The sequence below is a fragment of the Diorhabda carinulata genome, chromosome 4 (assembly GCF_026250575.1).
Source record: "Diorhabda carinulata isolate Delta chromosome 4, icDioCari1.1, whole genome shotgun sequence".
In the NCBI taxonomy this organism is placed as follows: domain Eukaryota; kingdom Metazoa; phylum Arthropoda; class Insecta; order Coleoptera; family Chrysomelidae; genus Diorhabda; species Diorhabda carinulata.
In genome coordinates this window covers 30,582,399-30,643,346 of record NC_079463.1, presented here as the reverse complement: position 1 = coordinate 30,643,346, position 60,948 = coordinate 30,582,399, and the positions used below count along the sequence as shown (strand labels likewise).

The window sequence follows — 60,948 nt, the reverse complement described above, 5'->3', positions numbered from 1 at the left end:
ATGTTATGAGTGTTTGGAATAGCTACTGACAACATCTTGAAGCCTTCAGTCTCTGGAAAGAGGTTTCCGCCAGAAAGCAATCTGTTTGAGGCTTCTTTGTCAATATGAGGCTGGTTGAATTCGTAATGATGTCTACCAATTAAAGTTTTTCTCGAATTCAGATTCTGGCAACTCTAAGTTGAGGGGTGATTATTCCAGCAACCAATCTAGGTGATTATTCACAATTAACAACATTGAATGTTGATGAAAATAATAATTAAAACGATTTTCATCATTTTTGATGTGCCTCATCTATTTAATATCAATTACGAGATCCACGAATTTGAACAGTTGCTCACGGTGTTTGTTAGGAATGTTATGAGTGTTTGGAATAGCTCCATCGACTCTTCTATCAACCACCACGATGTCATGTCTGTTATTTGTCACCTGTCTATCAGTGATATTGGACTTGCAACTGGTTCTTTCAATATTGAGAAAACCAAGCTTGTTGGCCATTCCTCTTGTTTTTATTAATGTTAGTAACTTGATACTGACAACATTATGAAGCGTTCGGTCTCTGGAAAGAGGTTTCCGCCAGAAAGCAATCTGTTTGAGGCTTCTGAGATCCGCGTATTTGGCCAGTTTCTCCTGGTGTTTATTAAGAATATTTGTGTTTGAAATGGCTTTATCTTGAGTTCTGGTGATGCTAGGTTGCGTTGGTGAGAGCTCCAGCAACCAATCTAGGTAATTATTCAAAATTAACAACATTAAATGTCTTCCGATTATAGTCATGATGATCCTAATAACCTTAATATTCTTATAACAGATACCAAAGGTAAGTTTCATTTGGATTGTGATAATTTTTCGCAATAACTGGATCTGGATCATCTGTATATTCAACAATGGTTATTAAGGTTTATTAGTGCAACTAGTGAAAGTTAAACTATGAAAGTAAATGATTATGAAGTGAGCAAGAAAGATTTAGAGGATTTATGGCGTGAAGATGGGAAAGATTTCAATTGAAAACACCAGAGAGACCATGGATGGAAGCACTATCAGAGCGAGTGGAAACCAGGGATGAAAAGAAGGTGGATAGTAGATAGTACAAGTTGGATAGGCGGAATAGACAAAGAAATAAACGAGGAAATACTGATTAAAACTGGAATGGTTGAAAGGAAATCAAAACCAATGGTATTCTAGCTTTGATTTGATAATTTCGAACAACAAAGTCAGAGGAATTTGAGAATTTAAGCTACGTTATAGTGGAACGGTGGTTTTTGCTACCAGTTTATCATAAAGCTGGGATATTCTTTCTTTTTTCATCCCTCAACATTAGGTGTACCAATTCATTTTTTTCGAAATAAAACTTCGTAGTTTTCAGTTTTTTTTAGCGATGAAAACGTTTCTTCTTACTACTATTACACCAATTATACCTGCAAATTACCCTTTCAAAAACTTGAAGTAGTTTTAGTTAGCTATGAGTATCCATCTAATGGTCAAACTGAACTTTTGTGCTTTGTGATATTGATTTCACAACAAGATTTTATCATTATCATTCCATTTGAATGTTCACAAACGAGGTGTGGTAATTGAGTTCTGGTCAAGCAAAAAAACCTTTCCTGGTAAACGTTTAAAGTAAATCCGATTAAAACTACAATTATAGCTTCTTTGAGGACTTGATGAGTGAGTCCCTTTGAGGTTTGACATCATTTTACCCAACGAAAAAGTAGTATGGGTCAATCTCGGAAGTATAATGATTGTATTGCCTTTTTTGTCAAAAATTATCGTAAAAACATAATTGCCATATCTCTATTTTTTTCTTTTTGTAATTATAGTGACAACTGAAGAGGATAATAAAAATTTTATTAACTCCGATGCGAAAAATACTGAAAGTATTGACATTGATATCCCTGAAGTAACAACTAGAAGATATCAAAATTTCCAACAAAGATACAGTCAAAAAAGGAAATCTATAGTTAGTTCTGGTCATAAAAAGCGTAATAAATATAAAGAGCAGCATGAAAATATTAATTCTAATATAGAAACTGATATAAATAACTCAAATCAATCAAATGGTACAGAAACCAAATCTTTTCCTCATACATATAATCGTTATTCAAAAGATCTTGATATAACAAGTAAAAATGATGATAGTAATATACAAAATATCACTACAAGTACCGAAACTAATAAATATAAAAGATTTAGATCAAGATATCATAAGAAAAATGATTTACCCAAAGATGACAATGCTACTATTAGTGATATAACAAATACAGAACCTCACGTATCCTTGACGAGTAAATTTAGAATAAAACCTAGAAATAATCGACGAAAGCTTAATAACGAATTAAATTCAAATTATACAACGATTAGCGATAAAAATGATGAAACAACTACTACAGAAATTTCAGTAACCACAGAAAAATATAGTAGATATCGATTTCGTCACCGTTTTACTACCACAAAAAGTACTACTGAAGTCTCTGAAACAACTAGTCCTCCAACAATACATCCAAATAACTCTTTACCTCCAAAAAAATTAAATAATATATACGCACATAAAAAACATAGACGTGGTAGAAATAAACATATTTCAACTAATAAACAAGAAAATAATGATATTGAAGTTAGTAGTACTACTAATAAAGAAGACTTGGTATCTACCACTGTAGCAACTGCTGAGTTTACTACTAAAGTTATCAGTTCAAATCCAAACAAAACTGTGAGTGGTACTAAAAGACTTAGATTGCGTGCTAAATTTGGGAGAAGGACGAATCTTACAACGAATTTTAAACATATTGAGACTACGACAAATTCTGTTAACACAACTGATGAGGAAACTATTGAAAGTACTATAACATCAACTCCAAATATTCCTCTTCAAGAGAAATATAAACAGTATAGGAAATTATTTGATCACTCACGACACAATCAAGCTGAACAAATTAAAGTAGATTCGAATGATACTTTTTTGATTAAATCTAGTGGAGACGATATTGTAAATAAACCTTTACAAATAGAAGAAAAACATATAAACGATTCAAAATTTACACACGAAGAAATAAATCCTTTTCAAAATAATGTTACTGGAACAGAAGCACCTAGCGAAGAAATTGTAACATTAAATAACGTTGAAACTACAACTGGTGGTCTAAGACTTCATACAGAAAATACAGAAGTTGATAAACGAAACGATTCGAGTTTAGAACAAGGTTTATTGAGATCAACTCAGGAACCTAGTCTTATGAAATCTAACACTGATGAACATGTCATCAATTTGGAAATGTTAGAAGCACCGAAAACTTTAGAAGTAATCAATTCAGATGAAAATTCTACTGTGAGTAGGAGAAAACGAAGGGAAAGTGAGAAATTCGATGCCGTAGATGGAGCGTTCGAAGGTAAATAGATTGTTTTTAGATTAGTTTTATAATTTTCGATTAAAATTGCACATTTCTATTAAATTGAATTAGGTTAAGTTGGAATTATTACCTTTATGTTGATGGGAAAATTGACAAAAATCGGTGAATCCGTTTATGAAACGATGAATTATCACTTTCTAATATTGTTTGTCAAAATTTGTCTGATAGATTAGTTTGAATAGTCATATATATGAAGAAAAAAGAAGAGAAAGTAATCTTCGTTAACACCTGGTTTTTATTTTCTCCTTCTACATACTCTTTCCTGTGTCTCGTCTTTGTATTTTATTCCATTTGTATTTCTTATAATTGATCATTTGGGTTTCACATAAGCGTTTTCGTAATGAGATTGTGGCACAATTAAACACCAAAGTGTACTATTTCTAATATATTACCAAGCTTTCGAATACCTATGTATTTATCATCAAGGACTTTTGCTATTTCTTTTAAAAATCGAATTAAAAAATCAATATTCAATTTGACGCTTTGTAGAAATAATAAGCTTATTGATTCTGGTTGCTGCAGAAATCGTCGCTAATTTTCATTGGTTAGATTATAGATTATGAATGACAATAAATTTTTATAGGTTAGATTAGGTTATGGATCGTTATGAATGATTTTGAATATTCATTGGTTTGATTATGGATTGCATTAAATTCAGCTCATTTTCTTGGTCTGTGCCTCTTTTTTTCTTTTAATTTTCGCTATTCATTATTCTTTCAACAAGTCGTTCTTTTTTCATCCGTTGTAAGAGTCCCCAACATTATAATTCTCTTTCCCCTGGATCCAGCAAGATTGTTGTAGTTATTTTTAATTTTCTCAATTGCCAGCACTGATGACATATGTCAACATTTGATTTCTGTCAAAACTTGATTATTTTTCAACCAATAAAAACCTCCAAAATGTCATTAATTAGATCAGTCTAATTTAGGTGGTATATTTAGGTCTTCTCTGGTATTCTATGTTTATCTTTTTTGTTATTCATTTTACTCTTCATTTCATATTTCATTTATGCCGCCTGAAATTTACTTTTCTGTCGTTCTGTCAATACCCAAGATTCACATTCAAATTGTTCCAGAATTGTTCTGTATATTGTTTTGAATATTCTTAGTTTTTTTATTTATGAATTTAGTGTTCATGTTTATTAGTTTTCGCATTTCTATTATTTATATCTGCATCTTTTGTCCCGTTTTCGTCTATTATTATTCCTAGGTATTGGTAGTGTTTAACATGTTTCTGTATCGATTCTTATATTTATCTTGGTCTCTTCTTTCTCAATCACCACTACATTTGTTTTGTTCTTGTTTATTTTCATTCCCATATCTATAACTGCTTTGCTCCACACCCTAATGTTCTTACTTCTAAATTTTTCCCTTTATGAATGTAAAAATGAATTGAACCCGTATTGTTCAGTATTCCAAAGCTTTAAACCTCAAACATTTTGTCAATTTCTTCGTTTGCAGGCAACATTACTGAACCAAAGGATAAATTAATCGATTTATTTGGACCAACTAACGATACCGACTCAGAAATAGATTATGGAAATGATTCTTCAAAAGATGTTAGTGTAACTGGAATAAGCGATAGCGAATTGCACTCAATGCAAGATTATATTGATAATAGAACAGCCGAAGAAGAAGTTACCATAACTGTCGTTCCTATATTAAATTTGAATGAAAACGTTGGAGGAATACAAACAATGGCAACTAATTTTGATACGACAGAAAGTGTTACAGAAAGTTATGTTGATACAAGTAACTATGGAAACGTAAATAATCAAACCGATGTGAATTTATCGGAGGAGGAAACTACAACAGATATTATTCATAATATAAAAGAAACTAATGAAACATCAATAGATTTAATTAATGAAACGGTTGAAGAAACTACTGAATCAGATGAAGATGACACGACATACAAATATGAAGATATTGGATTTACCGTCGACTGGAGTAGTACATCAAATACTGAAGATATACCGGAAAAAGTTAATGATACCAGCAATATAATGGTGTTAGCTAATATTAAAAATGAAACAGATATCCGGAAAGAAAAAAATTCGCTTGTTAACGATACCGTTAGAGATGCTACTAATATCGGCTTATTGATACAAGCTAAGGTAAGAATACAGAATATAAATTCGATTGCTGTATAATTAATTCCAGAAGACTTCGCCTAGAATACTCATTGGTTGTCGTTAAATGTGTATCTTGAACTTTTAAGAGTGTTAATAAGTTTTAAAAGGATTTAAAAGTAAAAATGAGTCAATTAAGTTCGACATACGATCATATGTATGAAAATTGAGTTTGCTCGAACAGCTAGAGCTTAGTACAAGTTAGTATATTGACTTCTTGTTCTTTCATCTAGCCTGTTGAACTACTAAATAGTAACTCCGTTGTTTTATAGAGCGTTTTGATTTTCTACGGTTTAATGGTGATGTGCCGCGTGCAATTCTAACTATTCGTCCAGTTAAGTCTTCTACCTTGAACGTTCTTCTTCTTATTTCTTCTTCCTACCTTCTTACTTTAAGGAATACCCTCTTTTCATTTGTCCCTAGTCACTGTTTCAGCTGAGTCAAGTTTCATATCGTCGAATAGCTTTTTCCTCAGCTCCCAGTTTACATCTAAATGATACTTTTGATGTCATTAATTTGGTTTTTGAAGATATCGTGATTTGGCAGTGTGGTTACTTTTCCAGAAAATGATAATTCAATGGAAGTCCATTCTGTATCTTTATTCAATCAATCATGATGTTGAGTACTAGTTCCAACAGTTATTGTTTTGCTTGGCATAAGAACTGACACAGAGCAGAGGCGTATACCAAGTTCCAGCTTTAGAAAAATATATGGCCTCAAAGTAGGGCCCAAAATATCAATTATTCAACTTAAAAATATCAAATTTGGTGGATAGTATGATTTATTGGTCAGAGACGGCATTAACGAGGAAAAGCCGTCCTTAAAAAATGACTAAACCTGGGACATGTATCACGATGAAATACTAAAAAGCTTTGAGAAAAAATTCACCTCAATACTAAGCTGTAGAAGCAAATGTGAACAAAACAGCTTAAGAGAAATGCAATCAAATGGTAAACGGATGGTTCTGAAACAGCAGGCAGAACTGGAATAGGAGTTTACTGGCATAGATCCAAGCACTCTGAATGCCTGGGTAATACACCAGATAATCGTCATGTCTAATAACCAAACAGACATTATTTGGCAATGCATAAGATATGGTTAAGAGGAGTAAGATCAATAGATCAGCTATAATCACTGGTATCTCCAGCAGTATCCAGTATTCAGCAAGAAAAGGGAACTCCAAAAATCCTGTTGATCGTGGTGTACATGGTACTTTAATATAAACACTCACAAACACTCGCATACACACAAGATGATTTTTTATAGTCTTTTTTCTTTCTTTCCTTCCAGAGAGAGATATTCGTTGGTTTATTTTAACGAAGAATAGGGTTATTTTATTGCAGGAGGTTTCATGGAATGGCCCCGATATAGGAACAATTTTCTCTGTGGGGCTTTTTTGAGAGTGTAATGGATTTTTCTTGATTCAAAACCTGCAACGCCGAGATATCTTATGAACACGATATATTTGACCTGAATCCTTGTGGTTCGTTTGCCAAAGATATCAGTGGTACTTGAAAGATTTGTATCTATTGTAGGATTGTATTCATTGAATATCATATTTATTATTTTTAATTCAATTCATTTAGTTTGAAATTACCATTGAACATCAGTTTTTTCAATCCCTCTAAAGTCATTTTATTATTGTTTTTAGAATAACACAAATTACATTGCTCTAAAAGTTAATGCTAGTGAAAACGCTGCCAATATGATGTTGAACTTTACTTGGCCATCTACAGATGACATAACCAATAGACTTACGTTAAATCTGATGAAGAAGTCAAATCAGTACGTCATCAATTCAGTTCAATTGTATCTTGTGAAAGGTGAGTTTCAACATTTTTTATTAAATTTTTTCAAAGAAGTACTTTGTTGGAAGGAAACGAATCGAATCTTTCAGATTAATCAGTTCTATGATTCAAGTTATTGCGTGATAAGCTTTTCAATAAAATTAATATCGATCAGCAATTTTCTAATTTCTTTCTTTAACTTTTCGTTACTTAACTGGAGTTTTGACAATAATCACGTGGTCTTTTTGAACAATCAAATGTTGGTAAGTCTACTTCGTGAGGAACGATGCTGATGGTAGGTTGTCAATATGGATATGAGGTTATTTACATCCACCAAATTTCTTGTTTCTTCATAATTTAGATAGATCAAAGATACTAAACAGAATCACTCCTTTGTTAATTCATGGATAAAATAGATAATGTGTCAATCTTTATTTTTAGAAGGGAATGTAACCGTTTTGACATCGAACGTATCTCAGCCGCACACAATCGGAGAAGCAGGTTCATTATATTTGGACCCGAAAGATGGTGTTAAGATAGTTTTTTCAAATGGTGGTTTTTTCACGTCTTCAAAAGGTAATAACCAAACAGAAGGTAAGTTCGAAATGTAAAAATTAGATATTTATATACAAAATGCATATGAAAACAAGAAATTGAAGTAAATTTTTTTGACAGTCGCGTGATTGGTACTGTAGATTGTATAAAGGTTCTACTTAATATTCGATAAAGGAGATTTCACTAGATTGAGCTTCAATTCCTCATACAACTCTTAGTCACAATAACTTACCTGGAAGGTGGAAATTTCGCTAAAACGATCGGTTTGACTTTTGCAAACAATAAATACCCTGTATATTTTGATAAAACTGCATATTGAAAGAACGAGGATTGAAGGAGGAATCTTAATATGCCTAATATACAGGGAAATGCATTAAAAAAACGTAGACCTTGATGATATCGGCATATTTTCCATATAAAACCACCAAAAGCACAAAATTAAACGAGTTTGAAGGTTATATATTATATTCCATTCATTTATCGTATAAAACAAATAACTTAGTTGAAAGCAATAACAATAAGGCGCATTGGGTGACTAGCAACCTCTAGAGTATGAATGTACTGTAATCAAAAATTATTCCAAGGTCATTATTTCTTTGAAAGTCCAATTACATATTCCGTTTGAATTAAACTATTTGAGTCAGATATATTTTTGGTGAAAACAGTTGAATTAATAAGTTTTTACGGCCACTCAGTATGGATAAAATTCCCGTGAAAGTGAATTCGAAGCCAAACCCTCCGAAAGCAAAATAACTACTAAAAGTTCCAGTTATTTAAGTTTAAAAAAGTAATGTTTGATGAATAATATTAAAGTTTTAAAGATGTAAGTGACTACGTTGATGTGATATATCATTTTAGTTTAGGATTCATAGAAAAACCTCGAGCTAATAAAGCCTTAATTCGGATCAAGACCAAAAGGCACGTAATTAGAAGATAATTACGAAAAATACAACACGTTAACCCTCATCGAATTTAGCCCAAATGCTATCAAAAAAAGTGTAGATTAAATCATACTGAATATTACGATTATTCAAAAATGTTTTTGTTGTTATCTCCCCCATTTATAAAAATGGTTGCCTTTTCAGTGACTCACCCGCCTACTCTTGTGCCATCATTTATCTATTTAATCAACATGCAAACATACGCATCCCTAAAACATTAATTAATTATCTCAATTTCGTAGTGTGTTTTGTTTTATGTTCCAGTTTGTTTATATACATGCTGATTCCAAGAACCAACACCTCCTTTTCTTCTGGTATATAGTCAGGCAATTTAGCTTTTTCTTTCTTTAAACCCAGAATGGTTTTCAATTAACCGCCACAGAATTATTCAGAACAGCAGCCGAAAATGTTGGAATAGTCATGCCAGTCGCCAATTTCTGGATCCTATTAGAAGAGGAAGCTCAGATCCTTAACCAAAACGTTAAACTCAATTGGAACATTTTTTGCTGAAAAATGTTCCTTGTATCTTTCTGTCTGTGGCAGATTTTCAATGATTCATTTTTGGCCAGGTATTTAAGTGCATAGGTTGCACTGAAGCACCATATATTGAACATGTGATTTGTTAATAGTCAGCACATCGGTTGGGATCGTCGGGACCCTCCGAATAAGCACTTCCTCACCTTCGAAGCCAATAAATTTGCAATTCAAAATGAATCAAAGATCGATTTATATAAGAGACTGAAAATTTCCTGGAAATTATAACCTGCAACGATATTTGTTGTTGGTAGATGTGGAGAATAAGTTTAGAAAGTGATGTGGCAACTATGAACGCATCTATAAGTTAAAATGTGTATAAAAATCAACATTAGCATCTTTTCCTTTTGTCCCATAAGCTTTTTTTATCAAATTGGTAACAGTTCTTTACTGATATTTGATAAATACATAATTTATCGTGTGAAATTATTGAAAAAACATTCATATCTTTTCAGAACTGTCTGCTGACAAGAAAGGAAAACGTATACAAGTGGAAATTATTGTTGGTACTGTGTTATTGACGTCTCTGGTATTTCTGCTTATTTTCGCAGCTTATAAACTTTTTCGATTAAGGAAAAAACAAGAAGACATGATGACAGCGGGACTCTAAATCATTTATTAGAACCATTTTCACTTTATTAAAAATGACAACTTTGCATAAATTATATAAAGTTGTTAATAATTGTACAAAGTTCATTAAAATTGATTTTATAGTTTGTATATTTGTTGTATTCGAACGATTGGTATTAAAAATATTGGTAATTAATAATCCGAACGAAACGAGATGTTATAAGATGGTCATTATTGAATGAAAAAGATTGAATTTAATGATTTCCTGCTTACGGAACCTGAACGTTTTTCGAGATTTCAAATTTTCGGTTAGAAAAAAAAAAATGTTTTATATTATTACTTATACATGGTAATTCATCGAGGCGCTCTTCTAAAGGAATATACTTAACCATCATTTCAAATTTTGATGCATCATTTTTTCTATTGTGATGCGGTTTTTTTTTCAAAATTTGAACGTTTATTTAAGAAAAACATGTACAATAGTATTTTTCAAAGTTTTGCCCATCTGAAGCTATGACCTTTTCTCATCTTTCTGGCAATTTGTGGATCACATCCCAAAAGAACTGCGCCAGCTTGGCAGCCAAGAATAAATCAAGCCAATTTTTGATATCTTGCTCTGATGTAAGCCGTTTTCCAGTGAGGGCGTTCTGCATCGACCGGAATAAATGGTAGTCAGAAGGGGCAAGGTCTGGGCTACGAGGCGGGTGAGGTATAACTTCCCTTTCACTGTTTTCCAAATAGTTCTTAACCGGAATAGCAACGTGGGGCCGAGCGTTCATGATGGAAAATTATTGCCTCGTGTCTGGTCGGATAATCCGGGCGTTTTTTGGCTACTGCTTTCTTCCAAAGGGTTAACTGTGTTCTCCTTTGATGGTTTCACCCGAATTTAGTAGCTCATAATACAGCACACCCTTCTGATCCCACCATTACCTTCGCGCCTTGGATATTCGGCTTTACCGTTGAATTGGCTGGTTGGTCGGATTTCACATATGATTTTTTGCGTCCTTTCATCATCAGTAACAATCCGATGCAAAAATTACTTGCTTCTGTGGCGTTCCAGCAGCATTTCGGACATGCAAAACCGCCTTTCGACGTTTCTCGGTTTGCGTTCATGTAGAATCCAATTTCCTTGCTTTTGAATATATCCAGCTGCTTTTGAAATGGCTGCCTAAGTGACACCCAAAGATTCTCCGAGCTCTTCTTGTGTTTGGCAACAGTCTTCATCGATTAATGCTTCCAGTTCTTCATATTCAAACTTTTTCGGCTGCCCATCGTCTTCCAAGTCAACATCACCACTTTTATAAATCGTGCAAACCACTTTTAGCATGTTCACCATAAACTTCCGCCAAAATACGATGACTTTCGGCAGCGTTTTTCTTCATATTAAAGTAATGAAGAAGTGGGACATATTAGAGTGAAAAAAATTATTGTTGTTAACTTTTCGAATGAATGACACATACTGAAAAGACGTTCAATAACAGTAGGTTTCCAACGCAGGTTCGGAATATTGGAACGATGTAATATTATACATGTTACGCCATCTCTTATCAAACCGCACGAATTAAGTTGTAGACCGAATAAGATCGATCGGCAATGATATCTCAGGAACGGATTATATTACAGCTTCAGAAAAAAAAATTGTAAACAAAAGTGGTCACGAGAAATACGTGGAAATTATTTTAAAAATTTTAGGTCCACTATTATAGGGCGTATTAGAAAATATGAAATCGAAAAAGCGAAATGTTTCAAAATTTACCCCATTAAGTGGCACTTTATATACAATAATCATATTATACAACAAATTCTGCCCATTTTTTATCTTTCAAGTTTTAGTCTATCTCTTCAAATAACAGCTGGGAGAGAGTGGGAACCTTGTTATGAAAAAAGATCCTATAAGTCCGGTTCTGCTTAGACGATTTTTAAGTGCTAGAGGGCGTTATTTTTTGGATATATTTAAGTATAAGCATAAAAGTTTTTAAAAGAAATCTAAATGAGCTTTTAAAGCTTGCGGCTCCTCGAAAACAAATCCTCAAATGGCGGGAGAGAATCGGCTGACATTACTGCCCCCTCTTTCTTGATTTGAAATAAAAAATTCAAAGCATATTATCAATCAGTGACGCTTTGGTCATGGATTGACGATTGGGTTTTTCGTTTAGTACAAATCTCAGAAAACGACAACAATTTACAAAAAAATCGAATTTTCGCGTTTTTTTTTGTATAAAAAGATAAATAATAAATGAAAACATGTATCTATCGCAGAAACGATGTGTTATTCTCCAAATTTTAGGTCGATATGTTAATTCCAGAAGTTTACGCGTGGTGTGGCCGCTTCATGGCACTAATTCTCGCGTTAAGCTCTTTGATCTACCGCCATCTAACGCCAAACGGCAATGTTAACTCCGTTGATAAATTATCGCGTCAAGACGTGGCTACACCTACGGTTAACGTCCATTATCGCGATAATTAATGGCATTTTTCGTTAGTGTGGCCGCAAAGTAAGCATAAAAGGCTCTGTATACCTGCGCCAGACGCGCTGAGACCTTCAGGAACCTAGGTAGCCCTTCGCCTAGCTAAGAGGGTCGAAGCGTGCGTGTCAACTTCAAATGTAAGCGTTCAAAATCCGGGAAACGCTTCGAGACATTTATTTCTACTTATATGTAGATTAAGGAAACTTTTTGAAAATTGCCAGGAGAAAGTCCCGTTTAAATTTCAAACAGACAGATTGTTAAAACTATTCCTTAGCTTAATCTCAAACAATATCGATGGTGCTATGACTTCTGCTACCAGACAATCACCAATAAGGCATAAAACCTAAAATAAATAATGTAATTGATTAGAAGACGGAAATTATTTCTCATCGAGAGCTTAGTTTATTAAATTATCATATTGTTTTGGCATGAAAATTTCTGACTTTTTAACTACACGTTTCTTTGCTTGACGTTTAAGAAACGCAAGTGATTTCATTCATCATATGATTATAAGAATCATCCTGTACAACAAAGTAAGAATATGTACATAATTATTCTCTCTCTCCCTCTCTCTGAATCGCATTTTCTAATAATTACTGGTTAATAAGTGCTGTATGAGTTTGTTATGGTATACGATTTTTAACCGTCTTTCTTGTCGGAGCGTGACGACACTGGTCTGTACTTTACTGGTAATTTTACATCCGATTCTCATGTCCTGTTGGGGTATGCTTATAGCTCACACCCCCTGCTTTGATTGCATTGGAACTGTATATAAAAATATCTAGTCAACAATACATAGAACCTGACGGATTTACTTGAAATAATAAAACAATTATTGGAAATATAAACAATAACTAAGTTTGAGATAATTTTCTCAACACGTTGAGAATCTGGACCAGAATGACTCCATAGATTTCAAAGAATTATCTCGCAGTTGACTTCTGTAACAGAAATCTCCTCGTGGAAGTCAACAGATCAGAAGCTGATCATAGATACGCGTTCATATTCGTCAAGAGTATCTCAGAAATTATAATCGAACTAAACTAAATTATCAAGAACTCAATATGGATAAGAAAAGACCACTGGCCCAAAACTATTTTTGACGAGAATGGTCTACGTATATGTATATATTTACACTGCGACCCAAAGGATCTATTATGTTCCCCTTTTTTGGTGCGATACTGGAGAATCCAGTGTTTACAGATGATCCATCAATCGCACTCCTTGTGGATGTGGGATGGCTTTAATTGCCAGATATCTTCGTCTTCTATTCCAAGAACTTCCAGGTGTATTGCTCTGGAGTTCCTTAATGTTTCACACTTCGAGAGAATGTGGATAGAGGTTCCGTCCTCTGTGCAACAAAATCTACACGCCGCTTTATCTTCTAGGTCTGGCGTCTTCAGTTTGTTCAAGCGACAGTGCTCCGATATAACTCCTGTTAGTATTCTTAATTAGGTTGATATATTCAGAAGATCTACTCTGGTTATAGTTTCCCAGAAGAGTCTTTGTCTGCCTCAGCCCCTGTAGGTGGTTCCAATACTTGGTTGGACGAGAGTAGCAACGACAATAGCGTCTAGGTCTAGCGTCTTCAGGTGTTTGTTGACGTGACAGTGCCCCGATAGAACTCCTGTAAGTATTCTTACTTAGGTTGATACATTCAGAAGATCTACTCTGGTTATAGTTTCCCAGAAGAGTCTTTGTCTGTCTCAGCCCGTGTAGGCTGTCCCAATAATTGGTTGCACCAGAATGGCAACGACATTACCGATTATGAACCTTCTGAGAATTCAAGTTATAATGAAGATGAAGTTGTTTCAGAACCTAGTGCTGATGTCGAATTTAATGATAATGACGATATTTTTGGAATTGCTTTTTTTCCTTAGTGAATTCTTCCCCAACAGAAATATTGTTGGTTGTCTCTTATTCATCAAGAGTTTGATTGTTTATACGAAGTTGCCACGGATTTCTTAAACACTCGTTATTCGACGTAATAAAATTTGACCGTTTAGTAATAATTTTAAACGTTTTTGATGTTAATAGCCTTTGCACCGGACACGTTAACTAAAAATGGAAGTAGTGAAATGTAACGATCTCATCAAAATAAAAGGGTGTGATCACCCTAAACATTCGCTTAATATTTATTGGCTCCCACGCTTTCAGTGTAACCAACATTTCGTAGAATGTGAACGAATTTTCGCATCCAATTGATAAGAATAAAATAATAAAAAATGCATTCCGTCATTTGCTACAATCTCACAATTGGATTATCCTCGCCGTAAAAGCGATTTCAAAAAATTAGTTAACATTCTCATTGTTTTATTTCGCCTGAAATGGTTCTGAAATTATACAGTTAACAAAAAAATGGAGAAAAGTTATCTGCATTCAGTCCGGTGTAATGCGTAATGCGGTGGTTAGATTCCGAGTAAAAACCTTTTTTTCGCGACTCTCTATCTAGTTCCTCGAGACGATTCAAACTGAGTAACAATTATGATAAAGTTTGTGGAATTTTGTGGTTGTGGTCCGATTTATTTTGCTTGAATCGAAGCAATAAGACCCTTGCAATAAGCCCACAGTTCTTCCTGTGAAAAGCAGTGAGTCCCAAAATGGTCCAGGGGTTCACGGTAAACTCGAAGGGAGTCTACGTTGGACGTTACGAAAAATGGGGGTCCTCAATCGTAAGCATGAAAATTTATTTTGTTTCGATAAGCAGATAATGTTTTAGAAGCTCAGTGACTGTTAATTGTGTGTGCTTATTCCATATTCAGTACAACGCGTCGAGACTTGCCGTTGCCGCGCTGGCCGCCGTCCTGTCCGCCACGCTTGTTCAGACAATCAAAACTTTGTTTAGTTGATTTTTTTATCAAATAATTAACCCTATCAAGCAATCAATTCTAACTTTTTATTTCGAAAACTGTTAATTCGTCGTTGAAACACAACGCAAATTTTCGTAGATAGAATTTCAAATTTTTTTTTGAGATTTGGAAATTGGTAGTAATGTAGCTGCTAAGGAGTCTATCAGATCCAGCAAAATTTTGAAAGTTGTCCAAAAAAAAGTGTGGTAGGTTAGGTTAGGTTTAATGGTTTAAAGTAACTAGAATAATCTACGCAGATGATTTGGTACTAAGTAGTAATAACAAAATGAATGGGAAATATATATAATGGAAGCTTTGAGAACATCAACAAATATATTAATGAGAAGAAACAAGAGAATGATCATAAGCAACGATAAAAATGTACATGAAATATACCCAAATGGAACAAAAATGAGAAAAAGTGGATAGCTTTGAAAAGCAGGCTCAAAAATAAGGCAAGATGGAAGAATCGAGTACAGATGTAGCAGGAAGACTCTTCGGAATTATTAGAAATACCTTCCTGGTAATGAAAACGATACCGAAAAGGAAGAAAACACATATTTTTGAAAAAGTATTCACTCCTTCACTCACTTTTGGGGTAGAAATATGGACCACATCTCAAAGACAAATAAATAAGATACATGGAAATAATATGTCTAATGAAGATAGAAAGCAAAATGAGATTGGACAAGAAATGATAAAAAGCTCTAAGAACAGAATAAAAAGACCAAGAGTGAGGAACGCGAACTTGCGAAGGAATTGGATAGAAAATAATGAAGGAGATTTTGGAGAAGCGATACAGCTAGATTCCACCCTTGAAAAGGAATGGATACAAAAGAATGGAGGAGACCACGTCCCCCGATCTGGCACCATCGAATTACCTTTTATTTCGACTTCTTTGAATGGTCAAACTTTCACAAATGACGATGACCTTCAATCTGATCCAGTTTTTTGCTGATAAGAACCAGAAATTTTACGAGCGCGGAATAATGAAACTGAAAGAAGAATGGCCGAAGGGTCATTGAGCGAAATGGAAAATATATAATTTATTAAAAACTATTCTTTGTTAAAAAAGTGTTTTATTTCATACTACAAACCCGAAATTACTTATCGTCAACCAATAGTTGGTTTGAAGTATTAGAAAAAACTTTTAGTACCACACTGTATATGTATATAATCAAACCATTGTACCACAATACTACGTAGTTGATTGAAAAGCATGTATCATCATAATATCATCTGCTTAAATTATTTATCGTAATATAAACCACCCTCTTATACATAAATACAATAGAAACCCCCTATATACCCTTTAATTCGATACAGCTGAAAATGATTGTAGTAGAAGGGGAAACAAATATAATGAATCAAATAGTATAGCGACATTATTTATATTAAGTTGATTTCTGTCCTTGCGGTTTATTTTATTTTCTTCAAAGAATAACTTCACGATTATCACCTGCCATGATTTTCATCATCCTTGACGAATCGTGTGGTTTTTACTGTTTCAAAAGCAGCTGTTGTTTCGTGAAAAATGTTGATGCAAAGTCATGCAACGGAAATAAAACTTTCGGAAAACTATATAACCGAACAGTTAATATTAACTTTGTATTTTTTATAAAAATTAATACAGCGGATAACGTAACTCGGAAATTTGAAAAAAAAACATGATATAAATAGAAAAACAATGTTAATACATACCACCATAATATCGGCTATTACATACCGAAATTTATAAAAATCGTGCGAGACGTTTCCAAGATAATTGGGGTGCTCCTTACACAAAACACACTGTGTAGAGATCCAATTATATTCAGATCACGATATTTTAGAAATTTAAGAAAAAAAAACGTCGTTAGATAATTTTCTAAAAACGTGCGTGACGGGAAAAAGTTCTTTCTATAATTTCTTCTCGACTGGTATTTGTAGGTAAATAAATTCCACTACAAAATATATACAGGATGTAGATAAAATGTGCGCCTCATAATCCATTCATTAAATTTCAAAATAATACACTTCAACATACACTTTATACGAGTGCATTTTTATATTTTGTAGGTGAGTGTGATAAGTTAAAACTTGCAATTAACAGTGAATTTTTTCAGTATTTTTTAACTTTGAACTATTTTTTCGGTGTTTATGATTATAGTTTAGTCCCAGTTAGCTGTAAGAATCTACAGTGATTTATACTTTTTAGACCAAGACATCTTTTTGTAAACATGGTATACAAATTGTTTTCGTTATCGCAAATTCAGACTTGTAAGTTTTAGAACCAAGGAACTATCGGTTGAAATTACTGTATTAATTCCAAGTCTTCAAAAGGCAAAAGTAACCGCACCATTGCCAACATCGAGGTACCGTGGACTAAAAGGTGGAAAAATATTTATCCACCACCAATAGAAAACGTTCAGGGTGGCTTCGGAAGACCACAACTTTACCCAGAGATAGCAGCACAGATGTATGAATCTAAAGATCTGCCTTTGAGTACCCACAACAGTGAAAAGGAGATTGAGAAGAGATGTCAAAATAAAATTAAGAAGTTGCAGTGGCCTAAAAAGATAAAGATAAAAAGAAAAAAATAAGGTTATAAAAAACATTCGAGGAAAATGTGGTATGACCAATGCTGATCGACATCCCGAGGGTGAGGAAGAATGTACTGGAAATCCTATTGAGTTGTTGTGGGACAAATGGGGCAGGAAAGTCAGAACGTTGTGTCCTACTTCCGTTTTACCTCTGTGGAATATCCTGAAAAACAAATAACCTAACCTAATCTAACCTAATCTAACCTAACCTAACCTAACCTAACCTAACCTAACCTAACCTAACCTAACCTAACCTAACCTAACCTTACCTAACCTAACCTAACCTAACCTAACCTAACCTAACCTAACCTAACCTAACCTAACCTAACCTAACCCAACCTAACCCAACCTAACCTAACCAAATAAACGACGTTTATTTGTTGATATTGAATACCAAATTTGTGCACCGAAATAATCAAATCAAAATGTGGTTATATAATTTAAATATATGACAATTTTTCATTTTATTATTACTATATTCTTATCTATACAGGGTGTTCCACGACGAGTTAAAACTATCTGTATATACTCATAGTAAAATCATAAAAATTCTCACGTTTTTAAGTGAAATATTTTCAAAGATGTCAGACTTCTGGTAGAACATGATTTTACTATTAGTATTTTACCATATACAGACTGTTTTAACTCGTCGTGGAACACCCTGTATATGTTAGGGTATGCAAAAACTTTTGACCTGTGTATCTAACACTTCCAAATCATCGACTGACAATAACAGGCAACTTCTGAAGATGCCAACCGCACGATTGACAAAAAGTCAAGTAGCAAAAGATTTTTCCGACTGTACCCCCTCTCCTGTTGTGTAGAAATGATTCAAGTTTCCCATGCATGGAAACAATAAACGCGTTAATGATATCCATTTGGTTGTTGTTCCACTCGGCTTGAGCTGCACCTCTAAGTTCCTGGAGGGTGGTGAGAGGTTTAATTTCATTTGAGATAACTGGTTCCACCAAATCCCACATGGTAATCTTCAAATATTCTAAATCTGAAGTACATTTTGTACTTTTATAGTGCCATGGGATATCGATGGAAATGAAACTGGCCTGAAATTCACTTCAGAGAGGAAATGTGTTTGAAATGCCTCTTCAAAACGGTTTCTCCTTGATATAGAACGACTTTCTTGGCAAAAGATAGTCTTTTTGGACGCTCTGGCCCTATCTAAACTCTGTGTAATCCAAATCCAAAAGGACATTTCACCACAGAGCTGATAAAAACAGCGGACCCGAAGTTCTGAAAGATCTCGAAGAACAATTAAACCTTTGTATGGAATTAGATAGATCAATTTTAGCAATGGATGAGGAAATACAATACCTGAAAAAATCTACGGGTCTACAAGACGAAGAAAAACCCAAAAGTATATACGGTATGTAATAAATTATGAAAAATACGCAAAAACGGGATAGATAAAATCGAATTTTTGTTTTCTTTCAGTTGTATTGGAGTTTCAAACTAATAAACAAACTAATAAAATGAATAATTAAATTTGTTTAGATGGGTGATTCCGTTCTAACTGTGATATTCAATGTCCTGTATTGTTTTTTTGTACTAGTCATTAATTAATAATCAATTAATAAAAATTTTGTGTTAATTGAATAATTCTTAAGATATTTGAACATTATTTTTATACAATATAACTTGCCACTTAAAGAAAACTTATACTACATCACTTGAATGTCAGTACCGTGTCATGTCCATTCCTAGAATTTACCGATAAATTATTAATTTTTTTTGTCGTAACAAATGATTTAAACTAATTACCTTATAAATTCTAATGTTTATGATCAAACTGAGGAAAATTGATGCACTTGTTGTTTAATATCTTAAGTTACAATGTCAGTACCGTGGATAAATGAGTCAGTACCGTGGAACTCAAAATCCGACATTTGTGTCTTGCTCGTGATACTTTGAAGTTGTAGTAAATTCCTCTTAGAGTTTTATTTTTACAGTAAAATAGATGAATAATATGCATAAAAAAGTTAGAAAAGTTAAATTTTAAAATCTTGAAATTTTGAATACAAAAAATCACAGTTAGAACGGAATCACCCAGATGTTAATTTCGATTTTACAGGTAATCGAACAAATATTAACAAATATCGATGAATTTTTGGTGTTTAATACCTCAAATTAAAGCGTATACTCTATTTAATAACTAATTTTTCGTTAATTAACCGTTTCGTTAAAACTATTTCTATTAATATACATCCGAAAGTAATATAACTGTTAAACAAGTCAATTGTAATAATTAATCATTATTTTTTGACAAAATACTACTTCAACTGAAAAAATTGAATTAATAATGGTTGTTTTTCAAAATTAAAACAAAAAAAATCAACTTAAATTTGATCGAAACGTGTTTTCTTCATCACCACTTCAGACCTTCCCGAAACCGACATAGTGAAGTCCTCATCATCTACTACGTTGTTTTTAGCATTGTTTGTAAAGGAAAACACTGGAAAAAGTGAAAATTTAATACCAGCTTATATGGGGATCATCGACAAGGCACCAGGAGGTGGTGATTTTTACACTCGGTTTATTCAAAAATGAATTAATGACTACCCCAACTATTAAATACCTCATAAAAAAAGTTTTCGCGTTCCTGTCCACCAAAGACGAGCGGCTATAAATCTGGAAAGTAAGTTTGTTATAGTGTTTGGAATGGAATCAGTTACGTACGACGACCATGCATTATGCCTAGCTAAACATGCTATAGAACAACTCCTATAAACGCTTTCCGTTTTGTACGAAAATAGCACTAGCACTAGTTAAAAACCAGTTTCTTCATTCCTGTCTACTGTAGACTGTAGTTTCCTGGTATAAACTCACTATTAATATATCTGAAAGGCGGGGAATCCCTAGAGTATCCATGATTAGATTATACGGTAGACTTTCATCATGCAAAGACAGTGAATAATTCACTATCAAGTGAGGAATAAACATCATTAATCAGCTGAAAGTATTATGTCGTTAGTACATAAAAAAAACCAAACTTTTGTTGTTTGTAGTTGTAGTTGTTTAAAAACTGTACTTTCAATTAATTGTATTATAAATGACTACCCTATCGTTTATAACACATGACCGGTCTTACACGTAGAACGAATTAAAGTTTTATAGGAGAGTGAGTGTATACAGTGTGGGAAACTTATTATACGTACAGACACACACACTGACACTCCTTGTTCACGCGGAGCTCACTTCCTTTTTCTGCTCAAAAGGGCGCAACTTCTAGCTAGGGTAATGGGAAATATATCAGATTTAATTAGATCGGCTCCCTTCTGATGATATGGATTTATTGTATTTTCGATTCAGGAAATGTCACTTTCATTTTTCATTTTCGTAGCAGGTTAAAACCGTTTTTCCTGAAAAATAAAATAAGTGCTTGAAAATCAGATAAATTCGATCTGTTATTTTCCATCGTTCAGAATGAAAAATTTGTTATTTGAGTTTATATAAAAAGTGTTACTCTTTTTATCCTTCTTCCTCAACTTGTTCCTTTCTCTTCTTCATTTTATTATTCTTTAGTTCTTCTAAGGTCTTTCGAGCATTAAGAAACCCAGTTGTGGTTCGTCTTCAACATTAGTCAACTATTAATTAGTCTTGTACTATTTTCGATTCAAAAGACTTCAAAGAATTCGTAGATCTAAATATAGTCTTTCTCTACTTTTTCCCTCTTCTATTTCCCTCCTAGCGAATTTTTCTTGACTTTTTCCTTCTTATTCAACATTCTCTTTTTTATATGTTTCTTGCTCTTTCACTTCATTCATTATATTGTTCGTATTCCCTTCTATGAATCTCTTTTTGAGTTTGTAGTTTTCTTCCTCTTCCTTTTCCTTCTTCAATTCGACTTCTGCATTTAACTGTTCTCATTTCCCTTTTAGAAGTTTGCAAAATAGTGTTACTGTTTTATTTTTCTTCCCCTTTTTCTTCACTTCCTTTTCTGCATTTTATTGTTCTTATTTACCTTTTAGAAGCCGCTTATTGTTTCTTATTTTACCTCTTTTTTCTTTCTTTTCGTCTTCCACCTTCTCGTTATATTTTTTCTCTCCTCTTCCACTCTTTCTTTTTCTTATTAATTCTTCATTTAATCAGCAGATTAAGTGATAATGTTTTTCTTCAACTTCCTCTTCAATTGCTTCTAATTCTATTTCAATTCCTCTTCTTCATTTTATTGTTCTTATTTTCCTTCTAGGGACTTCTTCGCAAGTTTTTAGCAAAAATGTTTTTGTTTTTCCTTTTTCGCCTCATTCTGTATTCTTTTCTTTCCCATTCTTACTGATTTCTCCTCTTTTACCTTCTATTTTTCTTCTTTTTTCTCTACTTCTTCTTTCTCTTTCTATACCTCATTCTATTGAGCAGAGAAAATAGTACCGGTTCTTTTTATCTGATTATTATTTTCCCTCTCCTTATTTCTCTTTGTTTTCTTCATTGTATCGCTTTCATTTCTATTCTAGCGATCTGTTTTTAAGTTTTCACGAAAATTGTTCTCTCTTTTCCATCTTCTTCTTCTTCTTCTTGTCACTCTACTTGTGTCTCTTTTACTTCCTTATCCTCAAGTTAATTATTTATCTTATTTTTCTTCTATTGACATTTTTCAAGTTTTCAGAGAAAATTGTACCGTTTTTCATCCTCTTCCCCCTCTGCCTAATGTTTTATCTTTTCTTTTTGTCCCCTACCCCTTTTCTTTCATTTCCTCTTCCTCTCTTTAAAGTTATTGTTACAATTTTCTGTCTAAACGTTTCGAAACTTTTTTATGGTTCATCTTCAACAATTATCTATTCTGATGGCATACTTTCGTCTCCAAAAACTTGTGAAACCTTCCAATTTTTTTCAATATTCAAATGATTTACGATATTGCATTTCTTTTGCCTGATTTCCCATGCAGTTTTCCTTATAAATAAAATGACTTATAAAACAGTTTAAATTAAAATATTCAAGGTTTTCTTCATATTATTTGATAGAAGCCGTTTCTTTCGAACTTTTAAATCCGCAGTATTACAACAATTTATAAATAAAATTTACTCAACGGCCAGATACATCTAACTTGCAGTAACCTGATCTCGACTTGTTAAAACTTTGCTGGACCCGTAGATGAGACGTTGCCACCAAAAATTCAAATATCGCCCGCAAGCGTTATAAAACAATCTAACCAATCACATCCTCCGATTATTACCGGCAACAAAACTCCACTATCCCTATTGGTTGAATACCATGCGTACATATTGAAAAGAGGGAGAACTAAATCCCACACTACGTTTAAAACACAACACTTCGAAATAAACTTTCACTCGTGGTGATTCGTTGGTTCAACGTGTAGCAGTTCAGTTCTTAGTGTCCGCGATCGTCATGGATTCGTTTGTGTGTAAAATAGTTATCGTAAGATCTGACGAAAATAGAATTTTGAAACCAAAAAATTATTTTCCGAAAACGACTAGAATTAATAATATAAAGAGGTGTCTTTTCGGTGTAGCTAAAATCGAAGACACTGACAAAATGTTGCAAGAACAATACGACATCGATAGGAAAAGATTCAGCGAAAGATTTGGTATAGATTTGAAGAGGATTGAAGAAAGTGAGAGGGATATTAACAACGAAAATGTAAATACGAACGAAACTCAATCGAAGAATAGCAATAATTCTGCGACTGGGAGGAAAATTCTCAAGAGAAACAGAAGTGTTTTTAGGCAACAAAATAATCAAACAGTACTGACAGGTTAGTGTATTTAAACTACTCGATTTTATGTAATAGAATAGATAAAATGATTTTTCTTCTTCTTATCTGTGGGCTAAATCCGTTGAATGTCCATCCAGGCAAGTTAAAATATTTGATTTAATTCAACTGTTCAAAGTAGCGTAGCCAGAATTTTGAGTTAAGGGGTCAACCAGAGTTATTGGGGCTCTTCCTACTATCAGTGACAGTAAGAAAGGAATAATGATTCCAAATTAATACCAAAATGTCCTTGACTATTAGTATTTATTTTCACTTAATAACAATTAAAACTACCTGTCACTTTTCATGCCACATAACAGTCCTTTCTTTGTGGCTTTAGAGAAAAATCATTCAGCAATCTCACGATGGACGTTGTTGTGTTTCTGAGGAAGATTTTTTTCATTTGTGATAGTCGTAAATTGAGTAAATCAACATCACAATTTTCCTGTTGATTAACGAATTTTCACCTACGTGTACCAACTCGTATTTTTAAAACCCGCCATTAAATTTTAACTTCTGTTACAAAGTGCCACCTCGTGATCGTGTTTGTTATGAAGATTAAACCACTCGTGACGTGAAGATTATGCATCTCGGGATTTTAATTATGAAATCAAAAATAAAAATAAAAGATATATTTACAGGGTATTTCAGTTAAAAATATCTTACATTCTACATACATGACAAAAAGTACTTGTCCAGTTTTTAAAAGATATGTATTGTATATATAATTGTCGTAACCTAACCTAACTTGGAGGATTTAGAAATTCTGGGTTTTAATTTCTAGATTTTCCAACTTTACAAAGTGGATTAGGTACTAAATTCCTGGTGATACTTTTAATGGATACGTCACGAGTTGTATTAAGTACTCGAATTACCTTTTCGTTTACCTGAAATACCCCCGTCATGAGTTGTAGCGCACCCATTGCATCATCCTCACTACAATTGACAAGTTTTTTCATTTACGTTTCGTCCTCTTCAGATAATGTCAATCATTTGTTGGCAATAGGTCTAGAAAATATTTTAAAATGCCTTTGTGTTCAATAAAACATTGCACCTCAGAGTTAAAGGCATGTTTGCGTGAAGATAAAGACTCTGATATTTCGAAATATTCGAGTCAATATAAGGATTGATCATATACTAACGAAAAAATACACAATGACAGATGACATTTTGAGGTTAGTTCAAAGCTTTCGACTTTCGTTGCTGACTGTCTAGGTTAGGTTAGGTTAGGTTACTACTAACTAGGTACAAAGTACCTATTACTGTCAAAATCTTTATACTTTAGATGAATTAAGTTATAACTTCACATAAAAACCGTTCTAACTTTTTGTTGTTTGACACTTAATAATGTGACAGTTAGTCATTGTCAACAATAACGTTTGCGTATCATACTGACTATATTATAGGTGAAGAATAGAAAAAAAAAACCGGTAATTATCTAGATTAGGTTACACCGCTCCGATTTCGTTAAAATTTTGGTATGTTATAAAGAAAATTACGCTGAACAAGAATATATGTATATATAGGGCGGGGAAATCATCCCAGCACATAGTTTTACAACTTTGAAGTTCCAGAAAAAGAAAAATAATTTATACATCGTAGTTTGGCTTCGCATGTCTTCATTACCTAATAATGACATCATTTATCAAAAAATTTGCAGAGAGTTTAGTCTATTTTGTTTACATACGACTATCGTTGGTAAATATATCAATATTTGTTTTTTTTTTGACCATGAAAAAGATAAAATTCTATGAATTTGTGTGTATTGCTGTTTATTGATTGATATTCTATCAATATTCTTAGTTAAAATTAGAGGTTAGGTTAGACATGCGAAGCCAAACCATGATGTATAAATTATTTTTCTTTTTCTGAATTTTCAAAGTTGAAAAACTATGTAAAGGGATGATTTCCGCGCCCTACATGTATGTATCAAATTTTTCGGCATACTTTTCTCTATAACATTCTAAAATTTTAACGAAATCGGAGGGGTGTAACCTAATCTAGATAATTACCAAAAATACTTTATATATTTGTATAATGCTAATATTTTTATGAATTAATAAGAAACATTCCTTCAAATAATTAATTAAGTTGATGTAGAAAAAAATTTATTATCCTTGGAATGAGTAAATAGAATTGTATATATTTCCAACGTAATTGGCATCAAGTTTAGAATTTCAACTAGTGTATAAACATAAACTTTTCCCATCGTAAATTTTGATAAATGAATTGTCTGTTTTGCACATAGAATATTCAATTTCAACAAAACAATAATAAAATAAACGAGAATTAGACTCACGAGATTTCATGTAGCTTATCACTGTTGTTTATAAGACAGATCCGTAATTTAAAAATATGGATAATTGAATAGGAAAAATGTGATTTCACTTCCAACTTTAGCGTAAATTTACCTAATGTGCGAGGTATGTTTTTTAAATCAATTTTCTTTTTACTAAGCCCCTAAAAACAATATTTTCCTTCAAATCTGTGCAGTTAACGGAGACACATTATTGCTGAAGGAAATAGTAGGTACCAAAAATATATACAGGGAACATAAATGACCAGATCAAAGTTAATCATATTTATTATATATATATATATATATATATATATATATATATATATATATATATATATATATATATATATATTAATCGGGTTTAAAACGTTCTTTTTTCTCGATCTTCCCAAAGATCTTCTTCCAATCCTCTCTCTCTCGAATATCCTTCTCGATACCTTCTCTCCAGCTTAATCTTGATCTTCCTCTCTTTCTTCTTCCTTGTGGTGCCCAATTTAAAATTTGTTTGGGTATGCGGTCTTCAGGCATTCTTTGGACATGTCCGTACCATCTTAACTGATTCACCCTAATGTCTTCGTAATCGTATGTTGCACTTTCATGATCTCCCTGATTCTGTCGTTTCTTATTTTTTCCAGTCTTGATATTCCTGCCGCGCGTCTCCAATAATCCATTTCTGTGGCTTCAAGCATTTTGACTGTTTTTTTCTTTTAGAGGCCAGACTTCGCTACTATATGTTGTTATACTTTTTATTATGCTATTGTATATTCGATGTTTGTTTTCCTTGGATATTTGTTTGTCCCACAATACACTATTTAGTTGTCTTATTGCTTGTCTTCCTTGGTTATATCTTTGTGTTATTGCTTCATCATTAGTGATGATCATGCCTAGGTATTTGTATTTTGTACAATAACTTATTTTTTGTTGTGTTTCTTCAAGTATTAAATTTTGTTGTTCTCCTCCAATACACATATATTCCGTTTTACTAAAATTTACTTCTACTTTCCTGTATTCCTCTACTAGCTTTCTTGTCATATATTCTAAGTCTTCGTAGTCCTGTGCCAAGATTATTTGGTCATCTGCAAAACACAGGGTATATAGTGTGGAATCGATTAGTGGAATGCCCATGTTCTTACATTTCCTTTTCCAGTGTGCTAGTGCGTGTTCCAGGTATATCTTGAAGAGTGTGGGCGACAGACAGCATCCTTGTTTTAACCCCTTATTGATGGAGAATCCTTTTGAGACCTTGTTTCCTATTTTTACTTGTGATTTACTGTTTTCATAAAGCTTTTGTACTGCTTTTATTAGGGCCGCATTTATATTTGTTCTTTCCAAGGCATCCCACAGTTTTGTTTGCGGTACGCTGTCATATGCTTTTTTTTAAGGTCAACATACAAAAGGTGGAGTTCTTGATTTTTGGCGGTTTTCTTATCAATTATTTGCGAAATCGTAAATAAATGATCAATAGTCGACCTCCCCGCTCTGAAGCCTGCCTGTTCTTCTGCCTCCATGTTGCAATATTCCTGTTCGATTTTATTTTTTATGATTTTTCCATAAATTCTGGATATTGTACACAGCACTGTAAGTCCCCGGTAGTTGTCGCAATTTTCTCTGCCCCCTTTTTTATATACGGTAGTCATATAAGATGTTTTCCATCAGAAAACATCACATTTATTAAAGTTAACTAATATTGATATATTTTGAAACAGAAAGGGGTTAATGGGGTAATTTTTTATCTCGCGGTATAAAAGTAACAACATACGAGGTTCGCAATTAAATTTTGTTTTTCAAGATATTCACCATTAAGATCAATACACTTTTGCATGCGTTTGAATCAATTCCATTTCGATTGGGGTACCCCCAAAACATGTGATTTGAACGCATCAACAGCTTCTTCAGGTGTAGAAAAATAATAAGAATAAATTCTTGGGTGCCAAACAACGCTTGTACGTCGGATGACCCATCAATTCGAAGTTCTAACCGTTCAAAAACGTTTTTGTTTGAAATGATGAGTAAGAACACTTCTGGCAATCAAATGCCGTCCTACACTTTAATGAAATGTCCAGTTCTTACGAAAAATCTTATGACCATTTGCTTCGGAGTCTTCTGAAGCACCACGATTGAATTTTTTCAGCATGTCACATGACGATTTAGCAATATCAGTTTACGCACAGTATTGATAATTTCTGGCACAACAGCCAAAAGTACGAAAACGATTGAATCTGGAAAGTGTTCATGCTCAACGGGTCTTATAGGTACAGGGCTTGGAGTCGCTCTACTTCATTCCTCCATCTATTTTTGTTCATGGTTGCTTCACGCCAGTTCTCTATTCCTATTCTTTCTAAATCTTCTCTACATGCTTCAAATACATTTTTATCTCCATTTAACAAAAATCGTTTCACACAACTGCCTTCGTCCTCTCGCACTCCTCCAAAAATCCTCCTTAGTATCTTTCTCTCCCATATGTTTATTTTGTTTTCTTCTTTTTTGTTCACGATCTAATCCTCACTGCCTTACAGCACCGTTGGTAGTATAACTGTCTTGTAAATGTGTAACTTGGAAAGTTTTGAAATATCTTTTGATCCTAATAGTCCTCCTAGGGCTCCAAACGTTTTGTTTCTTCTCGCCAATCTTTTGTCGATTTCTCTGATTTCACCTCCTCCTTCTGTTACTGTCATTCCCAGGTATCGAACTCCTGGACTTTATCAAATGTATATTCCTTGTTTTGCTCTGTCGGCATTTTCAGTCCGGTCCATATCTTTTTGCTTTCTTTTCAAAGATCCTTTTTCGTTCTACTTATGTACCACATCATCTGCGTAGGTGTTTTGTTATTGTAAATGGATCGGATGCCACTACATCTCAAGATCATTTCTAATACAAAGTTTAGCAGCACTCTTCCTAGTGGGTCTCCTTGCCTAAAACTTTTCCGACTTTTTTGCATTGATTTTATCTATATTGTTTTAAAACTTGTTATTACTACTATAATGGCACTTTTTGCTGATAATTTAGTCTATAATTGATGGCGAACTTATATCATGTTTCAATGATTTATCTATAGGTACGTTGTCTGTTCTTAGAGTTTTGATTTGACGATTGTGGAAACTTTCAAGTACGTCTCTGTCGAATCCGAGCTGTCCGCCACTTGGTGTTTACCTAATGTTTTTTAGATTATATTATTGTGATTGTTAAATTCAGCAGACGGCTAGGAGACGAAAATTTGTTGGCGAATGAATAAAAATAAATTGCGATTCGTTATTATGACGTTGGTTCGTGATTGCATACTAATTTTGTTAATTGAAATAAGTCATATTTTATGTCGTCAGTGAATCAAATAAACTTGATAAAGTCATCACATTATTATGAAATATTATCAATATTTATTTAGAGTAAAGATAAATTACAGTTGTGGTGTTAGTTTCTTAAATAAAAATTTTCAACGTATTGTTTAAAAAATGACCTCTATAAACCTCTACTGTTGAATAATTCATACCAATGCATTTGCACTAAATATTATAAAAATGTTTGCGGTAAATTTACAATTATTTTCAATACTTTCTCTTTTGATTAAATAACAGAATCTAGTATAAAAAAAACTCCGGTTTTTTAACACAATACTAAATTTTGATGAAAATCTCGCGTTGTCTTAAATTGAACTGGAGTTTCCGAGTCATTGTCCTCTGTAATATAAAATAGTGTCATTTTATTCAATAAGTATGTACACTTTATCAATTGAGGTCACTTTACTAACATTTAACTAGCCACATAGAAACAAATAGACACCTTGGACAAGTATTTATTGCAGTCAGTGGCGTCGCTCAATGAAAAAGTCAAAATCAATATGCAAATAACTATGCAGAACTGATTGGTAATTGTTTTATCGGAATTCAAAAGTCTTTTTTAAGTACCGCAATGTTAGAATTGTATATAACGTAACTGGTGAAAAGTAGAAAATGTTTCAAACATCCATCATCAATTTCAGTAAAGTACTAATTCAACTGACAAATACCATTTTCTAGTGTATCATTTTTTGTACAAATTTTTGTTAATTTCCACTAATTTGGATTTATATTTTCCCTCTACTCATTGACTAAACTATAAACTCAAAAATATAATCATAAGCAAACAAAAAAAAAGGAAAGAATGGGGATCCTGGAAATCCGATTGTTTTCCCAAATTATAATACGAAATCTAAACAATTTTCCAAATTAAATCTCTTCCGGGACCTTATAAAAATAGTTTCAAATATGGGAAACGAATTGTTTTTTTCATTTTTGAGTTTAATATTTTTAAATAACATTTAATCATTTGAAGTACAAAGTGAGCGGCTTACAATACAAAGTTTTCATTTTCAACTGTACAACTTTTTTAGAAATTTCCTTTTATTTTACCATCTTTTACGAAAAACAAAACGTTTTTTCAAAGAAGCATTATGAGATGTATTCTCAATCCTCTAGAAAATTATGAATATTATCCCTACAGTGAGGAGAGGTACAATTATTTTAGAAATTTCCTCCTCTTTTATCATATTTTACGAATAAAAAAATTTGAAATGGTTTTTTAGAACAAAAACCCAATCTTCTTATTTTACGTAAATGTTCATAACAATATTTGTATAATTGCTTAACTTTTATTTGACTAAATCTTCGATTTCTGTTCAACAAACGTTCTAGAAGAAATTAAAACAATTTTTTTATTTTCAAATATCCCGACTCAAATTGTAAATTGATATTTCCCATAAGCTCGAAATAACTAAAATTTTCATACCGATGTTACACATTATACATTGTTGTAAATTAATTTCTGACTTACGTTTGATGAATATTAGAATCTGGCAACTACGCTTTACATTTAATGTAAATGCAACGATTGCAAGGAAGCGGAAGCTTTGACTTAAGTTACTAGGTGATTTTATGACATAAATTAGAATACAAAAAAGTTAGCAAAAAGTTTTTCCACTATTTTTATAAGAAAATGTGAAAATACCTTGATATATGACAAAATTCAGAAGGTTAGTGTAGGTGCTTTCGGAGAAACATAAACCCCACTTTGACTAGAATTAAATTCTTATTATTTTTCTACCAAATTTAAGTGAACATAGAAACTTGAAATTTTGTTAATCTTCTGCAATCTCTGTATTCTAACCACTGAGTAATTTTCAACGCCCCTATATATTTTAAAAGAATCAACAAATAAATTTTCTAAAGCAAATGGTTTCAGAGACAAAAGTCGAAATATCTAGCACGCCATGATGTTTTTTCTTTGTTAAATAATAACCTAAGTATTGGAAGTGGAAACACTAAAGATATACGAAGGTTTTCTGTATATTTTCCTATTTTTTTCTCATAATCCTTGTTTACTTTTATATCTATACGTTTTTTCTATCTCGTTTCACAAAAATCTCTGTCTTGCAAGTGATACTTTGAGGCTAGGAAACATGAAAAACTCTCTGGAGGCCAGATCTGGGTGCTCGACCATTTTGAATTCGTGAATTTCTTTGAATATGTTTAGTTTTTTTCAATTTCAACTTTTATCCGTTTGGAGATAGTCAATGAAGAAAATCCCATGACTACTGAAAAATTTTTTCGACCGTTGAAACCGCCTTACCTTTTTTAGAAGCAGGTTGCCCAATTTCAATCTACTGTCTGGACTGTTTTGGACAATTTTCTACAGCTATGAATCCAATTAAAAAAAAAACGATTTAATTTTCTAAAAACTCGTCAATGAGGCCTAAGAAATGTTTAATCGAATGGGCAAATCTCTTCTATCTTAATCCGAAGGGTGTCCAGGTACCATTTGCTGAACTTTTTCGATGACATCGCTGGTAGTTTTTGGCTCGTCGTCATTTCTTCTGATAGGACCACGTTTGATTCTAGCTGTTCAAAATTTTAAGGTCGTCAATGATGATGCAGAGCTCCGTATGTAGTATCCTAAGCTTCTGTTTCATTTGCGTAACCGTTTTTATGTTTAATGACAGCTCGATACTAAATTTTTTCCATTTAAAAAAAATTTAAGCCGAGTTTGGGGACAACCCTTATCAGTGGCGGACTAAGCCCGTCAGAGGCTCGGGGCGGCAAAGCTGAATGAAGCTCCCAGCTTTAAAAAATGTAGTTTTAGAATCTTTTTATTCAGTTTTATTCATTGTTTATGTTTATTTCGTTAAAATCTGGAAGTGAAATTTGAATTCGACTTGAATTATTCAGGCTAAATTTTTCTTTCTATTGAAAGTGCGGCTAAATTAGCCAGTTGTTCTTGCATTTTAGATCGAAGATTATTTTTAATCAATTAAACCTCTCGCATGATGCAACCGAGATGCAAATGGTCAAAAAGTATTGGAGTATAAGCGATATACTGAGTAACGATTCACTGAAGGATTTCTTGGGCTCTCCATTTGGCAGCAACTTCAATACTCGTATCGGTGGCTTTTACATGCCTTTTTATTTCTTGGAAAACTTGTTAAATTCACCATAAATTTGTATCAGATTGTCAACTGCTACAGCCAGAGCGTCATCTGAAGCTTCAAGCATAAACTTTGTTTCAGTAATTTGGAAAATATTATTGATTTGTTATATGGCCCCGCATCGTGACGACAATTCTTTAAGAATCGGTTTATGCATTCAAACATTGACCGACGTATTTCTTCTTGAATTGATAATCCAGTATCATGAGCTGAATCATCCGGCATCGTTCTTTTTATCTTCCTCCTTTCTCGTTTCTCGATGTTGATTTTTGTATGACAAAAGTTACAGCATTGTCTACAAGCGTGGTTCGTTCGGTCACTAAATACTCATTCAAGGCATTTACTTTGGCGATTTCTGTATCCAGAGTCATTTTTGGAGACTGCAAATATTGTTTACTTCCTTCAATTCCTAATTACAATGTGACAATGGGAAGCAATTACTGGGCACTTTTTTGTTGTGTTTTTACCCAAGGGAAAACTTTTTATTGCACTACCACTGAAGATATGTAGTTCATCTTAGGTCCTGAGAGGTGCTGAGACATTATAGCTCATTTGATCGTCTTCAAAAGTGCGCTTCTTGTGAGCCCTTCCATTTATTGTAAAACTTCGATGGTACTAAGCACAATTATGAAGTCTTGTTTAGGATTTGAACGGGGAATGGGGAGGCATTTGGGGTTCCCTTTGATCGGAGGCCTGAGGCTGGCCGCTCCTTCCGTTCCCCTGTTAGTCCGCCACTGACCCTTGAATTTTTTTTTTATAGAAAAGATTCATCATAATTTCATACACACATTTCGAAACACCCGGCTTCAATCCGTTCGTTCTAAAATTCTGTAATATCGTATTTTCTAAAAAGAACACAGGATTCCTTTGAAATGATACGCTTTTATCTTACTCAATGCCAGGTGATTCATATTTTAAGAACTACCTGCATTGGTACCGTAAAAGGCGCCAATATTTTGGCGGGAAGGTGTATTTTTATTGTTCGAGTCACAGGTGTTTGCTTTCAAGGTTGAAATCGATGCGTTCGCCTACATTACGTGTTCAAACTTGAAAGAGATTTCGAGAAATGTTTCACATAAGTTTAGAAACGTATTATGTTTTAATATGACAATTAGACATTTTGAGAGTGAACACAATAGAGGTTAAATGAAAAATTTCTATTTGTAATTCCAAAAAATCTTCACTATTTAAAAAAAAGTATATTTCTTTATTTTCTTATTTCTTAGACCCTTTGATATATAAATGCGTCTAAATGTTTTTGATTTTAGGTCTCTTCTATTTTAAAATTAGTTTTTTTTTAATAGTTTTTGGAGGAAAGATAAAATTTGACGTTTCGACGTTTTACATCATGAACCTCTAAATAAGAATAAAATCGAAAGAGAAAATGTTGCAGTACTTAATCAATCAAATTATTTGTAGTTTTATTAGAATTTACAAAATAGTACTAGAAATTCATTTTACTTAAATTATTCAGGACTTTTTTATCATTTATAGCTTTTTCGTTCTTATGAATGTGAACCATTCCTAAAAATTCTCTTTTTTGTGTATTAGATTCCGTTCCAAGAATTTTTGAATCTTTATAATTGAATTTTTTTTTGATATTTGACGGTTCGTTACCGCAGTTCTATTTTTTATCGTATTGATGACCTCTTAGTCTATTTTCTAAAAACTGAGATGTCTGCCCTATGTAGACAGTACAAGGCATGATGTAGGTGATCTATTGATCAATATAAATACGTAAATTATTGTTAAAGAAAAGTCGAAACGTCAAATTTTGTCTTTCTTCCAAAAATTATTAATAAAAACTAATTTTGAAACAGAATTCAATAAGATTCTAGATCCGATATAAAATGTTATTTTCTATCGACAAAAATGTTTGTCATTACGATGACTGATCCTATAATTAAAATCTTCACGTCCATCGTCAACATTTTGCAGTTTGCAACTGCGGTCAAAGAAAAAATTCGAAAACACCAGATGTTCGCTTTATATGTGAATCTAACAGATGATCTCCGTCATAATTTGTTTCAGGTACTTTTTCTATGAAGGTACGTTCGATTCTGCACATGGTTTCATATTATGTTTCTATATACGGTGTGGAATATCCAAATGGGACGAATTCGTTATATAAATAAATGAGGGCCTGTTCGGAACAATGCTATTACTTCTTATTTTAAATACAACCCCTTGTGTATTATTTATTTTTTGATTTCTTCGGAAAAGTCTCGACATAATTCATATATGTACAATATCCTAAATCTATCTTCAACTGTTTCGGAAATATTATTACAAAAATTTACATTAAATTACACACAATATTTGTTTTCCTTTTAGCTTTTGATATTGAGAAACCAAGCGAAAACCATTCCGGCGTTCGTTACCTTAGTAAATAATGATTTATTTATTTAAGTATACTTAGACATTAATTAAATCTCAAACCAATAGCAGTGTGTCGAACAACTCGCTTCGACAACCCGAAACTAAATAAAAATCGACTGTATGGGTCTTTCAACCAAATCCAATTGAAGTTATTCGTTGCACTTCGAAGCAAATGGCCTCCGTTTTCTTGGGAATATCGCCACCGTTTCATTAGAGCAACGTAGAACAGTCAATTCTGAATGATACACCAGCATTTGTTTGCCAGAAGTTTTAGAAAAAATAAGGGAAACCGAATAGTCTTTGTTTGCCACCCAATTCCCGTAGATCAAAAATAAATTGCGAGGTCAACGTTTTTCTACATCTGAAGAAGCGGTTGATGCGTTCAAATCACATGTTTTGGAGATACCTCAATCGACATTTTGTTCAAACGTATGCCAAAGTGTATTGATCTTAATGAGGAATATTTTGAAAAACGATAAAACCATATCCAATTATAAATCTTCGTTTTCATTTGTCTATTTGAAAACTTAAGTAGCAACCCTCGTAATGTCGTGCCAGCTTTAATAAACTTATATTCTGATCCAGTAAAACTAAAGGTTCCTGCGAATATAATTAGGTTTGAACAGGATCCACCCAAATCGGTGGATAAGGAGGCGCTGATCTATAGAATCTCTTGTACCCATAGAAAATCATTAAAACGTACCCAAAATTAGTCAAAATTACCATTAACTGCATCACCAACATTTTTTTCAGTTACTAATATTCTAATAAAGAGGAAATTCTAATTTATTTAGGACGGTTATACCTCACCCTAAAACGAATTAATTCACATTTTAAATTCAAATCCGTTTCTAATTTTAATACAATGATAGCACACCTGTAAAAAGTTGATGTAGAGAGTAACAAGTGTCGGTTGTTGCATTCGTAAAATATATGTGAAAATAATGCATAATACTTTCGGTGGTGTTGCTCAAGCTCTCACGGTATCTATCAGACCATGACTTGTGGTGAAATCAGAGATATCTTTGTCAGTTATCTCGAGAAAATTATTAAATTACTGCTTTCGTGCTGGGAATTGTGTAAATACTGCAGTGACATGACTTCGGAAGGATATTATAACAAAGTCATGAAATCCCAGACAATTAAATTAGAGTTAGAAAGACCTCAACAGCCTGTGATATGTTTCGAATGGGTTTTGAAATAAATTAGGTTAGGATTTATACACGTGCAGATGCCATTACAAATAGACGCATCCTGAAGATACCCTGCACTGACAGAATCACCAACGACGATGTACTAAGAAGCATTGGTCGCAAAAAAAGTTGTTAACAATTATTAAGATAAGAAAAACATCTTACATAGGACACATCTTACGTAAAGACTATTTAAATTTTAGCATTGTTTAATTATAAGAGCACAAAAAATCTTGTTGGAATTTGTGGAACCGTTGGTGAGATTGATACTCAACAATTACACTGTCTTTTAAGCGTTTCGATAACCAAGTTATCGTCTTCAGACACTGAAGGTAAACTAACACTTGATCTATACCAAAACTAATGAATTATAGAATTGAGTGTAAGGTGTATAAACTATTCTTACATTTAACAATATGATTTATCTTACAATTTATTGTTGGATACATTTCTAAACAACTATGCGTTGTTTATATTCATTCCATGTTTATGTCTGTCTTCTGTGCATATTTTAAATGAAGCAGATGCTCTTTAAACCGCACATCAACAGATCTCCTAGTTTGACCAATATACTTGTATAGTAAATACCACCTCCGGAATAATTAAATAATTATTTTAATGTATTGTTGGATTTACAGAATATTAAAAGAATTTAGCTATCAAATCCTTTGAATTAATATGGATGTAAATAAAAAAAGCAACTGCGCGAAAGACTCAATCGTTTAATACATAAAAACAGCAACTAGGAGATATCCATTGAGTATTTCATCAAAGAAAAATCGTTCTAATTGTAGTATTGACAATATTTAAGATAGAAATTGGTTAAATATTCAACATTAATGTCAATAATTATTATTTCTTCCGGTCTAACGCCTTAGTATCTGTTTTAATTGTAACTTCTGTTGTTACTGATATTTTAAATCACTTTTTGTAATGTAATTTGGAAAATTGATGCTTTAAATTTCAGTTTATCTGTGCTACAATATAATTTTTTTTATTCATTATTGTATCATTCCAAAATTTGGACCTGAATCAGGAAATAACTGTGTCTACATGTATTGCTAGTTTATTTTTAAGTATGGTTGGGATTAAATGCTTTTGACTGGATCTAGAAACGTATAGAATACTTAAAATTATAAACGAACCTGCTACAACTTATCTATTGAAGTTAATATTTGGTAATTCCGAAAAAGTCAACTGCTCCAGCTGTAGTTGCAAAAATACAAAGTTAAAGTATTGTGGAAGTAATTATGTGTGCCAGAATCTAGCAGCTCTGGATAAAATTAATTGTGTTTACAAAGGTGACACTAAGAAATCAGCGATACTGATCTACATGTATAAAAAAGCGAATAAAAAACGTTTTATAACATCAAGATGCTAAACATTATGTTTGATTAAGAAATACTGTCCTCAAGATACAGAAGTTGTTCTTTGTTCAAAAATAATGATCGATGAAGCAAACAAAAGTAACTTTTTAAGAATTCGAAGCTCCTCGATATTTTACTTTTCATAATTTAGGCAATTCGGAATTCCTTGATTCAGGCGTCGGTCATTTGGGTTTTTAATTGAAGGCAAAAATTTGATTCAATATTTTAGTTGTTTAGGGTGCAAATACAAATAATAGTCGATGAGGTTTCGATTCCTTCGTAGTACGAGCATGAAAAGAGGGTAGGGAAACAAAGATATTCTGTTCATCCTATTATTAAAAGGAAACTTGAGGAATATTGCATTGAAAAAATTTTCAGTGGAAGATAGATCCGTGGAAGACACAATCGATCTGAATAGAGCATCGATTGTTTAGTTGCGTGTAGGCGCACTTTAATATAAGGGGAGCCGATTATTGAACCATTGGTTAGAGCCCAATTGAACAACTTCATTCAAAAAGGCACTTATTGGAATAAAAGTTGTACGTATGCGCATTTGATGTCAATAGCAAGTAATTCTCTATGGAGGCTCTCTGCCGTGTTAAACTCTTTTGAGGAGAAAGCCAATGGTTACCAGGTGTCTTCGAAGTTCGAGATGTCGGCGTGGTGTCGTAGACAAGTGCAAGGTCCACGTGGTTTTCGGGTGTGAGAAGGAAAAGGTCGTGACTGAAGGTGTACCTGTATAACGTATTTTTAAGTCCGTTGAACACAAATTGACAATGTTCGGGACAAAAACTTAACGTGTTGGGATATTTTTGACTTTTTTAATGAATCACCCTATATATTATCTAAAAATTGTATCCAGTATATTTTCGAAAACTCGATGATGTTTAACCCTTTTTAAAAAAATATTCGCCGACTCCTATGTATAACGAGAATATTTACAGAGAGAATGATAGTTATTGCGAAAAATTAGATTTCTTTGTGTTGTTGATGGAATGTTAAAAGTTGTGGAAAATACAGTCATGGTTGACGAGGTCAGTCATGTTACGTCGCGTCGCGTCGTCTTCTGAAAGAATAGCGTTAACTAGAATCAAAATAAAGACCAAATCTATTTTAACGGTTATTCAAATTTATAAGCTTAAATAAACAACCGGATTTTTACGATTTCGTTTTTAAGGTGCTTATAGAGATGTTAATTTGAATATAATACCGTGTAAACTAAAAAATCGGTAGACTGTATATCAAAAACCACGAATTTTACTTTATATAAATCATGATAGAGATAATGGTGTGTCTAGGCCGTTTTGGTGGTTATTTTTAAGAGGCGTAACTGTTCCAGTATCCAATATATGCAATAATATGTTTTTTAGATTGCTGATTACGTATATGCATTAACTTACTTTACCACGCGGTCCTACAACTGCCCGTGGGCCTTAGTCTCTTGAACATTGGACCTACATAGCAATGTGTCCATTCTCGGCTTATCGTTCACTTCAATAATCACAACATTTACCCTTAGATTGAATAAGTATGTCGAAATGATTGGATTCTACGAATATGCAAAATGGACAGGGGCGGAACCAATCGAAAGGGTAGTTAGATTTTGAAGTAAAACATTCAAGACCTTGATATATTGATTGGAGAGCTTGAAACTATTGAGAATGGCATGAATATCCATATTTGCAAGCAGTGAATCAAAGGGTCAGATAGTAGATTTTTTTATTCAGTTGTACATTCATAAAACATATGGTGGAAAATCTACGGATTTTGCTTCTTCATCTTATACGTGGAATAATTTCCATTGACTATCTTGAAAAAGGAAAAAACTATCAACGGCGATTATTACGAAAACTAAGAAATAAAAACGACCGCATTTGGCTAAGGAGAAACTGTTGTTTCATCAAGACAATGCACCAGCTCAAAAATCCGTTATTGCAATGGCCAAAATCAATGAATTCAAGTTTGAATTGCTATCTTATGCATCCTATTCACCAGATTTAGTTCGTTCCTTTGCCACAGTTTCCGTTTAAAACTGTTTATGCCTTTCCGTTTAAGTTTTCACTCTCCTCTCATTAAATTTTTCTACCGTGTGTAGTCAGTATTATATCTTCCATTCTCCCTTTTTTCCTGTGTTACGTACTCTAGCAAAGTTCTCCCGGGTCTTCCTTTCCGTCTTTTCTTATGTTTGTATTGTTCACTTTGTTGTTTTCCTCTGTTGTTTAATCTCTGCTATACCAATTCTACACTCTGTCTTATTGTTCATTACCCAGGTTCCTGTTTCATACAAGTTTTTTAATGATCCATTACGAATCGTGATCGCAATCTCACATTTTTTGTTTGGGTTGGTTTCATTAAGTTCTGTATACTGTATCCTTCATTTTTCCTGCACTTCGAGACGAAAATCGTCAGTATACAGTATGTATATTGGAGATTTCGCAATCGTCGAATTCCACATCATTCTACATTTGCAAGTATTGAAAGAAGGCTGAAAGAAACCGGAAACTTGCTGGAAACCAACCAACGCTTAAAAAGAACTGTGCATCTGGAAGAGGAGATATTAAATAATATTTTTGAAAGGTCATCTTTTAGTGCTCGAGCTGTAGGTCGAGCACTAATATATACAATACAAATTAGCCGGTGTTTAAGCATTAGAACTAGAGATGTTCAGGTGCGTAAGGAATTTTCAAATTGGTATTTACAAAAGTGTCATGAAAATCGAAATTTTCCAAAATATCTGTTGTATACTGACAAGGCTAGATTTACTAGGGAAGGAATTTTCAACTCTAGAAATAGTCACGTTAGTCGGTTAATATGTGGGTGAGTATGGTTTGAGATTGCTTAATTGGGTCTTACATTTTACCAAATAAATTAAATGGAGCACTTTCTGGAAGAAATGTTGGATGAATTGTTGTAGAATGTACCGTTAAATATTACATGTGGTTTCAACACGATAGGACGTTTGTTCTGTTCATTTTGCTGCAGCGGCAAGAAATTACTTAAACAGATTTTGATTTAAAATTTTGAACACCCTATATATCAGCAACCAGGCCCCTTATGGGCTCGTATTCCTATATCAAAATGAATCTTTTATTTAGATCTCTCTGTGGTAGAGCGTTGCCGGTCGAATATAGAAACACCCTGTATAAACCTAGGTTTATAGCGATGAAAGGAATTTGATTATTAAAAAATTCTCTACATAACTAATTATTCTCAATCTTCTATCCATATTCTTTGGTATTTTGGTGGAAATGATTTTTAGATTTTCAATATATCTATGGAAAAAAAGTTTTTTTGTATTATTACTATTTAACCTTGTAGTTGACAGAATAATTTGAATATTTAATTTTATTAAATGAATTAATGGTCATTGTATTTAAATAGAAATGTTGCTTTGGTACAGCTTAATATGGGGGGATAAATATTTTTACCTGAGGTGAATAAACAATGCTTCAAAACCCATGACATCAACCATATGTTTTCAAACCGCTTTTATAGTATATAATTAACGGTAATAGCAATAACCGAACGATTATTTATAACCAATTGCTTTTGAACTTTTTTTATTAGAGAAAAATGTAAAAATGCATAATTATTTGACAGAAAAAAAACAAAATTTCGAATCTACAGGGTATCTAAAATTTCCCAATATAAAGAAAATATTTCCTAATTTATTTTTTCGGTATTAAATTATTTATAAAGAATATAAACCTTGATCGAGTCTAGATTTTGAACTATTCTGTATATATTCTAAAGGATCATAGTGAAAAATATTCCATTTGAAGGTCAGGAAATAATGGAAATCGATGCCGAACTGTGTTTTAGTTGAGAAAATCGATATAATTTTTGACGTTATTATCCAATTTTTGTTTTCACGAAAATAAAAGTCAGACGGTGCAATATCTGGCGGTTCAGCCAGATTTCTGTATCAAAGGTGTCTGTAGTTGTCCTAGGAGAACACATTCATCAACTATGTTCGTTTCTATTAGATTTCCTCTTGAAACTTGGTAAATTGTTGACTATTTCGTATGAATTTTTTGATGTTTTGTAATATTTAAAAAAAATAATATTTAAACTATATGTACATTTAAAGATAAACCAAAAAGATTTCAAACTTGATTTTTATTCATCCTATAAAGTAAATCAATATGAAGCAACCACATTATTTTGAAGTTTTTTACTAATCGATATTAAATACGGTCCTGACTAGAATGAAATCCAGTTGATTCTATGGAACCCAACGGGCTTATGTAAATTTAGTTCATTATAATAAATAAATAAATAAATTCTGGGTATTGTCATATTTCTTAGAAAACTTTCTATATTTTCTTGAACCTTTTATTATTAAATCTTACAACGAATTCCAATGCAGTTTTAGTACAAAAACTTCCGCTCATTTTATTTGTGATATAATTTGTTACAAATTATAACTCATTTGCAAGAAAATGAATTTCGATAACCTCATTTTCATCTTCAGACACTGTTTATGTTTGAAGATTGTTAATAGATAATTCAGTGGAATGTATTTATTGGTTTAAAAATTATAATTCGCTCGTAGACTTTCATATCTCTCAATACTAATTAAAATTTAATACCACTAAGCCTCGGTGTTACAAAAACCACGTTGCCACGTCTTGTTTAAAGTCTTAAATGTTCATGAAAAATATTTATGTATATATAGTTTCTTGAACAGTTTGGTCTCTGACGTTTGTTCTCTTGGTTTATCGGTATTTTATGACATAATATTAGAAATATCGAAATAATACATCACTCAATAAGTCGTGTGACTGACACACAGATGGCGCTGCCATTGTCAAATCCATATGACGTTTATGAAGTAACAAGTTTCAAAACAAAAAAGTGAAGCTAATTTTGTTATTTTCAAAACAATGAATCCAAAACAATTTAGTGTGTTAATTTATCATTCTTCTTGATAAAAAAATATTATACAAGCTCAGAAATAGCTCCATCATTTGTTATTGGTTTGTTAAATTTAAATGTGGTCGTCCAGACACCGATAATGATGAACGTTCTGGTCGTCCAATTGCGGTGGTTACTCAAGAAAGTATTGGTTATATTGGTTATATTTAATCGTAAATTGAACTCTCCTGAGATAACTGAAGCCGTAAAGATATCAGAAGACAATTATGCTCGAAAATTTGACCATGAGAAAGTTTTTTCCACGAATTTACTCCCAGTCGATCAAAAACAACAACGTATTGATGATTCAGAGCAGAGTTTGGGCATGTTTACACGTAATTGCGTCGATATGTGACAATTAATGAAACATGGATCCATCACTTCACCACGGAATCAAAACGATCATCATCTAAGTGGAATGAACCATGTCTGAAGCGTCCAAAGGCAGGACAGTCAGCTGGGAAGTTAATGACTACCTTCAAAACGAAGAGATAATCAATAGCGAATCCTACATAGAGTTATTGGATCAGTTGAATGCAAAAATGAAAGCAAAATTGCGTCTTATGCCGTAGCATGTTTCACCAAGACAACATACCGATTCACAAGTCGATGGTTAAATTGAACGAATTGCTTTCTCATCCAGTGTATAGTCTAGATCTGGCCACCAGTGATTACAGATCACAAAAAAATGCTCGCCGGCAAGAAATTCTGCTCAAATGAAAAAGCAATTGCTGAAACTGAAGTCTATTTTGAGATAAAAGACAAATCCGACAAGCACGGCATTGAGAAGTTAGAGAAGCGTTGGGATTGGTGGTTTTGCTCTTGAAAATGATTACATTGATGAATAAAATGGATTTTTGGCAAAAAATTAGTTAGCGACACGAGTTATTGAGTGATGTGATAAATTTAGGTATCGTCTATTAGGATTTAGAAAAAAAGAATAAGTAGTTTTTATATGCTAAACCTGAGTTAATAAACGAAGGTGGTCAAGCTCTTTTACAAGAGATTTGAGCGATTCACCTGACAATAATTGAGATTTCGAATTTTAAAAATCAAATTATTCATTTTTCGTACGTTCTCAAAGTTGTACATTAAATTTTTGTTTATTCATATTCGTATGTTAATAAATTTTTAATTTGTTACAGATTTTTACCAGGCTAGGAAGACTGTGCAATCTTTAGAAAAATCTTCAAAGGCTGTCAAAGAGAATTGAGTAAATTTGTATGGAATTATTGTATATAATTTATTTAAACACTGTATATTTATAGTACATTTTACAGCGCTTGATCCCAAAGGTGTTATTAGATTTTAACAAGATTTTTTGTGTAATGAAATGATTAATTTTTTACTATTTGGATTTGTCTTGTTAAATGTATATTTCTGTATTTAATATCTATCAAATATTTTCAAAATTTATGATTTTTTTAATTTTTTTATGCCTCTGTGGAAAGAACTTCTAGGATTACATCGAAAATTGTTAGTCTAGTCTTTTTGTATACTATTGATTGTACCTATATTTTGTAAATAAGTAATATATAATTTTATTTATTATATCTATAAACGTTTTTTCATTATAATCTCATTTATACTTGGAACTAAAACATATCATTGACTGACATGAAAAAAAAATATTTCGCAACGATAAAAATAGAATCTCATCATCTAATGAATAAAATTTCCAATGCCTTTCAGAAGACCTCATATTTTTATTGATTTGATTGCATAGTGGACTTCAATTAATTTAATCCATGGAGTTTTACATGAATACATTATGTTTTTCTCGACCAAATACCCTTCTGAAGGTAAGTAATGTGAATTATACCGCGTACATCCAAAAAAATAAGAATTGCAAAGACTAATTTTTAACAAACCCACCTTAGCTTTCTTTGACGCAGATTAGCGTGGAAAAACTTTTCACTTCTGTTTAGTCTTTAATATATTATTGTGGATCTGGGGCTACGAAACGGCGTAAAAACTCTTCCATAAGCACCACTAGGAAGTTACCATTTAAGATTGAAACCACTAAAACTGTGGTTTTCACAATCTCTGGTACGTTCCATCTTCGACTGACCTCTACCATATCGTGTCTAGATTCGTAAAGCATTTAGAACGTGAACCAATTTACGGAAATTATGAATTTGAAACATCTACAAACCAGTGAGGTTTTCACTGTTTCACTGATAATTTGTACACTCCAAATTGGCCGATAAAGTTATTAAAAAAATCTATCAAGAAAATTTTAGCATTATTTGAAGAAATAAACGGAAATGCATTCAGATGCATCATGATGAATACCATTTTTGTATAATGCTAACTTTAATTCGATGTGTACGGGATCTGATTTTCAAAATCATCTTCTATATTGATGCGAGACTGTCTTAGAACCCAGTCAGTTAGGATGTCTTTTCTTCATTCAACTTATACGAGGTCTGGCTATTAAATAACGAGACTGCGCGCCTAGAGGGCACCTTAGACGGGTGGGGTAAAAAACGAGTAGTGCGTTGGGTATCTAGATATCTTGTCTATGAACGTCCCAAAACACGTTTCCGTCACTATTATAATATTTGTGCAGTAGCGGTTTGAAACAAACGTGTTTTCATCTCATGCCGAAAACCAAATTTCTCGTTAAATTGAAAAAAACCCCGACTGAGTGCTATACATTGTTGCAAGAGGTCTAAGGGGACAATTCTCTATCTCGTGCGCGTGTTCATGAGTGGTGTCAGCTCTGTAGTGAGAGTCGAGAGAGTACTGAAGATGACCAGCGCCCAGGTCGCCCTGTGACGGTTTCAACTCCTGAAACAGTGACCAAAATCAACCAAATTGTGCATGCAAATCGTCGAATGAGCATCCGGATAGTTGCAAGAGGCCTATAGGGACAATTCTCTATCTCGTGGGCGTGTTTTTGAGTGGTGTAAGCGTTTTAGTGAAGGCCGAGAGAGTACTGAAGATGACCAGCGCTCAGGACGCCCTGTGACGGTTTCAACTCCTGAAACAGTGACCAAAATCAACCAAATTGTGCGTGCAGATCGTCGAATGAGCATTCGGATGATTACCGAGGCTGTAAACGCCGATAAAGAAACGGTTAGAAAAATTTTACACGAAGAATTACACATGTGTCAACGGGTCTGTTCATCTTTCCTTGAAAGGTTAGAAAAGATTTGTTTTGAAAAGGACCCGATTTGAGTGGTTGGAAGCGATAAAGCAAAAAACGGCAGAGCTCCTAAAAGAAGACTTCCAGCACTGCATTCGAATGTAGTTTAATTTTTATAATAAAACCCTTTTTCGTAACCAGTCTCGTTATTTAATAGCCAGACCTCGTACAACAGTTTTATTCTTAGGATGATTGGATTGGAATAGATCAAGAAAGCTTTTTTAAATATATTTTTAATGAACTTTTGGAAACCAGAATGATGCAATACTCAATACAATTTATTAGTTAATTAAAACATTCTGCAAAGAAGATAGAGAAACTTTGGAAAGATTTGATCGTTTTTAGAATGATTATTATGAAAATATTGGGGTGTCTCTGAAGTAATGTCGGTTTTCATATTTGCAAAATCCTACGCCTTAATTTAAATGGATTGCGATAAAGTAGTTTTCAAACTGTATAGTGTCATACGGGCATCTAGTTTTCGATTTCGAAAACTGTACAGTAATACCAGACCCAATCATATTTCTGTACAGTTTCTGCGCTAGGCATTTAGCCTAACTAAATAACTCGTTCCTTGTTGAAATGATTTTATTCGATTTTCCGTTATTATGAACTTAAACTTAATGGCTGTCTGTGCAGCGGTAATAACATACAAATCTGTTCCAAACTGTTTACCAAGGCAATTTTCTTATCAGCCAAAGCGAAAATGGTTTAGGCTCTGGATTCAAAGGAAAATAAATCGTTCGACCTTCTACAAGGAGATCCGATATCATATAAAGTCGAAACCAATTATGAAACCATGAAACCAATGTTTACATGAGAAGTACTCGATGGTAAGTTATGTTGACAATTGACAATGACTTTTAGCAGCTCTATACCACCAATCAGATGCGGTGTTTGTGTAAATTTCAATAAAAAAAACTATGTAGTATGTTTCCTGTACATTTTTTGTCGATATTGATAACTGTACAGAAAACGATATCGATTTAATAGTAGACATTTGACGCTTGAAGATCGTTCGCGATCAGGTCGTCCAACTGCTTGGGTATTGAAGCTGCTTTCTTCTTCCTTCTAAAGATACCAAATATGGCTATTTACAATTATTTAGCAAGATCTATAAAAGTTATCGAATAAGTTTAGTGTATTTCAAATTCGAGTTTACTTAAACAAGACAATGTTCAACCACATACCAGGAAAGTTATGCGGAATAAGATCAAAGACCATGGTGGTATTGAATTCATACCACATTCAGCATGCGGTCCAGACCTTGAACCGTCAGATTATTCAATTTAGAGTTCAATTTAGTTTAGATCAATGGCGAAATTTTTGCGTGAGAAAAATTCAAAGGTGATATTGAAAAAATCTTAAAGAGCATGCTGAACGTTGGGTTCAAACCATTAAATACGATGGGCTATACTTCGAATATTGAGGATTTCTTTTTGATTATTTGATAAGTAAAACATTGGGAATTGTGTATTCTACATTCTACAATCAATTTACTTCAAACATAACGTCTTTATGATAGTCAAAATCTTTTCAATTGAAAGTTCTATCAAACGAATTCGGTCTGTAAAAAACTATATGAAATATTTTTCTAACGTTGATAAAGTAGGTTTCATATTAAAAGCAGTGTTTAACTGGAAGAGTTCGTTGGACTCTCGAGAGGGATGGATGACTAACAACTAAAGAATGGCACTATGTCCTATGAGGGGTAAGGGAAAGAGAACGATTGGCGATTATAGTTATAGCGGGTTGAAATAATATGTTACGATCCACGAACACGTCATACAATTCACGTTCCTTGAGTCACGTGTTATTTATATGATTCATAGTTTCTTAGAAAAATAATCGTAACCGAAACTAATCGATCGAGATTACGATTTTTTTATTGTTCGGTAGATTGGAAAGAATTGAAGAACGTTTGGAATGAGTACGATTTTTTAAAAAATTTCTATTTATTTGAATTCATTATTTTTTTTTTGCAGTCCAGGCCAAATTATTGGACGAACTACAAGATTTTATGTAAAATATCAATCAGCGAGTTATATAGTTTTATTGTTTTAAATTGATTTTTTGTTTATTCAACATAAATAAAACAGCATAAATTCAGAAAATCAAATGTTTATTAATGTTTTAAAAAGAAGTGAAACTAATGCAAATAAAAATCAAAAAGTTGAGTCATATTTAGCCGCTATTAAAGCTTGTACTGTCTCCTGCAATCGACGATGGTGATTCCTCACATGAATCATTGTTTAGCTGGGTTTTGTTGGTGATCACGTCTTCAGCCGCTTCTGTTTTCATCAGCTCCCACATAAAATGGTTCATCTCAGGGTTTTTACCCGGTCAATCCAGGCCAATCTTGAATAGACCGAGCAGTGTGGTAGGGCAGTTCCATCCTGCATGATAGTGAATGGTCTCCATTTGAAAACCATTCTCTGAGCTGCGAAATTTGTTCTGATCTTGTCTCATTATTTCTTTTACGACGTACAGACGCTAATGACTGACCAAATTATTACTTTGCTGGGATGTTTAATCGTTGGAATGACACAGCCTGGAAGATATTTTCCTCCATGGGAACGACGCACATATAGAGCTTCATTCTGCAGACTTGAAGCAGACCATGTTTCGTTGCTTTATTTGACTTAAAATGCTAATAATGTACCAATTTTTTATTAAATAACAATTAGTGATCTTCTGAAGGCGCTTTGCTTTCAGTGCAGCTGTTAACTTGGAATTTCTGGTGATGCGACAAGCCTTAAAATCTAATTTTCTAGACAAATATTCTCCAGACATCTCTCAGTGAAGTGTGGAGTGAAAACTGTTTTTCTACCGCAGTTTTTTTAATTGGTGAAAGATCGGTTTTTGAAGATATTGCATACAAAATAAACCATAGAAACACGTTCGTACCTGACTCTATTCCAATACAGGTTTGTACTTGTCAATAAAGTGTTGCCATGTCACACCTCGGCTTAAATAGTGTCATAAGTCGAAAAAACAAACTATCGAGTTTTAAGTATTTGAAATTAATTTTTGTTTTATCTTTTACTTTTCGGAAGATATCTCAAAAACAATAATACAAGTATTTAGTATTTCATTAGTCGCTTATAACCATAAAAAATAAAGATTTACAATTAACTGTAATTTAATTTTGAATAGACGTCGATTTTTCACTCTACGCTCGTACAATTAGTAGAAGAAAACGGATAGAAAATTAAGTAAATCTAACAAATTCCTCATTTCTCGATTCAATACGAATTATCCTAAACTATTCAGAGTTAGTTTTAAATTTTAAATCCTAATTTTAAACTTTAAAGCCCTCGCAAGATGTTTTTGGTAATATTGAATAGTTAGACCCTTTTTGGCAGGTGCAGTCTACATAAAGCTACCCGACATTTGGCCCGCATGTCTGCCAAAACTTGAAAAGATCGGGGTTGTATACTATGTTGTATTATATTGACTAGATTACCAAGTGGTTGTCAGCTGATAATAGTAACAGTGAATGATACAAAATTATTTTTACAAAAGCACTTAATACTGTTATTTAATTCTAATTATTTAGAAATTTAATGATGTTGGAGGTGAAAGTGATTAGTACTTTAATGAGAACTACCTGGCCTAATCTCCTTTTAGCTCTATACATTTTTCCCAGCGACGTTCAAACGTTTTTATAATAAGAGCGTCAAGCTCTCCAAAATAGCCATTAACTGCGACATCACCTCTTCATTGTTGGAAAATCTTTTCCATTTCTTCAAGTCTGGTAACACAGGGGGATAAATCTGGTGAATAGGATGCATAAGATAGCAATTCAAACTTGAATTCATTGATTTTGGCCATTATAATAACGGATTTTTGAGCTGGTGCATTGTCTATATGAAATAACACTTTCTTTTTAGCCAAATACGGCCGGTTTTGCTTGACTTTTTCGCTCAAACGTTGCAATTAGTTCGCATAATACTCCCCAATGATAATTTTTCCTTTTTCAAGACAGTCGATGAAAATTATACCACGAGCATCCCAAAAAACCGACGCCGTGCCCTTCCCTAATAATGGAACGGTCTTTGTCTTCTATGGAGCCGGTTCTCCCCTTTCAGTCTATTGTTTTGATTGTTCTTTTGTTTCGGCACAAAAATTCATCTTTATTTTTGTGAAACATTGCCAAACACTCGGTAGAAACATCTTCACAACGCTGTTTTTGTTCCATTGCGAGCAAACGCAGCAACCATCTTACGCACAGCTGTCTCATGTCCAAATTTTTCGTTAATATCCGATGTACCGCACTTTTTGAAATGCCTACTATGTCTGCTAGCTCGAGTACTTTCAATCGATGATCATCCAGTACCGCTTTGTAGATTTTCTTCAACTTTTCTGGAGTCGTCACCTCATTTGGTCGACCAATGCAATGGCGGTCTTCGCAGGTCGTACGACCTCGTTTAAACTCCTCTACCCAATATTTTACTGTTGATAACGAAGGATCAGTCTCACCCAGAGTAGAACCTAGTTCAGCTTTTATATTGGTTAGACGAAAACCTTTCAAATAAAAGTTTTGTATCACATAACGATAACCAATTTTTTCCATATTCACAAATTCACTGAAAACATTCATTATTGATGGCTGCCAAACAAATACTAAACAACATGGCGGCTTTAAATTTGGAAACATATGCTGTATAGCCTCCATCTCTATAGCCAGTTTCTTCTGGGACCATCCACGTAGACCTATTTTGTTGTAGCTGGATTTTCATTAAGCAATTTAAAGTACCCAAGTCCTATGAAAGAGTGTAGATTATGAAGAACTACTTCGGATGCTAAGCGAGGAAGCCTGATGCTTGATGCTCATCCTCTTGATATACTCTACCATACACTAAATGCCAATAATCAACCTGATAATCAAATTGGTTTCTTTTGAGTCGGTTGAAACTGTCTTCTAGTACCTTGTATGGCCCCCTCTACATATTGTTTTGGTTTGTTGCTTGACGGTAGTGGCTGGACCACCTATTAGAAAGGTTTCTCGAGCTCTCCTGTACATTGGATTTTTGATGGAGCCATGGCTAAGGGAATTGGGGCGATGTTCATTTTCCTGGGCATTATAATATCCAGGAATCATATCAACTTAATACAGTTACTAGTCGATAGCTTCTAAAGCTGCTCAATATAATTTTGAATCTCATTAGAGGTGATAATTACCACATTAAGTGATTCGAGACACTATTTGAGTGTCGCCGCAGATATAGATTCAACTGTTTTTGAGCGTTTGGTTGATTATGTGCCCTGCTCAAAAGTTTGTAGCTAGTGATACTATTATTACAGTTTCCTCCGGTTATCGCTCGTCGTGCTGCTACAAAAATCTGCTTCTGTTCCTAGTCGTTAGTTAGTTATCTTCCTAGTCTCGTTTATCAGGGAATATGAGGTTAGGTTCTTAAGTTATGTCGGCTGGAACGATAATTTTGCTTTAATATAACTTCTTATATAAAGGAGACGTTTAGGATGACCTCCATTGTTATTTTTCATACGATTTTCGACGTATTCTTCAAATTTATATATACCAGATGGTGTTTAGTGCATTCTCTCTGTATGATTGTAATAATAACGGTGTGGAAAAATTGCAGTTCGTTACGAAATTAACGCTAACAGTATATTTAGCTCGTACAACGAACTACTTACCAAGTTATTTCCTTATTTTTTTTTAATAATTCACTACATTTAATACGCCTCTGCTCGGTTAATTTATTTAACGAGTTACACTTAATTGAATAAGTATTACAATCTGATATACTTCAAATTGAAACTAATGACTTAATTGCAAGTATAAAATCTTACGATCATTAAATTTATAGGAAAAAATACTATTAATAAAAAAGTTTAATTGATTGGAGTTAAAATGTCTTTATTACTGTTAATGTGGGTATATTTTTTTATCAATTTGATATATCTTAATGTGAAATTTTATGGGAGGTTGTAATTTATATTTTGGAATCTATCACACGAGTGGATAAATGTCAAACGGAAGCGTTTCTCCTTGTTTGCTTTACGCATGCGCTGCGTCTCGGCGGGTACTTTTGAAATAGTATTTGTTCGTTGGTAGAATATTATAAACTGTAAAACATTTTCATGAAATTGAAATTTACTCGAAAAAAGTTCAAATTGAGCTTCGTTCTAATCTATTTTTTGCATATTATTTAGTTTGATTTTGATATTAATTAACAATAATATCCTTCGATTACAAGAAACTTCAGAAAATTAGATTTGAATTAGTTGGTGATTAGTTTTGTTTCATTAAAATGTTGATACCAAAAAATGATATTTGTTCGGAAAATTTTTTCGATAAAATAAAATTAAATCAAATTGTTTTGATATTACAAACACATTGACAACATTCCCTTGGATTTATATTCATTTGTTAGTTTCGGGATTATAATGTAAAGTATTAAATAAAGAGATTTTAGAATATTTTTATTTTTTCATTTCAGATTGTATAAATTGTTACAATAAATAACTTTTCCTTAACGTAACTACTTTTCCAGACAGAAATTACTTACAAATCAGAATAATTTAGTTACAAAATACAAGTAAAATTTGTTATAAATCAGAAAGAATTAGTTACAAAATTAAAGTAAATTAGTTACAAGCCAAAATAAATTAGATACAAACATTTGCATGAATTAAAATAAGCGAATTATTGGATATATTGTCCATTTGTGATAAAAATAAATATTTGCATGATTAAACTTACTTTAAACTTATTCTTTCATGCTTAGTGTTAAAAATTAAATTGCTAGAACGAGTAAAACATTTCTGACAAAGTGGGCATACATTTGTAAGTGAATCAGTTCATGAACAAATCACATCGTTGTCCAGGAGCAGAGGTAGACAGCGAAAATCAAACGAAAAATAGAAAAGAAGAGAAAACTAAATAACAGTCGCCATAGAAAGTTTCAAATGAAGAAATTAACAGAAAATAAAAAGATAAGCAGATGAAATTGGGGAACGCAAATAGAAAACCATATAAACATGAATGAAAACAATAAAGAAAGCAGCAAATGAAATAATACCAAAGAGATCAAAAAAGAAAAAGTATTCGACAACGAATATAAGAACAAAAAGGATAAATAGGAATATATTAAACAGAAAATGCTGTAAACGGTTGCCGATGAAGATAATTTCCATTAAAAAGCATGCGAGGAAACATGACAATAGATGAAGACGAAAATCTGGAAAGATGGAAGGAGTACTACTAAAAAAAAATTAATATAGAAAACGATGAAGAAGAAACAAATGAAAACGTTATTTTTAACGCTTGACGACGGGAAAAAAAAGGTGATTGAGATGAGGAAAAAACCATAGAAGGAACGATAAGGGCGAAAGTGAAGTTTTAGAGAAGCGGCTAGTCAGACAGTTTGGAATGAATTTCCAGCCGTTTAGAGTGAATGGTATGTGAAATAATCCACCAGGCGGATCAAAACTATGATATCATTTAGGGATAGTAACGTGGATATCGGGATGAGCCGCAAAATCCTCATACTCCCATAAATTTATTGATGTCTGGACGTGTGAATATTATCGTTAATAAAACTATATTATTTTACAAATGTCTACAAACATATAAGTATCGAAACGTTGTCATTGATAAGTACAGATGATGATTTCTTGTCTGCATGTTCAATAATAACGAATTCCTCTATCATTAGTAAATCGATATTAAAGAAATTTACGTTGCTAGCCTAAGGATAAGGTAAATTGCCAGTCAATGACACTATTGGGGTCAGCAACACATCAAAATATGAGTAGTTTTTATTTGCAAGTATTTTGTAATTGCTTAACTATTTTCAAGAGATTACCTGACTTCTAGGTTCAGTTTATGAATTTGAACAGTGAAGGCGTGATGAAATTCTTTGGTTGTTTTTCTAGTCCCCCAATTCTTGAGAATTTAAAATTTTGAGAATTTTATACGTTTTCAAACATTTTTTTAAGAAATTTACACAATTGAGGGGCACTTTATATACGATCATTGAGCTTCTTAATAAATTTTGCGCTATTTTATTCTAAAAGTGTTTGTCTCTCTCTACAAATAAGAGGCGGGGGAGAGTGGGAACTTTGTTTTGAAAAAATGCTTGTAAGTTTGGTTCTGCTAAGCCAAATGTTACATAATATGAAATTTCCTATCAAATTTGAATAGAAACACACATTTTTAAGTACGTCTTCAAAAAGTGCACTAAATTGACATTGAAACAGTGAAAACCGCATGTCGATATCTTTTTTATGTCCCGAGTTATCTTAAGAAATGTGAAAGAAACGTCGAGAATTTTTCTTCGATACAAATGAAATTTCAGTTACATTAAACTTTTATCAATCAAATTCAATAAAAATTTTTAACAAATACACTCTATAGATATTTTATAGAGTAGGTGGTTGAATGAAGGTCACAAATATGCAATTGTCGATAAAAATTTTGGTTCGTTAGTTTCAAGACATAAGCCGTCTAGGTCTGATTCATTTTTACCATAAGTTTGGTCATACAGTGAAGTGTGGGATGAACGTGTAGGAACCAGAAAGATTAACTGGTTGGTCAGACGATACGATTCTTAGATTGATATTGATATAGGATGAACTAATACTGAAGAACAACGAAGACAATTAATTGAATTTTTAACGGAAAGTACGATGTTGTACAAGGAGAAATGAGAAGCTCCATTTGAAAATGGTCAAATGTTTTAAATTTTTCATTGTGGTTATATAAATATTCCAAAAAAGTCAAGAAAATACATGACAAAATCAGTATAACATTGTAATTCGCACTACAGAGTCTTACAATTTTATGTTGGCGACGGGTTATGGAAAAGAAATTAAAATTTTGATTCTACTTATCAGATATAATACAGAGGTCTGGCAACGCTGTTGAAAAAGATTAAAACGAAGCGTTGTTCGTGCTTTTTATGTTCGGTTGAAGTAACCTTCAAGCTGAATTGTACGGTCAATTGGCATAACTGCATGTACTGGAACGACCAGAATCTTCACGTTTTCATTGAAGAAGAATTAAACCTGCCTGGAGTGTGTGGGCAAGTATCTATGCGGGATGTCCGGTGGGTCCCTCCTTTTGTGAGGATCAAGTAACGGGCCAAAATTATCAAGGAAATTCTCGAGGATTTACGTAAGAAAATGGACATCAATCCAACACTCGCGGAGATCCGCCATTTCATGCAAGATGAAAGCGGGAGAACTTTATTGTTCATTTTGGAAAATGAATAGACCGAGGAGGATTCGTTGAGTGGCCCGCACGGTCATGTGACCTGACACCACGTGATTTCTTTCCGTGAGGCTTTCTCAAGGACCGCGTTTGTGCAAGTAGACCACGATCTCCGAACTGCAATTGAAGGAGAATTTGAATATTTTAAGTTGTTGCTCTAAAAGTTTGGAACTAATTATTCTGTAATGAGGTTAGAATCAAAACATCAACAAAAGTGCCAAGTGAGCAGTGAACTATATTGTTTCTACGATCAGAGATATAAATGAAAGCTCAATTAAATATGAACACGTCAATTTATGAAATGAAAAACAGAGGGTGTCTCATTCTATGCCTCAATTTAATCATGTCGTAACTTGTCAAGACCAGTCTTAATTTCAATGAAAAGTACAATTGCTTCACTTTGTTTTAAATCAATTTATTTTTTGTTATTGACGACGCAGTACGTTTTTAAAAATAAATGCAAATAAGACATTATTGGAAACCAAATATCCCAGCAGTCGCAGTACAGCGTTGGTTCTATAGTTTCAATAGTGGAGATTTGATGCTTGAGAATCGTTCCCAATCAGGTCGTCCACCTGTTTGGGATATTAAAGTTACAACTACAATACCATAAGACCTTGCTGAACCTTGGGTAGAAACCATCTCGAAAAGCGACGTCCTGCATTAATATACTTTGGGCATCGATATTTGCGATGGCAAATAGTATTATCTAAACAAGCCGGAAAAAGGAAAATAAGTGTTCAGACCAAGGATAATTTCCAAAACCCGCGGCGAAGATTCGAGTGAAAAGTCTTGTTATGTGTCTGGTGGAACTATTAAAGTTTTATGTACTTCGTAATCATTCCAGATGGTTTGTTCTCAAAGAGCTTGCTGAACGTTGGGTTGAAACCATCTCGAAAAACGACGTCCTGCATTAATATACTTTGGACATCGAGATTTTGATGAAGTATATGCTTCCTGGAAAGCTTCAACAGTGATGTCCTTCAGCTACCTCGTCGAAGCGACTCCTATGTAGCTCAGGTTCTACAAATATGATCTTTTGAGCGATCTCTTGTATCGAGGAAAAATAGAAATCAGGCGTGGTGCGATAGGTGCTGTACATCGAGTAAGAGGAGACATTGTCGTGGTAGAGCTTCCAACAAATCTTGATCTCCGACCTGATATAGTTGATCCTTTGTTTTAATATTGGAAAAACTTTGGAGTGTCTTCGATCTTGTGTGTCACCTATCCTACTGGGATTTCAAGAGGCAGTCATCTCCAAACGCCTTCTGAAGCTTTGCGACAGTCGCAAAACTTCTCTATATTTGTATAACATTGTAATAATCAATATTTATTATTAAAATTGAGAGAAATACTGAAATTGTCTTGGAGATTGGAACTTAATTTTGAAGGATTTTTGTCTTTAGCTGCTTTTATTTTTATTTTTATAATTAATATTCTAATTTACCTTTTTAAGTATAACTAATGCTGACCATATGTCACAATTAAAACAGCTATCCGATATTTGGTCTAAAATTTAATAGACATGCTTAATGAACGTTCAGAAAACTGACACCGTGTCATTGTGCGTCTGTCATCTGTTGAAGGTATACAGAACGATTTTTGTACCATACGGGTACCCAAACGCGCAAATTCAACCGGAAAATGATGAATTAGGCCACACAAGCATAGCACTTGAAAATCATCTTGAAACATTACACGCTAAATGTAGCGAGTAAACGACATTAAATTTTTTTCTGTTAAAAAATCATATTAGACATTAAACGCGATGGCGGTTTCATAAGATTTTATATAAAGCACGAAATTTCGGCTTCAATCAATATTATAATTAGAAAATTACTAATTTTCTCAAATATCAATTAGATTGTATTGTGTATTCGTCAGAATAATTTTTTAATTTCATAAACGAAGCTCCTGATGAGAGATATCTGGCGACAATTTAAGTTGTTTCAATAATGGGCATTATGGGTGCTTGTCATGCAGCATTATTTTACTTTAAACAAATCACAGGTTTATAAAACTATGAATCTTTATTTGTGATTACTTATACTTAGAATTATTGGCTGAAAAACATCGTTTCAGGGAAAGTAAATCAAGAGGTCGACATTTTTTTTAGTCTGAAAGTAACTTTACGATAATTAAATGTTCAGAATCGAAATTTGTTAAAATCCGTCCGCATAACTTAAACAGAAATATACTTTTCAAAAACTACAATATAGAAAATTGAAAATAATTGGAAACAAATTTTCTATGATATCAATTTTTGAAAGAATAGTTTGATGAGATATAGTGGTTTATATCAAACAATATTTCTTACTTTTTATAATACCGTGGATGTTGAAACACAATTTTCAGTCTCCAGAAATCCGTTTTTTCTGTGTTTTTATCAGCTTGTGTGTCACAAACTAACAGTCCAGTAATTTTTAGGACTTTACTAAGTCTTAACGTCATAATAAAATGTGAAATAATTTAGAAATCAAATAAATAATGTCTGAAACGCAGATTGATCTGACATATATATACTATCAATTCATTTAAAACATATGAATTGAATTTGTATTTTCACATGTGATACTTTACATTCATTTTGTAATTTTACGACTTTTTTTCGAACTATAGAGAAGGTTTCATCTGGTTTAAATTGTTCGATATTCTTGGGAAAAGCTTAACGGACATCCGCAGCTGTTCTATGAGGAAATCTCGTCGACGATTTTGGGTTTTTGGTAGAAGATTTCATCATCGGGCGGGATTTTCGGACAAGTGCCCTTCTAACACCTGCTCCCTGCACAAACATGGGCGGCACCATTAATTTTAGCTTTAACTAGAATCATTATAATATTACTATATGTAATTGAAGATAATTTATAGATAACTAAATATGATAAAAAAAAATTAGCTTACAATCAACAGTTTACACTGAAAGCTAGAATGTTTTCAAATTAATCCAAGTCAAAATTTCCAATTATCTGTTTATTCTCTTAGTCTTGTCTTTCATAATCTTCTGTAGAAGGTTCTTAATGTAAAATAGAATTAGAACAGGGATTCAATGTGTTTCAAGTTTCTGAAATCTCTTGGAAGGTCTATGTTCAAGATAATTTTCCGAGTTCATTAATAGAAAATCAAGCTCGTTAGAATCCATCGATTCTAGCAGAATTTTCCACTGCACTTGTTACATAAAACATGTTCACACCTGCCCTAGGTGTGGAAGAGCTCGACATCAATTCCGCAGTTGGTGTTAGGTTATAATTAAGTGAATTCTGGTTTTTAATTTGAGGCAGTCTAACAAGAAGTTTATCCTGGATAAAACTTTTATTTAAGATGTAGATTACTGAGAGGAGTTTGCATTTCCACCGATTAACAAAGCATGTGGAATAAAGACAATGATAAAAAGAATAATATAACGGTCAGAAGGAATTGGGATAGTTGATGAAGATATCTATTTAGTGGATGTTATTGTAAGTAAGATACATAACACCAATGAGGATTATGTATAAATCTTATCGTTCCTTCAAATACTACCTTAAGATGAGGGACATGGCGGAGGACGACAACTGCAGATTCTGCGAGCAAGTCAAGGAAAGAGCAGATCATCTACTTTGCGAATGATCTGTCTATTTCGCTAAAAGGTTTAAGTACCTAGAAGGAGTAGAACTAACACCTAGGGCAGTGGGATACAAGAACCCCCCAAAAAAGCCTGTATTGGGAGGAGTCTATGTATTTTGGAAGCAGAACGATCTGATGTGGAGTCTTGTTTAAAATATACGAGGATGTATTGATATCTAGTTAGCCTAGATCAGTTCCATGCATAAACAAAATATTGCGTTACCATAGCAACCATCAATAACTTATTAGAAGTGTCTGTGTAAAGTTTGAGGTCAAAAAAGTAAACCAGAGTTACGCAATAAATTAAAAGAAATTGTGAAAATCGAAAAATTAGAGTTTCGAGCCATCATCAAGTCCTACCTGTCTTTAAAAGGATTAAGATGTAAGCAGATTTACGAAGATATGCTTAATACCCCTTGGTGATCAATGTCCTTCGTATGCGACCGTGAAAAATTGGACTGCAAGCTTCAAAAGAGGTAAATTTTCCATTGACGATGATGACCGATCGGGAAGGCCAGTTTCTGTGTCAGTCCGCGAAAATATCGATGCAGTTAATGAGATGATTTTATCAGACCGTCGATTTTGGCTAAATCGGATCTGATCTGAAGCACTGAATATTTCATACAAATGCGTTCATCATACAGCTCACGTCAATTTGGACATGAGAAAAATTGCTGCAAAATGGATCCCCAAATGTTTAAATGTTGACCAAAGCATCGCGTTCGATCTGTGATCGATTTGAAAACGATGTAGACTTCTTAAACCGAATTGTTACTATGGGACGAGACTCGGGTACATTTCTAGGATCCAGAAACAAAGCAATAATCGATGGAATGGCGACAGTCTGGTTCTCCAAGTCCTAAAAAGTTTCGTGTCTAAAAATCTGATGGAAATGTTATTGCTTCAGTTTTTTGGGTTTGCCATGGAGAAATCATGATTGATTTTTTGGATAAGGGTAAAACAATAACTGGAGATTACTATTCGACATTACTGACCACTCTATGGGAGAAAATTAATGAGAAATAACGCCGAAAGTTATCCAAAGATGTTTTGTTTTTGCAGGACAACGCCCCTGCTCACAAATCTGATTACTTACCAGATTTGGCTCCGTCCGACTATCATCTGTTTCCTTAACTGAAAAAAAAGTTTAAAAGTTCGTAAATTTTCTTCCAACGAGGAGGTAATAAAAGCTGTGGAGGTCTGGTTTGCAAGCAAAAAAAAACATTTTTTTTAAAGGTCTAGAGACGTTGCAGGTTCGCTGTACTAAATGTATCCAATTAAGAGGAGAATATGTTGAGTAATAAAATATTTTGACATTGAAATTTTGTTTGGTTCTATAGTAGGTTAAGAATTTTCCAATATAACCTCGTAGGTGCAGAGTGGCATCTTTTATTTACCATATTCTTCAAACATTTTGTATTTCGAAATAATTTGTTTCGTCTACAAGCGTTGACTGTACGCGAAGACTAATATTTTTTATTAAATTGAGGCTTTCTTTGAAGCGAATTTATTGAAGTATTGGTATTTAGAACGTTCTCTTTTAAAAAAGTGGGTTTTGAATTAGTTTCACATCCCACTCTCTTTAATAGAATGTTCGGAGTGGGTAGCAGACGCGCTACTGAACTTTGCAACTAAACGAGATTATTTTACCTGTTTCTCAATGGCTACCTATACATAGTAGTCTGAATATTACGTGGTTTATTACCGAGCACCAAAGAATAAAAAATTAAACTTTTTTAGAAGCAGGTGTAATGTGAAGATTTCAGATAATTATAATCGATCAAGAACTTTCATTGAGGGGTATCAGTTTAAAAATAAAAGAGATTTTTGAACAATTTCATACTCAAATTTACAAATTAGTTCTATAGTCTATTTTTTAATACGAGAGATTAATAAAATCTATTTAATAATCTAAAACTTAGTACGATCATTTTAAAAAATGTTTCCTAAAATTTTCATAAAATATACTTGAGTTAAAACTAGTTTTTATCTGTCTCTTATAACCATAAGCTGTAGAGAACAATAGGAAAAGGTTTGGACAGGCCAAAAGCCCCCTTAAACATTTATGTAAAATGTCACAGTGTGATTGGAAATCTACCATTTGCAGTCTAATTAAAGAAGATGAATGAGTTTCAAACAGCACGTAAATAGAATACCATTTGAAAGAATTTCCAGCAGTAGACAAAGTTCTCGTTACGGTTCGAGATGATAAGGATTATCCTAAACACACTATAGATATTTTAAAACAAGTAAAACACAGACTTTTTCAAATTATTTATCTATTGGTTTCAGAGACACATGAATGCCGATGTCTTAAAATGGTCCGAACTGTCTTTATGTTGCTTTCTAAAAAGAAAAAAGAATGAAATTGATAATATTGCAGAAAATCGTGAAATGGCGGTGATTAGATTTCCACCATATCATAGCCAACTAAATCCGATTGAATTGGTATAAAGGGAGATGTGTCAAGATTCTTTTCTTTTTAAATGATGTTAAGAATTGGTTTTTAGTGCCTGAAAGCCTGAAAAAAGAAAAGAAAATGTTGAAGTTGGATAAAATATTCGATGAAATGAATATTGGTTGCTATAATTCATCTTCTGATTTCGATTCTGATTTAGATTTGTAAGAAGTAGTTCTGCTTATAATGATGAGATTTGATATTGAAATTTTTCTTTATATAACATGGGGTTGTTTAGAAATAGCAACACGTTCTTGATACCTTCAGGAAAAATTAAACATTTTAGAAAAAATTGTACTCTTTTACTTTTATCTATTTAGAAGTTATAAGCAGATTAATTTGAACT

General features: G+C 33.0%; 2 protein-coding genes across 2 annotated transcripts; both read left to right on the top strand.

Moving 5' to 3' along the window:
- The first annotated feature begins 750 nt into the window (after positions 1-750).
- On the top strand, positions 751-9,959 carry LOC130893044 (uncharacterized). Its single transcript, XM_057798810.1, has 6 exons — positions 751-814; positions 1,815-3,380; positions 4,862-5,517; positions 7,184-7,355; positions 7,761-7,913; positions 9,805-9,959. Exons 1-6 carry the CDS (start codon positions 751-753, stop codon positions 9,957-9,959), a joined length of 2,766 nt encoding a protein of 921 aa, XP_057654793.1.
- A 13,159-nt stretch (positions 9,960-23,118) lies between these two features.
- Positions 23,119-43,680, top strand: LOC130893235 (uncharacterized). The gene is made up of 2 exons (XM_057799156.1): positions 23,119-23,543; positions 43,295-43,680. Exons 1-2 carry the CDS (start codon positions 23,177-23,179, stop codon positions 43,360-43,362), a joined length of 435 nt encoding a protein of 144 aa, XP_057655139.1. The 5' UTR covers positions 23,119-23,176; the 3' UTR covers positions 43,363-43,680.
- The last annotated feature ends 17,268 nt before the right edge of the window (positions 43,681-60,948 follow it).

Excerpts from the sequence above, each read along its gene's own strand:
- LOC130893044 (XM_057798810.1), top strand. The coding sequence starts at position 751 with ATGTCTTCCGATTATAGTCATGATGATCCTAATAACCTTAATATTCTT. Across the intron at positions 815-1,814 it reads TCTTATAACAGATACCAAAG|TGACAACTGAAGAGGATAAT; the intron begins GTAAGTTTCATT and ends TTGTAATTATAG. Across the intron at positions 7,356-7,760 it reads TCAATTGTATCTTGTGAAAG|AAGGGAATGTAACCGTTTTG; the intron begins GTGAGTTTCAAC and ends CTTTATTTTTAG.
- LOC130893235 (XM_057799156.1), top strand. The coding sequence starts at position 23,177 with ATGGATTCGTTTGTGTGTAAAATAGTTATCGTAAGATCTGACGAAAAT. Across the intron at positions 23,544-43,294 it reads TAATCAAACAGTACTGACAG|ATTTTTACCAGGCTAGGAAG; the intron begins GTTAGTGTATTT and ends AATTTGTTACAG.